The sequence below is a fragment of the Lolium perenne genome, chromosome 6, assembly GCF_019359855.2.
Source record: "Lolium perenne isolate Kyuss_39 chromosome 6, Kyuss_2.0, whole genome shotgun sequence".
In the NCBI taxonomy this organism is placed as follows: Eukaryota; Viridiplantae; Streptophyta; class Magnoliopsida; order Poales; family Poaceae; genus Lolium; species Lolium perenne.
The window spans coordinates 94025407-94097495 of NC_067249.2; the positions used below are offsets into that span (position 1 = coordinate 94025407).

The following is a 72089-nucleotide window of genomic DNA, read 5'->3' on the forward strand; positions in this document are numbered from 1 at the left end:
TTGTTGGAATTTGGGAGAGAAGAACTTGGGCATCCTAGTGGTGTTCTTAGCCATTGCATTAGGTGCATCGGTTGTGTTCTCTCCGGGGTTTCGATCTCGTAGGGTGTGTGTGTTCTTCCTTAGTGGTGTTCTTGCCTTAGTGGCCATCTTGCCTCTTGTGGAGCATCGCATCCTTGGTGGAGTTGGTTTCCTTGGTGGAGTGTGTTAGCCTCGTGTGGCGCATAGCATTCTTGGTGGAGTTGGTTTCCTTGGTGGAGTATGTTAGCCTCGTGTGGCGCATAGCATCCTTGGTGGAGTTGGTTTCCTTGGTGGTGTGTTGTAAGCCTCTTGTGGCCGTGTACTTGAGAGCCTCCTCGTTGTGGAGTTGCCTCAAGCTTGATACTTGGGAGTTTTCCCAAGCTTGTACGGGTTCGGTGACCACCCTCAAGGGTCCCTTAGTGGATTGAGGCTTTTCTCCTTGGAGGAAAGGCTCGAGGAGAATACAGTGGCCCTAGTGGCTCATTGGAGTGCCTCGTGCCTCCACACCGCTCCAACGGAGACGTAGCACCCTTGGGTGTGAACTTTGGGATACATCGTCGTCTCCTCGTGCACCGGTTACTTCTCAACCCGAGCTCCTTTACCTATGCGCTTTACATTGTGATACCTATCATGCTTGATGCTATACCTATCTTGTTATCATCTTGTTGCTCATCATGCTAGCATAGTTTATTGGAGCACTTAGGCAAACCTCTAGTTGTTAGGCCATGAGCTAAACTAGTAAACTCTTGTAGTTTTATTCCGCCTAGTTCAGCTCTCAAATAGAAGTTTTTATACACCGCCTATTCACCCCCCTCTAGGCGACGTCCAAGAACATTCAATTGGTATCAGAGCTAGGGCTATCTTATCTTGTTGGGCTTCACCGCCTAGAGAGTATGACGTCGGCTAGAGGATTAGTGCACATTTATTCCTATACATTTGATGGCACTAATTATGATGCTTGGAAATTCTACATGCTTGATTATTTTAGGGACATGCACCCACATGTGGAGCGAATTCTTGATATGGGTTTTTCTCCTCCTAAGGATCCACAAAATCCAACTTTTGAGGAGAAGAAAAACTCTTATCTAGATGCTCAAGCTACTAAAGTCCTTTGCCGTGTTGTGAGTCATGTAGTGATTTCCTCCATTGCGCCTTTCCGGAGTGCTCATGAGGTTTGGACAAAGCTTCGAGATACATATGGTGGATCCAAGACCATTGAGGATGATCACGCTCCTTCCACTTCACCAACGTGTGGTAAGACACAAGGTAATGGTATGGTGAGTGGTGATGAACATTGCATTGTTGATGGTGAGCGCTCTCTTGATGATTCTTCATCTCTATCCCATTGCAATGTCTCATCTTTGGACTTTAACACTTGTAGCACGATAAATGTTTTACATGCTAGTGTTGATAGTCCTTGCATATCTTCATCCCATGATGATATGCTTCTCTTGTCTTGTTGCCATAATGAAGATACTTTGCTTTCCTCTAGTACTTGTGTGACTAACAATGTAGAGGAAACCGAAGATACTATGGGCCAAGACAAGATCTTGGATGGAGCTTCAAGGAGTTCATCTTCTTCATCATCGCATGGTTCCTACACTTGCCTTATGGCTAAGGCTTCTAAGGTATCTCCTTCCTTGGAACCCTATCTATCTAGTGATGATGAGGTTGATGATATGGAAGTACTTAATGTTGCTTCCTTAAACAAGTTGGGAGAGTCGGTTTATCATACTCTTCCTAAGAAGAAACTTGTTCGCTCTAACTTAATGAAAATCTTCAATTTTGCCATTAAGAGCACAAAACTTATTGAGAAAAAGGAAGAGCATGAGCGCGAGTATGCACACGAGATTATAAAACTTGGTAAAGCTCTTAAAGAACAAGAAGCCACCAAAGAAACTCTTGAAGAGAACTTTGCTATGAGGATACTTATGGAAAGGGAATCTCATGATAGAGCTTTAGAGGTGGCACATGATTTTCAAATTAAAAATGAGAAGCTAGTTAGTGCTAATGATAAACTCCTTGAGGATTTTGAGCTTCTCAAAAGTAGCTCTAGGGCTATTGAGAGTGGGCTCATCAAACTCACCGAGTCTCATGAGCAATTTAAAGCTCTCAACCTAATAGAGCTTGCTAAGTTGACTTCTCCTTGTGCTATGATTGATAATGCTTGTGCTACTAACTCTACCTCTTGTGAAGCTTCCATCTTGAAGGAGAATGTTGAGCTAAGGGCTCAACTTGCTTTGCTAACAAGCAATTATGAGAAATTGGAAGAGAACTATGGAAAGCTTTCTAGCTCCCATGATGATCTTCTAGTCTCTCATAATTTGCTAAAGTTAGCCCATGAGGCTATCATCACAAAGGTAAAATCTTGTGTGCCTCATGTGAGTACTAGCACTACCTCTCAAAATGCTATTTTACCATGTGCTAGTGCTTTTAGTTCACCCACTCATGCTATTGACTTATCTTGTGGTGAACTACCTTCTATGCCTTGTTCTACTATTCCATGTGCTAGTGCTAGTAAATCACCCACCCATGCTATTGCTATATCTTGTGGTGAATTACATACCTTACCTTGTTGCTCTAACAATAAAGCTTCCACTTCCTCTAGTACTTGTGTTGTTACTAACCATGTAGGGGAAATCGAAGAGCTCGAGGCCCAAGTCACTTCTTTTAAGAAGGACTTGGTAAAGGGTCACGAGGGGAAGCAATTCCCCAATGACAAGAGTGGACTTGGATTCAACTCCAACAACAAGAACAAGTCCACCTCGCACAAGCGGAAGAAGGGCCAAGGGCATGTGAAGGACCCCGCCAAGATTGTGTGCTTCAAGTGCAAGATTGAAGGGCATCATGTTAGATTGTGCCCCTTGAAGAATAAGCCACTTGGCGAGAAGAAACAAGGGAAGCGGCCTCAAGATGGAGCTCATGGTCTACCTCAAGGCCAAGCTCAAGATCTACCTCAACGTGAAGAAGGGCCGCTACCCGAGAAGGATGAAGCCAAGGCTCCCGTTGCGGAGAAATCAAGTGAGAAGAAGGGGAGGAGAAGAAGATGCTACATATGCCGTGAGAAGGGCCACATCTCCTCCTTTTGCACAAGTGGTAACTCATCCAACCCTATCTTGATCCATGGTGCTTACTCTCTACATAAGGATAAGGTTGGCGATGTGTTTGCCAAATATGTTGGCACTCAAAGTGGTTTCACACAAAGAACCATTTGGGTTGCCAAGCCTATTGTGACTAACTTCTTAGGACCCAACTTAGTTGGGGACCAACAAGCCAAAACTTGATCAATAGGTACAAGTGGAGGGCATGGAGGCTTGACTAGCTCATGAAGACTTGGGGGATCTTCATCATTCTCACTTCCTCAAGTCAAGTTGTATTCCTCTTATCCTTTACCCATGCACCTCCTTGTGGTAACGAGTTCTCAACTCCTTTACATTGAAAGTTACTCGCTCCCCTTTTGCATGTGTTGGTTTTGTACCTTGCATGTGATTGTGTATGTTGTGCTTCCTACTTGCTTACCTTGCTTCTTATGTGTTGGGTGGCACATCATGTACAATTGTTCTTTGTTGAGCCTATTGCATCTTGTTCATATCTTAGTTGTTGGCTCATGTGAGAAATTAATAGACTATCCCATTTTGGGGGAGTGATATGCTATGTGCATTTCACAATCCTAAAATGTGCGACATGATGAATTAAAATCCTAATGTCCATTAATCGTCTCATTTGGTTCTTATTTGCCTCTTGCTCGGAAAATGTCTTTATCACATTATGGGGGAGTATTGTGCCGTGTGCATTTTACAAGCCTAGAAAATGTGAACATTTGAGGTTGTGTCACATAGAGTCGATATAATAGATTATCTTGTTCCTATGTGATATGTGTGCTCAAACAAATCCCACTTTACCATTTGCTTTCTTGTTGTGAAGATAATCTTGGACATACTCACAAACTACATATGGATATTTCATATACACCTCTTGTCTTTGACAATTGGTAATAAATTGTGTAGTATTGTTCCGGATCATCCTCACACTTGGCTCATGTGCTCAAATTGCTTCATTTCTTGCCAAGAATTCGTTCTTATGGGTTAGACTCCCATTTGTCTTCCTTGCTTCTTTTGGATCTCCTTATTTCTCTTGAACCTTGTTGGTGTTTTGACGAACATGATTGAGAAAATCCCATATTTGTGCATTTTGTATTCAAATGCAAAATTCTAAATGGTGCACTAATTTTGGGGGAGCTCTCCTATGTTTGCTAGAACACTTCCTTGTTTCAAGATTTTGACCTTGGAAGACAAACCTTTCCTTTTCGGTACTTTTGTGCCATCATAAAAAGTGTTGAGGGTTTGGTTTATTCGAACCTTGCTTTCTTTGGGAGTGGGTTATCTCATTTCTTATATTTGGTTTAGATTCTTAACATGAGATAAGTCCTTGAGCATATTTGTTTTGGATATCTTGCTCTATCTCTCTTGTACCTATCTTGTGTGTGCATGTTTCTTTGTGAATAAATGTCTCCGTGATGTTGTCCATTTAGAGAAACTTATACACATAAGAGATGGTGCACATCTTTTGATATCCCTCTTTCTTGGAGTCTATTCCTTCATTCTTATTTCACTCTTTAATGACTTCACAAAGAACTTGGCTATGAGTGCTCATTTTATATCGATTGCATCTTCAAGCACTCATAGTTGACTTTGGCACATGCTTTGAGTGGTCTTGTGGGAGTAATGATGCCATGCTTGTGCACCTTATTCTTTAATACAAATTGTTTATCTTGTGCACAAACTTGGGCGAGCTTCCACATATTACTTAGAGCATAGTGTTGGTTCATTGATTGCTTGCTTGCTTCATAGTGTCGCACCTTCATATCCTCTTGCAATCTTTGATCCTCAATATAGTTTGATTTCCTCCGAATATTCATCATTGAATATGTGCATTTGATTTCACTCACAATTATGAGAAATGCACAACTTATGGAGGAACGCTCACTATATTGGCCTTCCAAACCTTTCGTCCATTTTGGCAATTAATGCCAATGGGGGAGAAGTTTGGAGGGTTTAAGGGAATTGCTTTTGTTCTTCTTAAGCATTTGCCTTTCATGCCTTGCATTCGTTGCTTCGCATGGTTGAATATTTAGAGGATACTCCGCTAGGCTTTAATTGCCGGTATATGCAATGAAATTCAAGTTCATTCACACATGCATATATTATGGGGGAGTTTGTTCTAAATATTCAACTTGGGTTGTTCGCTAAATTCCATATCTAAACCCTCTCAAAGAGATTGTCATCAATTACCAAAATGGGGGAGATTGTAAGAACATGTCCTTTACCCCATGTGTGGTTTTGGTAATTGATGACAATCCCTATGGACTAACGGTTGCATTGAGAATCAATCTTAGGTCAAGTCCATAGTCATGTTGGACTCAAGGTTGTAAGATGGAGAAGACGGAATACAATGATGAAGATGGTGTTGAAGAGAGACAAAGACGGTGTTGAAGATAAAGAGAGAAGACGGAGTATAAGATGAAGAGAGAAGACGGCGTTGAAGATGGATGACGACAGTGGTGTGCGTACAAGATGGAAGAAGACGGTGGCATGGACAATGATGAAGACGGTGGCATGGACAAGATGAAGAAGGTGAAGACGGAGCTTGCCGACTCGAGAAGAAAGCGCAAGGACTAGGTTTGTGCTCGATAGGATAGTGGGTCGTATCATCAGAGAGAGCTCAAACCTTGCATGCATTGCATCGCGTTCTCGGTTCTTCTTGGTTCTTATGCATGAAACGGTTTTCGGTTGCATCGCATATTGATGGCGTGTAACTCACACGTTCGTTGGGAACCCCAAGAGGAAGGTATGATGCGCACAGCAGCAAGTTTTCCCTCAGAAAGAAACCAAGGTTTATCGAACCAGGAGGAGCCAAGAAGCACGTTGAAGGTTGATGGCGGCGGGATGTAGTGCGGTGCAACACCAGGGATTCCGGCGCCAACGTGGAACCTGCACAACACAACCAAAGTACTTTTGCCCCAACGAAACAGTGAGGTTGTCAATCTCACCGGCTTGCTGTAACAAAGGATTAACCGTATTGTGTGGAAGATGATTGTTTGCAGAAAACAGTAGAACAAGTATTGCAGTAGATTGTATTTCAGTAAAGAGAATTGGACCGGGGTCCACAGTTCACTAGAGGTGTCTCTCCCATAAGACAAACAGCATGTTGGGTGAACAAATTACAGTTGGGCAATTGACAAATAAAGAGAGCATGACCATGCACATACATATCATGATGAGTATAGTGAGATTTAATTGGGCATTACGACAAAGTACATAGACCGCCATCCAACTGCATCTATGCCTAAAAAGTCCACCTTCAGGTTATCATCCGAACCCCCTCCAGTATTAAGTTGCAAAGCAACAGACAATTGCATTAAGTATGGTGCGTAATGTAATCAACAACTACATCCTTAGACATAGCATCAATGTTTTATCCCTAGTGGCAACAGCACAACACAACCTTAGAACTTTCTCACCTTTGTCCTGTGTCAATGCAGGCATGAACCCACTATCGAGCATAAGTACTCCCTCTTGGAGTTACAAGCATCTACTTGGCCAGAGCATCTACTAGTAACGGAAAGCATGCAAGATCATAAACAACACGTAGATATAACTTTGATAATCAACATAACAAGTATTCTCTATTCATCGGATCCCAACAAACGCAACATATAGAATTAATTATTGATGATCTTGATCATGTTAGGCAGCTCACAAGATCCGACAATGATAGCACAATGGGGAGAAGACAACCATCTAGCTACTGCTATGGACCCATAGTCCAGGGGTAGACTACTCACACATCACACCGGAGGCGACCATGGCGGCGTAGAGTCCTCCGGGAGATGATTCCCCTCTCCGGCAGGGTGCCGGAGGCGATCTCCTGGATCCCCCGAGATGGGATCGGCGTTGGCGGCGTCTCTGGAAGGTTTTCCGTATCGTGGCTCTCGGTACTGGGGGTTTCGTCACGGAGGCTTTAAGTAGGCGGAAGGGTAGGTCAAGAGGCGGCGCGAGGTGCCCAGACCATAGGGCCGCGCGGCCAGGGCAGGGGCCGCGCCGCCCTATGCTCTGGCTGCCTCGTGGCCCCTCTTCGTTTCGTCTTCGGACTTCGGGAAGCTTCGTGGAAAAATAGGCCCCTGGGCGTTGATTTCGTCCAATTCCGAGAAGATTTCCTTACTAGGATTTCTGAAACCAAAAACAGCAGAAAACAAAGAATCGGCACTTCGGCATCTTGTTAATAGGTTAGTTCCGAAAATGCACGAATATGACATAAAGTGTGCATAAAACATGTAGATAACATCAATAATGTGGCATGGAACATAAGAAATTATCGATACGTCGGAGACGTATCAGCATCCCCAAGCTTAGTTCTGCTCGTCCCGAGCAGGTAAAACGATAACACAGATAATTTCTTTAGTGACATGCCATCATAATCTTGATCATACTATTTGTAAAGCATATGTAGTGAATGCAGCGATCAAAACAATGTATATGACATGAGTAAACAAGTGAATCATAAAGCAAAGACTTTTCATGAATAGCACTTCAAGACAAGCATCAATAAGTCTTGCATAAAAGTTAACTCATAAAGCAATAATTCAAAGTAAAGGCATTGAAGCAACACAAAAGAAGATTAAGTTTCAGCGGTTGCTTTCAACTTGTAACATGTATATCTCATGGATATTGTCAACATAGAGTAATATAATAAGTGCAATAAGCAAGTATGTAGGAATCAATGCATAGTTCACACAAGTGTTTGCTTCTTGAGATGGAGAGAAATAGGTGAACTGACTCAACATTGAAAGTAAAAGAATGGTCCTCCATAGAGGAAAAGCATCGATTGCTATATTTGTGCTAGAGCTTTGATTTTGAAAACATGAAACAATTTTGTCAACGGTAGTAATAAAGCATATGCATCATGTAAATTATATCTTATAAGTTGCAAGCCTCATGCATAGTGTACTAATAGTGCCCGCACCTTGTCCTAATTAGCTTGGACTACCGGATCATCACAATGCACATGTTTTTACCAAGTGTCACAAAGGGGTACCTCTATGCCGCCTGTACAAAGGTCTAAGGAGAAAGCTCGCATTGGATTTCTCGCTATTGATTATTCTTCAACTTAGACATCCATACTGGGACAACATAGACAACAGATAATGGACTCCTCTTTTATGCATAAGCATGTAACAACAATTAATAATTTTCTCATTTGAGATTGAGGATATATGTCCAAAACTGAAACTTCCACCATGGATCATGGCTTTAGTTAGCGGCCCAATGTTCTTCTCTAACATTATGCATGCTTAACCATAAGGTGGTAGATCTCTCTTACTTCAGACAAGACGGACATGCATAGCAACTCACATGAAATTCAACAATGACTAGTTGATGGCGTCCCCAGTGAACATGGTTATCGCACAACAAGCAACTTAATAAGAGATAAAGTGCATAATTACATATTCAATACCACAATAGTTTTTAAGCTATTTGTCCCATGAGCTATATATTGCAAAGGTGAATGATGGAATTTTAAAGGTAGCACTCAAGCAATTTACTTTGGAATGGCGGAAAATACCATGTAGTAGGTAGGTATGGTGGACACAAATGGCATAGTGGTTGGCTCAAGTATTTTGGATGCATGAGAAGTATTCCCTCTCGATACAAGGTTTAGGCTAGCAAGGTTTATTTGAAACAAACACAAGGATGAACCGGTGCAGCAAAACTCACATAAAAGACATATTGAAAACATTATAAGACTCTACACCGTCTTCCTTGTTGTTCAAACTCAATACTAGAAATTATCTAGACCTTAGAGAAACCAAATATGCAAACCAAATTTTAGCATGCTCTATGTATTTCTTCATTAATGGGTGCAAAGCATATGATGCAAGAGCTTAAACATGAGCACAACAATTGCCAAGTATCACATTACCCAAGACATTTATAGCAATTACTACATGTATCATTTTCCAATTCCAACCATATAACAATTTAACGAAGGAGAAACTTCGCCATGAATACTATGAGTAGAAACTAAGGACATACTTGTCCATATGCTACAGCGGAGTGTGTCTCTCTCCCATAAAGTGAATGCTAGGATCCATTTTATTCAAACAAAACAAAAAACAAAAACAAACCGACGCTCCAAGCAAAGCACATAAGATGTGATGGAATAAAAATATAGTTTCAGGGGAGGAACCTGATAATGTTGTCGATGAAGAAGGGGATGCCTTGGGCATCCCCAAGCTTAGACGCTTGAGTCTTCTTGATATATGCAGGGGTGAACCACCGGGGCATCCCCAAGCTTAGAGCTTTCACTCCTTGATCATGTTGCATCATACTCCTCTCTTGATCCTTGAAAACTTCCTCCACACCAAACTCGAAACAACTCATTAGAGGGTTAGTGCACAATATAAATTAACATATTCAGAGGTGACACAATCATTCTTAACACTTCTGGACATTGCATAATGCTACTGGACATTAGTGGATCAAAGAAATTCATCCAACATAGCGAAAGAGGCAATGCGAAATAAAAGGCAGAATCTATCAAAACAGAACAGTTCGTATTGACGAATTTTAAAATGGCACCAGACTTGCTCAAATGAAACTGCTCAAATTGAATGAAAGTTGCGTACATATCTGAGGATCATGCACGTAAATTGGCTTAATTTTCTGAGCTACCTACAGGGAGGTGGACCCAGATTCGTGACAGCAAAGAAATCTGGAACTGCGCAGTAATCCAAATCTAGTACTTACTTTACTATCAAAGACTTTACTTGGTACAACAAAACACAAAACTAAGATAAGGAGAGGTTGCTACAGTAGTAAACAACTTCCAAGACACAAAATAGAAACAAAGTACTGTAGGTAAAAACATGGATTGTCTCCATAAGCGCTTTTCTTTAACGCCTTTCAGCTAGGCGCAGAAAGTGTGTATCAAGTATTATCAAGAGACGAAGTGTCAACATCATAATTTGTTCTCATAATGGAATCAAAATGTACCTTCATTCTCTTTCTAGGGAAGTGTTCCATACCTTTCTTGAGAGGAAATTGATATTTTATATTACCTTCCTTCATATCAATGATAGCACCAACAGTTCGAAGAAAAGGTCTTCCCAATATAATGGGACAAGATGCATTGCATTCAATATCCAAGACAACAAAATCAACGGGGACAAGGTTATTGTTAACGGTAATACGAACATTATCAACTTTACCCAAAGGTTTCTTTGTAGAATGATCAGCAAGATTAACATCCAAATAACAATTTTTCAGCGGTGGCAAGTCAAGCATATCATAAATTTTCTCAGGCATAACAGAAATACTTGCACCAAGATGACATAAAGCATTACAATCAAAATCTTTAACCTTCATCTTAATGATGGGCTCCCAACCATCCTCTAGCTTTTTAGGAATAGAGGCTTCGCGCTCTAGTTTCTCTTCTCTAGCTTTTATGAGAGCATTTGTAATATGATGTGTGAAAGCCAAATTTATAGCACTAGCATTAGGACTTTTAGCAAGTTTTTGCAAGAACTTTATAACTTCAGAGATGTGGCAATCATCAAAATTCAAACCATTATAATCTAAAGCAATGGGATCATCATCCCCAATGTTGGAAAAAATTTCAGCAGCTTTATCACAGGCAGTTTCAGCAGTTTTAGCAGTTTCAGGCAGTTTCTCGCGCTTTGCATTAGAAGTGGAAACATTGCTAACACCAATTCTTTTATTAGTATTAGTAGGAGGTGCAGCAACATGTGTAGCATTAGCATTACTAGTGGTGGTAATAGTCCAAACTTTAGCTACATTCTTCTCTTTAGCTAGTTTTTCATTTTCTTCTCTATCCCACCTAGCACGCAGTTCAGCCATTAATCTTATATTCTCATTAATTCTAACTTGAATGGCATTTGCTGTAGTAACAATTTTATTATGATGATTCTCATTAGGCAAAACTTTTGATTTCAAAAGATCAACATCAGCAGCAAGACTATCGACTTTAGAAGCAAGTATATCAATTTTCCCAAGCTTTTCTTCAACAGATTTGTTAAAAGCAGTTTGTGTACTAATAAATTCTATAAGCATGGCTTCAAGTCCAGGGGGTGAACTCCTACTATTATTGTAAGAATTTCCATAAGAATTACCATAGCCGTTGCCATTATTATAAGGATATGGCCTATAGTTGTTACTAGAATTGTTCCGGTAAGCATTGTTGTTGAAATTATTATTTTTAATGAAGTTCACATCAACATGTTCTTCTTGTGCAACCAATGAAGCTAATGGAACATTATTAGGATCAATATTAGTCCTATCATTCACAAGCATAGACATAATAGCATCAATCTTATCACTCAAGGAAGAGGTTTCTTCGACAGAATTTACCTTCTTACCTTGTGGAGCTCTTTCTGTGTGCCATTCAGAGTAGTTGATCATCATATTATCAAGAAGCTTTGTTGCTTCACCAAGAGTGATGGATATAAAGGTACCTCCAGCAGCTGAATCCAATAAATTCCGTGAAGAAAAATTTAGTCCTGCATAGAAGGTTTGGATGATCATCCAAGTAGTCAGTCCATGGGTTGGGCAATTTTTAACCAGAGATTTCATTCTTTCCCAAGCTTGAGCAACATGTTCAGTATCTAATTGTTTAAAATTCATTATGCTACTCCTCAAAGATATAATTTTAGCAGGGGGATAATATCTACCAATAAAAGCATCCTTGCATTTAGTCCATGAATCAATACTATTCTTAGGCAGAGATAGCAACCAATCTTTAGCTCTTCCTCTTAATGAGAAAGGGAACAATTTTAGTTTAATAATATCACCATCTACATCTTTATATTTTTGCATTTCACATAGTTCAACAAAATTATTAAGATGGGCAGCAGCATCATCGGAACTAACACTGCAAAATTGCTCTCGCATAACAAGATTCAGTAAAGCAGGTTTAATTTCAAAGAATTCTGCTGTAGTAGCAGGTGGAGCAATAGGTGTGCATAAGAAATCATTATTATTTGTGGTTGTGAAGTCACACAACTTAGTATTTTCAGCGTTGGCCATTTTAGCAACAGTAAATAAAGCAAACTAGATAAAGTAAATGCAAGTAAACTAAATTTTTTTTTGTGTTTTCGATATAGCAAACAAGATAGCAAGTAAAGTAAAACTAGCAACTAATTTTTTTGTATTTTGATTTAGTGCAGCAAACAAAGTAGTAAATAAAACTAAGCAAGACAAAAACAAAGTAAAGAGATTGAGAAGTGGAGACTCCCCTTGCAGCGTGTCTTGATCTCCCCGGCAACGGCGCCAGAAAATATGCTTGATGGCGTGTAACTCACACGTTCGTTGGGAACCCCAAGAGGAAGGTATGATGCGCACAGTAGCAAGTTTTCCCTCAGAAAGAAACCAAGGTTTATCGAACCAGGAGGAGCCAAGAAGCACGTTGAAGGTTGATGGCGGCGGGATGTAGTGCGGCGCAACACCAGGGATTCCGGCGCCAACGTGGAACCTGCACAACACAACCAAAGTACTTTGCCCCAACGAAACAGTGAGGTTGTCAATCTCACCGGCTTGCTGTAACAAAGGATTAACCGTATTGTGTGGAAGATGATTGTTTGCAGAAAACAGTAGAACAAGTATTGCAGTAGATTGTATTTCAAGAAAGAGAATTGGACCGGGGTCCACAGTTCACTAGAGGTGTCTCTCCCATAAGACAAACAAAGGCATGTTGGGTGAACAAATTACAGTTGGGACATTGACAAATAAAGAGAGCATGACCATGCACATAGATATCATGATGAGTATCGGGAGCTTTCATTGGGCCTTACGACAAGGTACAGAGACCGCCATCCAACCGCATCTATGCCTAAAAAGTCCACCTTCGTGTTATCATCCGAACCCCCTCCGAAGTATTAAGTTGCAAAGCAACAGACAATTGCATTAAGTATGGTCCTTAATGTAATCAACAACTACATCATTAGACATAGCATCAATGTTTTATCCCAAGTGGCTACAGCACAACACAACCTTAGAACTTTCTCACATCGTCCCGGTGTCAATGCGAGGCATGAACCCACTATCGAGCATAAGTACTCCCTCTTGGAGTTACAAGCATCTACTTGGCTGAGCATCTACTAGTAACGGAAAGCATGCAAGATCATAAACAACACGTAGATATAACTTTGATAATCAACATAACAAGTATTCTCTATTCATCGGATCCCAACAAACGCAACATATAGAATTACAGATAGATGATCTTGATCATGTTAGGCAGCTCACAAGATCCGACAATGATAGCACAATGGGGAGAAGACAACCATCTAGCTACTGCTATGGACCCATAGTCCAGGGGTAGACTACTCACACATCACACCGGAGGCGACCATGGCGGCGTAGAGTCCTCCGGGAGATGATTCCCCTCTCCGGCAGGTCTTTGGAGGCGATCTCTGGATCCCCGAGATGGGATCGGCGTTGGCGGCGTCTCCGGAAGGTTTTCCGTATCGTGGCTCTCGATGCACCGGGGGTTTCGTCACGGAGGCTTTAAGTAGGCGGAAGGGTAGGTCAAGAGGCGGCGCGAGGTGCCCAGACCATAGGGCCGCGCGGCCAGGGCAGGGGCCGCGCCGCCCTATGCTCTGGCTGCCTCGTGGCCCCTCTTCGTTTCGTCTTCGGACTTCTGGAAGCTTCGTGGAAAAATAGGCCCCTGGGCTTTGATTTCGTCCAATTCCGAGAATATTTCCTTACTAGGATTTCTGAAACCAAAAACAGCAGAAACAAAGAATCGGCACTTCGGCATCTTGTTAATAGGTTAGTTCCAGAAAATGCACGAATATGACATAAAGTGTGCATAAAACATGTAGATAACATCAATAATGTGGCATGGAACATAAGAAATTATCGATACGTCGGAGACGTATCACATATTGCACGCGACAGAGTGATGATTTTCTCGATATATTGTATTGAGAGGTTACACCTCTATGACCATGAGAAAATCATCACTCACTCTTTTCCATGATTTCATCATGTGAGAAGATAGCTCTTGTCGCCCTCTTTCCAACAAAACTGGTTTCAGTTCATTCCGTGTTCTGTAGCCCGAGTTATCGCTTTTTCCGTTTGGCAGAAAAAGAAAAAGAAAAAAAAGGGGCGGTGGTACCGCTTGGGCTTCCGGCCCAAGTACCGCCCGAGCAGTTTTTGGTTACTGGACACACAGCGGTACCAGGCCGGTACCAGGCCGGTAGTACCGTAACTCAGTTACGATACCAGGCCGGTACCGGGCCCGGTACTACCGCCGGCCCATTTTTCCTTTTTTCTTTTTCCTCTTTCTTCTCTGCTGCCACCGCTCTTGGGCCACGCCGCCGCAGCCCAGCTCCGCACCACGCCCGCACGCACGCGGGCCACCGCTGCCGCTCGCCACGCCCACGCTCCCGCCCTCGATCGCCACGCCGCCCGCTCGCTCGACGCGGGAGAGCGCACACGCGCGTTGACCCGCCTCGGGGTATGCGCCGCTCCCGCTCGCTGCTGCGCGCGCTTGCCGCTGCTCCCGCCTGCCCCTACCCTGTTGCTGCTGCTTGGCCCCACCACCACTGCACACATGCAATCACTGCCGCCGCTGCGCTGCTGCCTCTCTCTCTCAATTCTTCTCAGATTTTCACAGTTTTTGAACACAAGCGGTAGTACCGCTCCTCATAGCGGTACTACCGGTTCTGGCCCGATTTTCAGATCTGACTTTTTGGGGGTAAGCGGTAGTACCGCTCTGCACAGCGGTAGTACCGCTTAGTGCGAATCTGACCGTTTTTCCAGCCTCCAACAGCTATATTTCTGGGCCCCTATATATACCTCTCTTCCACCTCCGACCAAACCAACCCTTCCCCTCCATTCTCTCTCCTCCATTGTTGACCTTGGGTTCTTGCTTCCTCCTCTTGATCCCCCCACTATTTGTTGCATATTTTTGGGGGAAAGGAGAGATGAGATCTAGATCTAGAGCTTCACCAACTGAATCCTCCTCTAAGTGAGAGGATCTTCCTAGATCTAGATCTTGGAGTTTCTTGGTGTTTCTCCTCACTTTGTTCTTCCTCCCTTATTCCCCCAATAGCTTCTTCTAGCTTTGTTGGAATTTGGGAGAGAAGAACTTGGGCATCCTAGTGGTGTTCTTAGCCATTGCATTAGGTGCATCGGTTGTGCTCTCTCCGGGGTTTCGATCTCGTAGGGTGTGTGTGTTCTTCCTTAGTGGTGTTCTTGCCTTAGTGGCCATCTTGCCTCATGTGGCGCATCGCATCCTTGGTGGAGTTGGTTTCCTTGGCTGAGTGTGTTAGCCTCGTGTGGCGCATAGCATTCTTGGTGGAGTTGGTTTCCTTGGTGGAGTATGTTAGCCTCGTGTGGCGCATAGCATCCTTGGTGGAGTTGGTTTCCTTGGTGGTGTGTTGTAAGCCTCTTGTGGCCGTGTACTTGAGAGCCTCCTCGTTGTGGAGTTGCCTCAAGCTTGATACTTGGGAGTTTGCCCAAGCTTGTACGGGTTCGGTGACCACCCTCAAGGGTCCCTTAGTGGATCGAGGCTTTTCTCCTTGGAGGAAAGGCTCGAGGAGAATACGGTGGCCCTAGTGGCTCATTGGAGTGCCTCGTGCCTCCACACCGCTCCAACGGAGACGTAGCACCCTTGGGTGTGAACTTCGGGATACATCGTCGTCTCCTCGTGCACCGGTTACTTCTCAACCCGAGCTCCTTTACCTATGCGCTTTACATTGTGATATCTATCATGCTTGATGCTATACCTATCTTGTTATCACCTTGTTGCTCATCATGCTAGCATAGTTTATTGGAGCACTTAGGCAAACCTCTAGTTGTTAGGCCATGAGCTAAACTAGTAAACTCTTGTAGTTTTATTCCGCCTAGTTCAGCTCTCAAGTAGAAGTTTTTATACACCGCCTATTCACCCCCCCTCTAGGCGACGTCCTAGAACATTCACTATACTAGCGACGGAGAGCATGCAAGATCATAAACAACACATATATGATAGATCAATAATCAACTTGACATAGTATTCCATATTCATCGGATCCCAACAAACACAACATGTAGCATTACAAATAGATGATCTTGATCATGATAGGCAGCTCACAAGATCTAACATGATAGCACAATTAGGAGAAGACAACCATCTAGCTACTGCTATGGACCCATAGTCCAAGGATGAACTACTCACACATCAGTCTGGAGGCGATCATGGTGATGTAGAGTCCTCCGGGTGATGATTCCCCTCTCTGGCAGGGTGCCGGAGGCGATCTCCTGAATCCCCCGAGATGGGATTGGCGGCGGCGGCGTCTCTGGAACTTTTTCCGTATCGTGGCTCTCAGTAATAGGGTTTTTGCGACGGAGAGTATAAGTAGGCGGAAGGGCATAGTCGGAGGAGGCACGGGGGCCCCACACCATAGGCCGGCGCGGGCCCCATGCTGGCCGCGCCGTCCTATGGTTAGGGCGCCTCGTGGCCCCACTTCGTATCCTCTTCGGTCTTCTGGAAGCTCCGTGAAAAAATAAGACCCTGGGCGTTCGTTTCGTCCAATTCCGAGAATATTTCCTGTGTAGGATTTCTGAAACCAAAAACAGCACAAACAGGAACTGGCGTTTCGGCATCTCGTTAATAGGTTAGTGCCGGAAAATGCGTATAAATGATGTAAAGTGTATATAAAACATGTGAGTATTGTCATAAAACTAGCATGGAACATAAGAAATTATAGATACGTTTGAGACGTATCAATGTATAATAATTTGGAATAGAGAAGAATTATATTCCTTGGTTGGATCTCCTTGTCTTGTTTCCAGGAATGAAGTAAAATGAATACCATGAGGTTCAAGGTAGGATCATAGATGAGTTTAAGACATGGAAAAGATAAATGAAGAATAGTTTCTCCAATTATTGTTACTTGATTTCTAAATAGATGTATGTTCATATGTTATGGCAAGGAATTCCATGTTATGATCTTTAATAAGATCTAGTAGTTGTTCCTTGGTACATATGTTCTTGTGTTGGTTTTAATTCCATTTGATCTAACCCTTTAGATCAAATCATCTCTACCCAAAACAAGGTTTTAGTAAAGTCACATTGAGGTTTATAACGCTTGACTTGATGAGCTACTTTAATTCCACCAAGGTCAGGTGAAACTTCTGTTACTGTGACTGTTTTACTTTAAAGCGCGAAAATTCCCCGGATTTTCTATGCATGAATGCAATGCACACATCTGTTTTCTCTATTTTTGTAACCCCAATACATGGGATATTACAGCCAGCCTTGTACTTGGACGCACCACCATAGGGGGTCCCTGGCAGGTGCCCCTACCCCCTCTCTCCCAAACCCTAGCACACCCCCCTCCTCATACACCTCCTGCAGCGCTTAGGCGAAGCCCTGCCGGAGATCTCCACCACCACCGCCACCACGCCGTCGTGCTGTCAGGATTCCGAGGAGGATCTACTACTTCCGCTACCCGCTGGAATGGGGAGAAGGACGTCGTCATCAACACCGAACGTGTGACCGAGTACGGAGGTGCTGCCCGACTGTGGCACCGTCAAGATCTTCTACGCGCTTTTGAAAGCGGCAAGTGATCGACTACGGTTACAACGAGATCTAATCTCGTAGGCTTTGGAAATCTTCGAGGGTTAGTCTCACGATCTTCTCGTTTCTACCATCTTCTAGATTGCATCTTGGCTTGTTTATCGTTCTTGCGGTAGGAATATTTTTGTTTTCTATGATACGAATCCCTATAGCCATCGCCGCCCGCGCCTCCGCGAGCTCCGCCCTGGCATCGGCGAGCTCGGCCATGGCGTTGGCGATCTCCGCCCTGGTCGCCGCGAGGCGCCCTTCTGTGCGCTCTGCTGGGCCTCAACGTCGGCAGCGACTACCTCCTCCTCCTCCTCCGGGTGGAGGTGGCGGCACATCTGAACAACGTGCTCCCTGTGTAATATAAATACACTGCCTAGTCTCTTTCCATCAGTTCGGACTTTTGGTTCAATTAGCTAGTGCAGCAATCTTTGATGGTATCAGAGCCAAGAGGTCTCAAGTTCAAGACCCTGCTCACGCAGTTTTAAAAATAAAAAAAAGATTTTGCGGCCCGCACCGAACCCACGCTAAGGACTAAAATAGCCTAGACGTGAGGGGGAGTGTCGAATATAAATACACTGCTTATTCTCTTTTCATCAGTTCGGACTTTTGGTTCAAGTGGCTAGTGCATGAAGCTTGACACTCCCAACTAAGGTTCTGCCCGGCCATGAATGGATGGTAGGGTTTAGCTTGAGGTGTGCTCGTCGCCCCCACCGATGTCCACCATATATAGCCACGGCGGGGCGGGAAATCGTTGGCGTGTAGGTCGTTTCCCGCGCGCGAAACGCCGGTGAAACTTGCCAATGTATTGGACACGCGCGGGAGCGATCGTCGTCGCGCGGGAACAGTTAATCGCCGGTGGCAGTCCTCGACGGGGCGTAAAACGCCATTAGCGAGTTTGACGATGTCCACGCTAAAAAAATACGTCCGCACCGCTGAAGGTACCCAACGCAAACGGTCGCTCTGGACCACATGGCGCGCGCCGACGTAAACGGACATTGCGTGGGCCCGCTGGAGATGCCTTACTCATTGGAAAGAAAATCACACAACCGTTGAGGCGTTAGCTAATGTTGTCACTTGTCAGTGCATCTGCAGCTAACTTAATTAGCCAGTGACTCAGGTGGGCAGTACGAACGGTCGTGCGAAAAGCCGGCCAGAGTGCAACTTGCGCTTTAATTGCGTGTCACAGTGACGGGATCGGATAATTAGCTTGTGGTGTTAAAACTACCGATCGATGGAGCTGACATGCACTTTGCAATCGCTTAAGTTAAGAGGGGCATGTGAGGTGATTAGGTATGGGATGTCGTTTTAATTTGAAACAACACAATGCTATTACCAGAATGTTTTTTTTATAGAAAAACAACATAACTCGATCTACTAGGAGCTTTATTAATTATTATAAATAGTTCATAAGAAGTTAAATACAACCTCCGGTCGAAATTAACCGTCTCTCAATTGGGTGGATACACCGGGTTCTCCTCATCGAAAAAAATACTCGTACATTTTTGTTAGTAACTTTTATGTGCCTAACGTATCACATGTCGGAGCCACGGGCCGTGGCTTTGCATGCGGTATTTCGTGAGAGACACAATATTGAATAATGCCCCGAAGCTATTTATAGTATTTATTAGTAACAGTGGTACCAGTATTTTGTAGTGTTGCGTAATTAGCTGGCTTTGCATGTCAACTGATGCAAATGCCAAGATCTTTCCATTGTTAAAAAGGAAAAAATAGACAGTTCATGTGCGGGCACGGACTTTGAACCTTGTTTGTACCTGGCCTTGAAGCATTTTCGTTTCAATCACTCTTTGGAAAGCACCAGAAACTGCAAGAGCGTAATTCGCGAAAATAACAGAGGCGGGGCGGGTACCGAAGAGAAAATAATAATAAGAGAGGGATGGAGGAAAAGCATCTCGAGTCTTTGGAAAAGCACCAGAAACTGCAAGAGCGCCGAAGCACGTACCGAAGAAAAATAAGAGAGGGATATGGAGGAAAAGCTTGGGGACTAGTGGCGCCTCGTGATTTGGACCCGTCTAGAAGGTGGCGTGGCAGCCAGAGCCGCCTCGAGCTCCGCGCCCCCGCTACAGCCTCGTCGCATGTGATAGAGGAGAGGATCCAACGGCCGCAGCGCACGCGGCCCCTCGCCAAAAGCGATCGCCCTGCCCGACAGCTGCCCCAGCTACCCGCTGGAGTAATGTAATTATAATCAGTAACCAAGTGATTACAGTGCCATTCACGAGCACGGAGCACATGCACGGGGTGAGGCAGTAGGGGACTAGGGGGGCACGCACGCGCGCATGCCGCGTCGGCAGGCAGCCAGCGTCTTGCTCAGCTAGGCCATGCCAAAGCCGTGTTGACCTTGGGGGCAAGCTGGAAAAGTCCTCGCCCCTCACACTCACAGCCCACGGCCCACGGCCCACGGGAGAAAAAATATCCTTGGGTGCACGCCGCTAGCTTGACCAAACCTTATTTATTTCCGTTTCAGAAAATATAATTGACCAGACCTTCCTTCCTTCCTTCCTTCCTCTGCAACGGTCTTTTCGTGCGGTAATATGGCTAAACAAATACTCCCGTGTGCCAGTGTGAAATTCAGCACGCATTTGTCAACCCACACAGTGGATGTTGTTGGTTTTAAAGTCTTGATAAACAAAGTACAGTCAAATACAGCAGGGCCGGCAGGAGCCTGCACTCAAAATCGCCTCCCCTTTCGTTTCAAAGTCTTGACAAGCAAAGTACAACACACGTTTCCACTATTCTGACCAGGCAGCTTAATTGTATGATCGACAAATCATGGAAACATAAAAATAAACCATATATACACTCCTCTTAATAGTTATATTCAGTACATGTTCACACATTGTCCACCTTCAACCTTTTTTCGTTTTCATTTCACCCTATTGACCCATATGTACTAAGTAAGGAGCAAGTTCCAGTCACCATAGTTTACTCGCAAAGGGGAAAAGCTTGCCCTCGATATCAATTCCGCACATAACCATTTTAATTTCAAAGTTTAAATTCAACCACTTATAAAGTAAAAAAAATGTAAAACTCACCAAAACATAAAAAAAATACTCGTACTTCTAGAATTTTCAAATGCTCGCACACAGACAAATTCGTTACTACCCCCGCCCCACATGAGCCGTTGGTTGTGCATTAACCTCCTAAACCAGTTTCCAAACATATTCGTTACTACCCTCGTCCCACTTCATAGGACCTGTGTGTATCCCTAGGTCGTAAAACCATCATAATACATGTTATATATCATAAACCTTATATCATTAGGAAGTTCATATATTCTACTTTCTAGTGATATACCTTTTTTTGTTATACAATTAATATTATGTTCATAAAATTGGCAACCTAGGGATACGTGTAGGTCCTATAAACCGGGACAGACGGAGTATAATAGCGGACAAGTACATTTAAATGTCACTTGCACTATCTGACACACAAGGCGAGCAAGGGACACAAGAGGGAAGAGATGCTGAATTATTCTCTCCTCCTCACAAAAGGAGCATTTTGTTATTCCCATTCCAATAACAATTAGCTAGGTATCATCCGCAAACAATACCCTCCTATATAAAACCACACAAAGTGGGCATAGAGCTAACTAACACAAATGGAGTGGACTAGTTGTTAGTTACTACTTCTTTCTCAATATAGGAGTAGTGTTAGTACTAATCATGTGGTTTTAGTGCATTTTTAAGTAAAGTCCCCCATCCATTCCATATTAATTGTCGCTGGGCAACAACTAATATGGAGCAAAACGAGGAAATTTTACTATTGATTTTAAGACAAACTCTATTCTACACAAATAATTTGAAATACACTTCATACTATGTAAATCTATCTATATTTCTAAAATCATTATATTTTACATAGAATGCAAATACTCAAATAGTATAATTTCCAAGATATATGCCACAAAAATTATACCATTGGATTCAAATTCAAAAGAAGTTTTCAACAGTATAATTTTTGTGATATATATCTTATATTTTTTTACCAAATTAGTAGTCAAACTTTTTTCTCGAAATGCGTAATTGCCCTGTAAACCGGTATGGAGGGAGTATCTATTTGTAGACACATGATATAAATATGCATTTAAAAAACATTGTGCCCCCCAAAAATGCAAGAATTCATCCGCAGAAGTATCTACATGAAGTAAATGTAAATAAAAATTCAGCTAGGTTCCTCCCTAGCTGAACCCGTTTTGTAAGGAGTTTCTCGTAATTATTAAAGACTTAAATGGATCCAGTAGTATGATTTTCTAAAGGAGGATAGCCTAGGCTAATCAAGTTAAATGATTGATTCCATAGTAACAAGAGGAGTGAGCCTAGATCACGCTCACAGGTTTAAGTCCTCACGACGCAATTTGAGTTCATATTCTTTAAAAAAAGTGTAAACACAATTCAGAAAACCAACACGAGAGTTAAAATACACATTGACACGAACCAGAACCAAGTTGTTTATGCGTTGTATGGCATTTCATCAGCATATAATTTCCATCCCTTGATTCCTGGACCACTTGTTTGGCTGATGCAACTTTGGCACCGGAGTGCAAGCGTTGGGTTTATTCATGTGGGTGGTCCTAGCAATATGGGCTGTTGCTTTTCCTTGACTCTCCCCAAACCACTCATGGATTCCATGGGAACACAGCTCTGTCCACCCCCAAAAAGTCAGAGGGGATAGAAACAATAGCAAGAAAAATAATGATAGAAACCTTGACCCCTTCTCGCTCCGCCGCAGCATGCAGCCAAAGCACCACCAGCTAGCATTGCACCATCCACACAGACCACACAAACAAATTCTGGCATCAGAATGAAATGAAAGTGCAATCAAAAGGCAGTATCAAGCACTAGAGATACTCCATATCATATTTGTAGGTTGAGATCTCGATGCTGGAAACAAAAGGTGAAGATTGCCGTTAAGGGGTTATCATCTTTTCAAGATCAGGCGGGACAAGCTACATTCAGAAAGGAAGTTGTTGCGCAGAGAAAGGAAGAACCGAGAAGAGCCACCCATATACGGAGCATATCTTCTTTAGTTCTTCCCTTTTCTTTCATCTATCTGCTATGGTTGGTTGGTTGGTTCATCATCTGCCACTTTCTATATACAACTGTATAAATCAGACATCTAAGGAAAAGAGATGCAAAGTTTCATCCATACCTAAAAAAGGAGCAGCAAAAATAAGAAGAGAGGCTGAGGGAGAGAGAGAGATTGGTTTTGAGCCGGAGAGGAAGAATGATGAAGAAGCTCTGACTACCAATGCTAAAAACTACTCCCTCTAAATTGTAGTGGTGGATCAGATGCTCTCTTCATCTTTCTTCCCATCCCCTCCTCTACGAGAAGCCAAGATCAGCAGGTCAACTCCCGGCGGCGCCCGCCGCTCCTGTGGCCATCTCTGTCCAGGGCGAGCCCAAGAAAGGCTCGTCGACGTCGAAGAGCGAGGACAGCGGCGTGGCGGCGTTGTCGCTTTCGCCGCTGAGGAAGAGGAGGTCGTCCTCGCCGGCCATCTCCATGTCCTCGACTAGCAGCTCGTCCTCGTCCTCGGAGGAGGAGGACGCGCGCAGCGGCGTGGTGGGCGAGAGGCCCGCGGACGTCGAGGGGTGCGCCTCGCCCGCCGCCACGACCGACGGCGGCGGAGGCCGGGGCCGCGCGGAGGAGGAGGAGGACGTGGCGGGGAACTTGTGGCGGCTGGTGCCGGCGAGCGAGTTGCGGTGCGTGGGGGCGGCGTGGTTGTGGTCGCCCGTGAAGGTGAGGATGAAGGTGTTGGGGTCGGCGCGGCTGCGCTCCAGCTGCTTCCGCGCCGGGCAGCCCTTGGCGGTGCTGCACCGGTAGTACCCCCTGTTCGAGAAGAAAGAAACAGAGTGAGGTTTTGCTTGTGGAAGCTGCACGGCAGAGGAACAGAGACGGGAGGTTTGGCAGGCAGGAGGAAAATGGTACTACCTTGGGTAGGGGGAGCCCTTGATGGGTTTCTGGCCGTACTTGCGCCATGCCCAGACGTCGGAGGACACGGCGTCCGCCGCGACGTGGCACACCACCTTCTTCTGCTGGTTCTTCCTGCGCGCGCGCGATGGAATCTCAGGACGTGTTTACGGAAGGTGGAATGATTGCCATTTCCGGTGCAGGAATTAAGGCGAGGCATGTGTGTACTGTACCTTCTCTTGGATCTCGGCACGCCGCCGGAGCCCTGCCGCCCGCTAGGCTGCGGCCTCGGCGCTGGGGGAGAAGCAGCTGTCTGGAGCGGCACTTCCGCCGGTGCCATCATCGCCTGCTGCTGTTGCTGCTTTTGCGGCGTCGGAGGAGGAGGAGACACGGGCAGCTGCTGCGGTAGAAGAGGTGGAGGCAGCTGGGGCGGAGAAGGTGGGGCGCAGAAGGCCTTGAGCAGCTCGTCGGCGTCCTGTCCAAACCCAGCGCCGAGGTCGGGAAAGCACCAGCCGGCATCGACCGGCTGCTCTTTCACAGGCGGCGGCGGCAGGAACGTGGCGAAGGGGTCCTGCCGACGCGGCGTCGGCGGAGACATGGCGCGTCGGCAGCCGAAGCGCACGACGGCGTGCAGGTCCCAGTTGTTGGCACAGTGCTCCTCCTCCATTGGGACTGGTCGACCGGAGAGCGCAGCGCAGTGGTTGGGTTGTGGAAAGGTTTGCAGGAGGAGGCGAGGAGCAGGAGGAGGAGGAGATAAGGGGGAGGCGCTGACTTTGGGTAGTATATTGATTGTTTTGGAAGGGAGGGACGACTAGGGGCAAGAGTAAAAGGAGAGAGAGAGAAGCGAAGTGAGGAGAGAGAAACGGTGGGCATTGGATCCCTCCTAAAAAGGGGTGACTGCTACGGCTCTATGAGCCCAGCTCTTTTGTTTTTCTTCTTGTTGCTGGGATTTTTCTTCCTTCTTTTTGTTCTTGGGGCTTGTGGTTTTTTATAGCGCTGGCGTGGGGCAGTGTCCCCACTTGACTTTCTAGCATGTCAAATGGGAGAGAAAAGGGAGATGAAGATGGGGTTGGGAGCATGGAGGAGAGGTGGCACCGTGCTGCTTTGGTTATTTGGCACATAGGGACCTGTTCAGGATTGAAGAATCTTCCTAACCTAAATAGTACGGTATATGTTGAAATATAAGACACTCACGACAAATCCAATTTCATACAACTTCTGTAATAATACATGTATTTGACACCATAACATTGAATTGACATCACAAGTCTTGTTGTTCTATATTTTCTTCGTACAATTGTTGATTCCAATAAATAAAGATGTATAGACGCACATGTGATGTACGACATGTGTGTTTAGAAATTAATACTCTGTAACTAAATTCGAAGGCCTTTACATCAAAAATATCGTCTATGCTAGATCGTCACATGGTAAACACATGGCTAGTTACTTCGAATCTATTTCGTGATGCATTTAACATTAAGGTGCATATATTGGTCAACCTCATGATCTACCGGCTCAGTTTCTCGGAGGTGCTCAAACGGGTAGGGTGTGTATGTGTGCGTTCATAGGGGTGAGTGTACATGCATGTTTGTGAGCATGTCTGATGTACCATGTTCTAAAAAAAGGTGCATTGGCCAAACACTCTTTTTCTCGTTGATGTATGTCGAGAAACTGCCGATTTTAAGGACCTTTGCAATAAAAGGGTTTGAATTATCATATTGATCATAAAATGGCATAAGCATGTGTTCCTTAAATTTTGCTTCATTCTTGGGATGGATAGCAAGACATACTCTATTTCACATATGTGTGTATAACGTACTAATAACTAGAGGCTTTTACACAAATATATCATGTGACACCATAACTTTGTGGCATGATCACCTATATATATCCCTTTGTAGTAGTATCGTTTAACACTTTCACCATTTGCGTAAAATTCCGGTGGGGATCCTCTGTGCATTGTACCTTACTATAGACAATAGTACGCAAAATACTTGGATTTATTCTAACACTAGAACTATTTATTTGAGCATATTTGGCTTCTTTCATGCACACAGTTTATTTGTGTTGATGCTAACATGCAATTTTATTTAGGATACATCACACAATGCTACCGACTAGAAAGTATTTTTAAATGTGATTCCAATGATATAATTTATGTACAATATAATCCAGACATTGTTTTCTAATTAGTTCTATGAAAATCCACCTTGAAATGTGTGTGCGCCTTGTTCATAGGAACCAATGTACTATTAATAAGAAGTTTGTGTAACATATTTACGAGGTGTCGATGCCTAAGCCATTTTTTCCTAGAAAAAAGTGGAAAAGTACATATATAAACGAGAAATAAATTTGTCTTTCTTAGAAGTTGACGTGGGCGTACCCTATCGGGTACCCCGTACCCACTATTACCACAACTGGTGCGGTCTAACTGAAGGCTCATCGAGCCAAGAGGTAATAGCAGCCAAAGCCTAGGAACCTGGCATGCAACACAAGAATTAGCCCATACAAGGGTACTCTAACATGTAACCAACCCGGAGTCCTGAGACATGGCCTCCTTTACAAGGACTGGGAGGGATCGATGGGGAGGACGGCAGGATGATACACAACCTAGAGTACACCATAGTCATCACAACGACATTGTAACCCTAATCATCATGGATCAAGAAACAGACAAACATCACGTGGGGTTTTCCTCTAGGGCTGGCTGGGTAAATCGTGTCCCTTGTGTTGTGTTGTTTCTACACCGATGAATCAACTGCGCATTTTCTTTCCTAAAACCCAAGTCCATAACTCATGGGAATTTCCATGGTACTCCCACGTCAATCGGTGGTGTATCAAGCTTATTTTTTTACCTCTTAGACTAGTCATAGTGGGAAGTAACATAGAGTAGTAACATGCACATGTTACTACTCTATGTTACTACCTTCATAGTGGTTAGTAACATCCAGTGGCGGACGCAGGAAAGAATTGGAGGGGGGCACACCTCAAAAAAAAAAAATTGCGCCTCTCAGATTATGAAAAACGTTTGCAAAATGAAGTAATGAACAATATATAAGATAAATTTTCAATCTCACTCTCGATATCGGGTTGGACCGAAGGTGTGGAATTAAGGTACGCCAACAAAAACCTACCATCTTCAGTTTATTCATCATCTACGACCAACAGTGTTGAAGAAGATGCAATCTTCTTTGATTCTTGTTTCGCGAAAAGTAACGTAATTTGGCCATTCCTCATTTCTACGCAATTGAAACATTTAAACATATAAGTGACTTCATTTCTATAAGTGTCAAACTACTAATTTTAACATTAGCATAGAGAATAGCTAAATAGCTGGGGCAATTTTATGTCTTAGATACTTAACAACAACAAATGAAAATAGCAACAGAAAATAGCAGCAGTCAATGGTTAATGGCGAGCAGCGGGCGTACATGCTGCCGGCTGCTGGACTGCTGGAGCGCAACGCTGTGGCCCAGGCCGTGTGGCGGCTGGCGGGAATAGGCAGGGACTGGCCGGGGAGAGCGCCGTCCGGCGGGAAAAGTGGCGGCCGACGGGGGGAGCGCCGGCATAGCCACACTGAGGGAGTCCGGGCAGCGCTGGGCGGACAGCGGCCGCCGAAGAGGCAGAGAGCGTCGAGGAGTTGCCGGAGAGGGGCGAGAGGCAGAGAGCGTCGAGGAGTTGCCGGAGAGGGGCGAGCGGCAGCGGTGCCGGGGCGGCGGGGAATCGCGGTCATGAATCGAAATCGTGACCTGGTTCCGTGGTTCGAGAGTTCATGACCTCATCTCTCGCTTGAACGAACTGAGATTGGGCTTGTTGGGCTTTTTTCCCAGGGGTACTAAAAATATTCAGAAATTCTGGGTGGGCCACGGCCCCCTCGCCCCCCCCCCCCCCCCGCTAGGTACGCCCATGGTAACATCAAAGTAGTATCATATATGTCTTCATTAATTAGCTTATAGACTCATTGTATCTTGGGAAATGTGATGTTACAGTAACTAGCTATGTTACTCCATCCTCCTCTCTCCTCATTAACTCACTACCACATACACAAATTTGTTGAGTTGGACACTTAGTTACTAGTGAAATTACTCCCACTATGAGTAGTCTTAGGCTTTGCATTTACCGATGGCTAGCACAAATATTAGTAGTTAAAAAACATTTGTATATCTGAAGGGGTGGAAACAATGAGATGTTGTGTTATCTTGCACTAAAGGCTCCTTTAGACCGGCTTATATAGTCGCGCAATCCTAGGGTTACAGGGAGGGTCCAAGCTAGATCGGTAACAACGTCATAGATTACGTATTACGATCTAATGCGCGCGTCGTCTTGCGCAAGGCGATGGTAAGTTGCCTTCCTTCTTCATAGCTGAACATACAGCTTATTATTGGCATATGGACTGCCCAGTTAAACCATAGGTCTAACCACCAGTTGTGGGCCACCTGATCTTACCGGTAGGAGATTATGTCGCAACTCGCAAGTATATTTGGTATATCCACAACATAATTACCAGTATTAAGTAGTGTACGTTAAACCTGAAACTTACAGGCTCCAGGGGCCATATGTGTCCAGTAATTTCAAACCTCCTTGTTGTTTATAGTTTCTCCAATTTTATAACAACGTTCGTCAATCCGTGTACTTGGACCAAAAATAATGTGGAGTGCTGTATGAAAAGGTTGTGGCGTAGTGTAGTACAGCTCGTGCATGAATATTTACGGTTTGAATATAAGCAAGCGCAACACCGGCACACGGGCTTCACACGGCCAAGTTTTCCACAGGTCGTGATCCGTATGGTTCCGTACGAAGGGAGAACATGACTGCGAAGGAAGTCAAATCGCCACGTCTCCTTCGCCCGTGTCTTTCTCGAGCAACCGCAGTCGGCCGAGAACTGGGCGCGAATCGCAAAGAAAGCGGACGGCTGTAAAATACAGCGAGAAGCCGGAAGAGAGTGGGGGTTGACTTTTCGAGCAGGTACACGTGGTATCCGTACGGTGGGTCCGCCAGATCAGTGAGAGGCCGACGACCTTGGGTAGGTTGAGTGGCGATGACCTCGGGGCAGGGGCAAGGAGGAAGTCGGATCCCTTGACCGATTCTTCGCGCTGCGTACACATGGGGGACTGACAGCAGCCGCCGCGGGGGCCCACCCGTTTCACATGCGTGTCCTGCTGGAGAAGGGTGCCACCACCGAAATCCTGCTGACGCGTGGGTCCAGGGAGGTGACGTCAGCCTGACGTCGGGTGTACGGTAACCCCTGCAGTCAAACGTACTAGTACACCGAGTTTCTTCTGTTTGTGTGACTCGCTGTTGTGCATGATTTATTTCTTCCGAATTTTGGAGAGCTTCATAGATTAATCGATTTACGGTTACTCCTTAGAGCATCAGCCAGAGAGTCTAGGGGTAATTGATCTAGAAAAATCTCCTTTCAAAATTAGTTGGTTTAGCAAGTAATATGGGATGCCCTGTTTGCATCACGCCCAACAACAAAAAAAAAAACTATGCTAACTTAGGAAAATCCCGCTTAAACTCACTAGTTGTGATCGACTATGGTCATTGGCATTACATCAATTGACATCCATTTGAGAATAACTCTCAATAATCACCCATTCATAGCTTCTCTCCACAGCGTCCCGCACCATTAAGGGCATCTTCAACGGCGCGACGCATTAAGGGCATCTCCAGCGGCGCGACGTAATCGAAGAGCAGACCACATCCGAGACCACACAACGCACCGACACCACCTGCGTCGAGGGTGTGGCCGAAAGGTCGCTCACAACTGAGACGACGTCACGATGCATGTGTGCCACCGGATGGAGCCGAAGGGCATGGAGCACCGCGTAGGGCAACCCCAACCCCACTGGGTCCGATATACCTGAAGGGTAGGCCACCAAAGAGCACACACATAGACCACCCGCACCGAACATGCCACAAAGCTTCGACAAAGAACCCGAAACCGGACCTAGCAACCGGCAAGAACAAGCCACCACCACCACTGCCACGGCTCACCTCACATCAGAGAAGACCGCACCCATGGCCGCCATCTGCATCACCATGGGGCACATCAGTACAAACGGAAGCAACGTCCGCTGCCACTGATGGCAAGACAAAGAGGCTCAACACCCAGCCACGATGGCTCCCCGGGTGGGGAGCACGTCACCACCATGGTCGCCATCTACGAAGCCACGGCACCCGCCAGCCCCAGTGGTCAACCCGTTGCAGGATGATGGCTAAGTAAATAGGCGGACGACCCTCGCATCCAGAGGTCCCCGCCCATCCCCGGCCACTACCCACGTAGGGAGAGAGCCGCCTTCACTGCTGCCATCTGCAAGCCGAGATGATGCCAGCAGGCTGATGGACGAGACAAGGAGAGGACACAGACGATGTCGACACATGCCGGCCAGCACAAAGCTTCGAAGCAAACGCCCCCGAGCACCTTCACGTAGCCACCACCTCCGACCAGGGACCAGCTGCTGCCACACGCCACTCGCAGAGAGAGGCGCCACAGCTGGCCCATGCGGGCTCAAATCGAGCCTGCCAACCCATCGAGCATAGTAACAAGGACCCGCCGCCGCCTCATGGAGCCTCTACGACCACTGCTGCTGGTCGTGATGCCCTAGCCCGGTGATTTCGGCCTGCACCGATCTCACCACGCACGGGGGGGAGGCCCCCACCGTCGCCCACGACCAGCCTTTTGCCGGCGGTGCCATCCGGGCGGCGGCGAGGGGAGGGAGGGGTTGGGAGAGGGACGAGAGGGGTGGCGTCGCGGGGGTCCTCTCCTGTCGCCCGTGGGAGCGACGAGGAGAGGAGCGAGGCTGTGTGTTGTACCTTAAATCAGTTTTAGATTATAGTTTAATAGTATATAGCTATTTTTCCTGGTCTTTTTTTTCCTAACGTCCGCCGTGACCGGAAATGCGTCTGGGGCCTGTTCCAGCGGGGCGACGCAAAGTGATCGGGCCGTCCGCCGCGACGCAAACCTGGCCCAAATATGCGCCAGGTTTGCGTCTCCGCGGACGCTCGGCAGTCGCAGAAAATGTCCGCGTTGGGTACATCCGGGCCTGGTCGGCAGTGACTAGGTAAGCAAAAGATTTTTTCATTACTATTGATTGGTCAAAAGGACCATCTTTACAGAGATGGTTAGTTGAGTTAACCTAAAACTACAACAGCCGTACCTACTCGCCGTCGCGTGGCCTACACCGGCCTCGGTTACTCGCAGTCGCGCGCCCTACTACTGGCCGCCGGATGGGCCGGCGGCGTCGTCGAAGCGGGAGCGCTTCTTGCACTCCGCGCGTCGCGCACGCCGGCGAACGGACTGCTCGTCCTGCCGCCTGCGGCGTTCGAGGGCCTCGGCCAGGGAGCTGTCCCACAGGGCCGTCACCGTCGCAACGGCCACCTTGGTAGCCGCCGCCTTCGCCGTCGCCGGGCCTCATCCTCCTCTGCCGCCGCCGCCCGGGCCTCCTCCTTCGCCGCCACCGGACCGCCGCCGCCGCGTCCTCCTCCGCCCGGACCGCCGCCGGATCGCCGCCACGTCGGCGACGAAGCGGGCCTCGCCCTAGCCGCCGCCATAGCTTCGTCCCTCGGCGGCGATGGCGACCTCCAGCTCCCGGTTCTCCCGCTGGACCCGCGCGGGAGAAGGGCCCCTACGCTGGAGCGAGTCCAGGTCGGAGCACATTAACCCCCGGCCATGGCCATCGCATAGCCGTGGGCTTCCTCCTCCGCGCCCAAGCTCGACGGCGCCGGGCGTCCCGCCTGTGGACTCGAAGGACGCGAGCGTAATCCGCTTGGTCACCGGCGCACTCGAAGCGCATGGGCACGGGGACGTTGTCGTCCGCGATGTCGTGGATGACGGCGTCGGCCGGAGGGGCCGCGATGGCCGCCCGCGCCTCCGCGAGCTCGGCCCCCGGCGTCGGCGAGCTCGGCCATGGCGTTGGCGATCTCCGCCGCCCGGTCGCCGCGAGGCGCCCTTCCGCGCGCTCGCCGCCTCCGCTCCGCGACCTCCGCCTCCGCCGCCGCCACCTCCAGTCCAGCCGCTGCGCTCAACACCGGCGGCGGCTACCTCGTCTTCCTCCTCCCTCCTCCGGTGGAGCCGGCGGCACATGTGAACAACGTGCTCCCAATTCATGTGGTCGGCCATGGATGGATGGTAGCTTGAGGTGTGCCTGCCGCCCCGCCGGTGTCCACCATATATAGCCACGGCGGGGCGGGAAACGGCGTTGGCGCGCAGGGCGTTTCCCACGCGCGCGAAACGCCGGCGAAACTTGCCAATGTATTGGGCGCGCGCGGGAACGATCGTCGCCGCGCGGGAACAGTTAATCGCCGGCGGCAGTCCTCGACGGGACGTAAAACGCCATTTGCGACCTTGACGCTGTCCCGGGATAAAATATCACTACAACATATGTGACATTCTATGACGCTCATTCCATGACGTTTCAGTCAAAAAACGTCACAGTTTCTGAAATTTTGACTATTCCCTGACGTTTTTTCACTGTATCGTCACGGAATGAGCGTCATAGAATGTCACATTTGTTGTAGTGTATGCGTCCGCACCGCTGGAGCTACCCCCGACGCAAACGGTCACCCTGGCCCACAACGCGTCCGCGGGCTGGCGCAAACGGACATTTCGGACGTCCGAAATGCGTCGGCCCGTAAGGGCATCTCCAGCGGCGCGACGCATTTCGGACGCCCACAAGTGGTCGCGAGCGTCCGTTTGCGTCGCCCCGCGGACATATTTTTTCCGCTCGTCCGTTTGCGTCTGGGTGTGCTCCCACCGGGGCGGCCCATTTTTTGAATTGCAACATAGTACAAATATTGAAAGTAGTACATAAAAATGCATAAAAACTATACAAAGTAGATCTATAGGCCTAGACTACTTGCTTCCTGACGGGCCGGCACCGTCGTTGCGTCGCTCCGTCGCCTGCTTCTCCACCGCCTCCCGCGCGGCCGCTATGGCTCGGTGCGCCGCCGCGTCCTCTTGCGGGTGCACCGCCCAGCCTCGCGTTGGCGGCCTCGTCCTTGAGCGTCTCGAAAGACTCGACGAGGGCCCGCTGCTCCGCCGCCCTCTCCTCCGGCGTCGGCGCATCAGGGTCATCGGATGACCAAGATATCTCCGAGTCGGAGTCCTCGGCTGCAGCGGCAGCCGCGAGCCTGCGCTGTTCTAGCTCGGCGTCCAACGCTGCGTGGCCCGCCAACTCCTCCTCTGCTTCCTGCGCCGCGAGTGCCAGGGCCGCGGCGTCCCTGACCGGGTCGAGGAGGTTGCCCGTGCTGTCGTCAGAGTCGAACTCCTCGGAGGAGCTCGACGCCGGAGGAGGTGGAGTGGGAGGTGAAGGTGGAGGTGGAGGCGCGGCAGCCTGGCCGCGTCTGGCGCTGCTCATGATGGATCTGCTTGAGAGAAAGCGGCGCTACGGCAGTGGCGGCTAGGGTTTGTGGGAGGAGGTGCTCATGGTGAACCCCTGTATATATAGCGCGGACGCATCGCCATTACTACGTGCGCAGAGGTAGGCGACGGCCGCGAGCCACGCGAGGCATCGCCATTAACGCGGCCGCAGACTGCCGAAGCGACGCCTCGGTGCCAGTACTGGCGGAGAAGACGCATCGACGCTGCGCACGCTCGCGGAAGCCGAGGCACTTCATTAACGCGGCCCTGCAAAGGCTGCAGCGCGCCCCCCGGAAGTAATGCTACGGAAGACGAAGCTGTTGTGCCGCTGCCAGGCGGGCCCGTGCGAGGACCGAGCGGACATTTTCCGCGACCACCGAGTGTCCGCGGAGACGCAAAACTGGCGCATATTTGGGCCAGGTTTACGTCTTCGCGGACGGCCCGGTCACTTTGCGTCGCCCCGCTGGAGGTGGTGCCTGACGCATTTCCGGTCACGGCGGACACAAACGGTCGCTCAGCGTCCGTTTGCGTCGCGCCGCTGGAGATGCCCTAAGGATGAAAGGTAGGCCTACGTCCTACTTATGAACAAGGAAGTACATGCATCTTTTTGTTGTGGTTGTTGCGGCTAGGTTCAAGGATCGTTGTTCTTGTGTACGTTCTTGAAAGACAAGCCACAAGACATGGAGAAGGAGCCATCGATGATTGATCCAACCCTTCAAATCCAACACGATTGATGGGATACCCCGCCTATGGGTGCAAGCTGCGCCACCTCGCCCCACTGGCACAGTGGCACTACACGTCTACACCGCCGTTGTCGGCCGGAGAAAGAAAAGGTGGAAATATCAGAGTTCAAATCCAACCGATGGTTAAGTTCGTTTTTCAGCGGAGTTCGTACGTGCTTGAAGGGTGGGCCAAATTTATACCGGGGCAGCCGGCGCTCACGCAAGCGAGTGTATACCGACTACCGTGTACGTTGTGATTCCCAACCCCAGCGTCCTGTTTACTTTGAACGAGATTGCAGGATCTTCCGTTGCTATTTGTGTTATTTTAGTATGGAACAGAAAAAAAAACATGTTGCTTAGGGCAGGTCAACCCATTTCAAACATCAATTATGTTTGTTTTGGTTCGTTTGGGTTGGCTTGTTGCGGGTGGGACGGGGGGCGCTAATCCGATGGGCCAGCTCATTTTCATATCCCCTCCATGAAGACGCCGAAGCGGTGGTGATCACCACAGGGAGGCAATCGAGGTGAAGGAGATCGACGCGTACGTGACTAAACAAGACACGAGCTTGTTTGGGATGTAAGCGAGGGGGATATGAGCGGTGGTGGAGGCCGCAGAGCGCGATGCGATGGCGCTCTTGCAGGATGAGGCGGCGGAATTGGCTGAGCCACATGCGTCATTGGCGAAGACTCAGGCGACGATGAGGAGTAGACACGTTATTGTAGGGCGTAGGATGGCGAATAGATATGGTCACCGTAGTTTAGGTTAACTCAATGTAATGAGACTCATATAAACTACCTTTGTTTAAGTATTTTATCACTGACTTGCGGGTCTATGGTGGACATGCGCGAACAATCGAGCGGTTTGCGGCGCATCCACACTCCCACATTTTAAGACTAAATTTTAGCTAGAAAAGTGTTGGTCCACACTCACTGATCTGTTTGGTTCGGGCCAGCTGGATGGGTTCTGCTTATGTCCACGCGGACTGAAATGAATAGCCATAACTTATTTGGATCAATCCATCAAGATTTCCTTACTCCCTACGGCTAGGACGAGAGAGTGTTAAAACTGAGGTGGCTAGTACTATCTCTGTTTCGAAATAAGTGTTGCAAAGTTGTGACACTTGTATTTTAGAACAGAGGGTACGAATTTTCAGTTGAAACGAGGGAGTGTTGCTACTACGGAACAGATCATCTCAGGGCGAGTTGAAAACAAAATGCCGGGGAACTGAAATTTGCTCGGTCTTCTACAAAACAGAGCGTCTCGTAGACCAGTTGGCATGAGCTCGACAACGGGGACGCTGGATGCTGCAGCGTGCGCAGTGCAGTGTGCTCCGCATCGAAGCGCACGAGATCCAACGTTGTCGTCATACGGGATTAGTTTTGCACAGTAGTGGTGTACGTTATGTCCTGGATTACTGTAGTACTCTACTGAGTACTGACTACCGAGGGTAGCCGCTCCCGCTCGGCATGATAGGCGGCGGATGCGTGCCTGGGTGAGCCTGACATGATCGGCGTAACGGACGGCTCGTATCGTATCCATCTGGCCCCAGCTTGCACGTGTGTACTTTTTCACATGTGTTTTGTCGCTCAGTTATGGCGGAAAAACGAAGTTTCGTGGCATATTGCTGTATACACATGCATATCACTTACATTGGCCACAAATTAAATTAGGTTTAGATTTTCGATTAAAACTTGGTGTTCGGAATACTGGAAAATTTCAGTTAAATCCCTACTGGAGGTGTTTCAACTTGCACACAGAAAATGTTCACCCCCTACGACTCATAGGGATTTACCGAACTAATGTTGAATGTAGATGGGCTGCAGCCCAGTAAGGCAGCCCATATAGTCTACAATTCCTGAAATCTCAAGGCCCATCACGTTGGCAACAGATGTGACAAAGTTTAGTCCCACATTGCTAGTTGGGAGAGAGTTGGAGTGGTATATAAGGGCTGCTGTTCTAGTCATTCCAAGTGAGTGAGAATAGAAGAGCCCTCGCGCACTCCTCCTCCTCCGCCCGCCCCGCCTCGGCTCGTCACGCACGTCGCGTTTCGTGACTCGAGTTCGAGTTAGTTCGAGACACACTCAAGGAAGCCTAATTTTTTGCTTGGTGCACCAACTGTGTTGGGTACGTGTCGGCCTGCATGTGCATGCTCGCCGCGTGTCCCTGGCTTCCTACGCGTGTCAACGCGGTCTGGTCGGGTCGGCTTCCCAGGCTATACAAGGAGACAGATCAGATCTAGAGAAACATACAGCCTCGTAACTCTCTAGTCCATCTCTCGCGAAGTTCCTTTTGTCGCGCTACTCTCTAGTCTTCCCCATCCCGGCTCGCGTGCACAAATCGTCCGGGAGAGCAGCCTCCGAAACTCCGTCCGTTGAGATCCTCGCACCGGAGACGGCGATAAGGTTTTTGGGGAGCGTCTCGCGCGATCGTCGCTCGCTGTTCGTCTTCTTCCTCGACGATCCGGCTGCTTCATCGACAGATCCGACTACACCATGGGCGACATCAACAATACCCATGGTGGTGGTGCTGCTGCTGGTGCGACCTTCCCGGTCGCGATGTACGTGCTTTTCCTCTCCTACCTTGCACTACTACTTGTTCCATGTTCAGATCTGATGCATGTGCTTAGTCTGATGAGTATGGTTAAGTATGCTTGTGCATCTGTAATGTTGCTTTCGGTAATTAAACTCTCACGGAAATTGCCTAATAATCTAACAATCCAAAAACCTTATATGCTTAGGCAATTTTCACCGTCTGGTTTTGCTGCTGCGCTTAAACCGAGCCCGTTTACGGGTTCTCATTTCAAGAGATGGCAGAGTAAGACCCTCTTGTGGCTCACTTCTATGGGCGTGCATCGAGTTGCGGAAGGTACTCCCAGAGGTCCGCTTACTCCTGAAGAGGATAAAGCGTTCGGGGATGCCACCGTAATCTTTGTGGGTGCCGTCCTAAGTGTGCTTGGAGACAAGTTGGTTGATGCTTATCTGCACATACGAAATGGGAAGGAACTGTGGGATGCACTAGACGCTAAGTTTGGTGCTGCCGATGCCGGAGGTGAATCGTATGCTATGGAGCAGCTTCAATGACTACGTAATGGTTGAGAACCGATCTGTAGTAGAACAGCTCATGAGATACAGATCATGGCAAAGGAACTTGAGCTCCTCAAGTGTGTGCTACGGACAAGTTTGTCGCGGGATGCATTGTCGCTAAGCTCCCCCTTCATGGAGGAACTTTGCCACTTCCCGAAACATCGAGGCATGAGTTTTCTGTTGAGAATATCATGGGCTCTCTGGATGTTGAGGAGAAGGCGAGGGCAAAAGACAAACACACCGGAGGAACCGAGGGACGTTCTGCCGCCAATATGGTGCGTAAAAATGCCCACAAGTCCAAGGGAAAGAACAAGGGAGTCTCCCAGACTACCAACTTCAAGAAGAAGGGGAAAACGGAGAAGAAAGATCCTTGCCGGGTGTGTGGCAGACCGGCCATTGGGCCAATCGTTGTCCACAACGCAAAGGAAAGAAATGTCAGTCGGACAGAACTCAAATTCTGTCAAAGCATGGTCATTGGCAACACAGAGGAAGGAACTACAGGGTATGGTAATATGTTACCTACTGTTCTTTCTGTTTCAGCCCACGGAATGGTGGGTTGATACAGTGCTAATGTTCATGTGTGTGCCGACATCTCCATGTTTACCTCTTATCGTGCACGAGGTTCCTCAAGAATGATGGGGAATGGGTTACATGCTATCGCTCGTGGTGTTGGCACGGTAGATCTGAAGTTTACCGGGAAAGATCGTGCAACCGAAGAACGTGTCGCATGTCCCTTCTATCAAGAAGAATCTCGTTAGTGGCTCCCGCCTTATGAAAGATGGGTTTAAGTTGGTGTTTGAGTCCAATAAAGTTGTACTTGTCTAAGTATGGAACTTTTGTTGGAAAGGGATATGAGTGTGAGGGAATGTTGCGTTTCTCTAGAAGACTTCGTGATAATGTTGTGAACCATGTAAGCACTAGTGTTAATGAAACTAATGTTTGGCATTCACGACTTTGTCATGTTAATTTCGGTTGTATGACGCGGCTTGCTGATATGAGTTTAATTCCGAAATTCACCTTTGTCAAAGGCTCTAAGTGCCATGCTTGTGTGCAAGCAAAGCAGCCTCGCAAGCCTCACAAGCTCGCGAAGGAAAGAAACTTGGCACCACTAGAGCTCATACATTCAGATCTATGTGAGATGAATGGTGAGTTGACAAAAGGTGGAAAGAAATTTTTCATGACTTTGATTGATGATTCCACTAGGTACTGTTATGTGTATCTCCTCAAAACTAAAGATGAGGCTCTTGATTTCTTTAAAATCTATAAGGCTGAAGTTGAGAATCAACTTGAAAGAAAGATAAAAAGGGTTCGGTCCGATCGTGGTGGAGAGTACTTTTCTAATGAGTTCAATCTATTCTGTGCGGAACATGGTATAATCCATGAGAGGACGCCTCCCAATTCCCCACAATCCAATGGGATTGCGGAAAGGAAAAACCGTACTCTAACAGATTTGGTTAATGCCATGTTAGATGTTTCGGGTTTATCCAAGGAATGGTGGGGGGAGGCTATATTGACTTCGTGTCATGTCCTAAATCGTGTTCCAACCAAGAATAAAGAGATTACCCCATATGAGGAATGGGAAAAGAAAAGACCAACACTCTCCTACCTACGAACTTGGGGTTGTTTGGCTAAAGTGAATTTGCCAATCACCAAAAAGCGAAAGCTTGGACCAAAAACCGTGGATTGTGTCTTTCTTGGCTATGCTGCCCATAGCATTGCTTATAGATTTCTTGTGGTGAAATCTGGAGTGGATGACATGAATGTTGGCACCATCTTTGAATCAAGAGATGCTACATTCTTTGAGGATATATTTCCTATGAGAGATATGCATGGCATGTCTAGTTGGGAATCTGATCCAATACATGAAACTCCTATGGAGTCTGATGAGGAATCTGATGATGAGAGTTCAGATTCTGATGAAGATAACAATGAAGCTCCCACAAGGAGTAAGAGACAAAGGACTGCAAAGTCTTTTGGTAATGATTTTATTGTGTATCTTGTGGATGACACTCCCACTACCATTTCAGAAGCTCTCGCATCTCCTGATGCAGACTACTGGAAGGAAGCGGTTCAAAGCGAGATGGATTCCATCTTGGCTAATGGAACGTGGGAGTTATCTGAGCGTCCTTATGGGTGCAAACCTGTAGGATGTAAATGGGTATTTAAGAAGAAGCTTCGAGCTGATGGTACTATTGAGAAGTACAAGGCTCGGCTTGTCGCCAAAGGCTATACCCAAAAGGAAGGCGAAGATTTCTTCGATACCTACTCACCTGTTGCGAGATTGACCACAATTCGAGTACTATTGTCATTGGCTGCCTCACACGGTCTTCTCGTTCATCAAATGGACGTTAAGACGGCTTTCCTAAATGGAGAGTTGGACGAGGAAATTTACATGGAACAAATTTTGATGGTTTTGTACTACAAGGTCAAGAAAGAAAGGTGTGTAAATTAAAGAAATCTTTGTATGGTCTTAAACAAGCACCCAAACAATGGCATGAGAAGTTTGAAAGAACTTTGACATCTGTGGGCTTTGTTGTTAATGAAGCCGACAAATGTGTGTACTACCGCCATGGTGGGGGTGAGGGAGTTGTCCTATGCTTGTATGTGGATGACATACTAATTTTTGGGACAAGTCTCAAAGTGATTGAGGAGGTAAAAACCTTTCTATCTCAGTGTTTCGAGATGAAAGATCTTGGAGAAGCTGATGTTATATTGAACATCAAGTTATTGAGAAATGGGAATAATGGGATTACACTTGTGCAATCTCATTATGTTGAGAAGGTGTTGAGCAGATTTGGCTATGCTGATTGCAAATCTTCTCTCACACCTTATGATCCTAGTGTCTTGCTTCGAAAGAATGAAAAGGCAACTAAAGATCAATTGAGATATTCTCAAATCATTGGTTCACTCATGTATTTAGCTTGCGCTACGAGGCTCGATATCTCGTTTGTCGTGTGCAAACTTAGCCGGTTTGTGGCCAACCCGGAGATGATCATTGGCATGCTCTTGAGAGAGTGATGCGTTATCTAAAGGGAACCATGAGTTATGGAATTCATTATACCGGTATCCAAGAGGACTTGAAGGGTATAGTGATTCAAATTGGATTTCGATGCTAAAATGAAAGCCACAAGTGGATATGTTTTCACTCTTGGTGGTGGCGCTCGTTTCCGGAAGTCTTGCAAGCTGCACCATCTTAACGAGGTCAACTATGGAAGCGTAACTTACAAAAGATTAGATACAGCCACCGTCCGGCTGGTAATGGCTTCGTGAGCTCTTGATGGACTTGCCTATGGTTGAAAAACCAATACCGGCTATCCTCATGAACTGTGATAATCAAACTGTGATTGTCAAAGTGAAAAGTTCTAAGGATAATATGAAAAGTTCCAAACATATCAAGAGGAGATTGAAGTCTGTCAGAAAACTGAAGAACTCCGGAGTGATAGCATTGGATTATGTCCAAAGTGCTAAAAATCGCAGATCCTTTCACAAAAGGACTATCAAGAAACATGATAGACCTTGCATCGATGGAGATGGGTTTGAGACCCACTTGAGTTGCCGAGGGGGTAACCCAACCTATGTGATCGGAAATTCCGTGAAGTAGGACCTGGGAAAACAAACCGGAGTAATCGAGTTGAGAGAAAATATAATACTCCCACCCGCCGTGCAGATGCAATTCTCTCATAGCTACCGTAAGGCAGGTTGACGATGTCTTAATGTGTTCGAGCGGCTCTTAATGAGCGAAGACGCCGTCCCACAGTGGCGATCTTTGAAGAACACACCTATATGAGTGACACTACTGGTCATAGTGTGGGAGATTTGGGTGAATCTCTAGTAAGCTCATGAAAGGCCGAGGAGTATGACTTATAAGCTCCACCCGAGGGGAAGGCTAAGGTAGCCTAGTACCGTGCCGGCATTGAGCGAAACTTGTTGCACAAAGACTGACAATTCAAGGCATAGTCCATTGTTCAGTTGTAGTCAAGCGTAGCACCTTGCCTAAGTGGAAGTTCAACTTAACAGTCTCCACCGAAGTGCAGGTATATCAAACAGTGAACGGAACTAATGTGTCATCCGATGTGCATATGAGATCTGGTGGGGGATTGTTGAATGTAGATGGGCTGCAGCCCAGTAAGGCAGCCCATATAGTCTACAATTCCTGAAATCTCAAGGCCCATCACGTTGGCAGCTTGGGACAGCCTTGGGGGACAAAGTTTAGTCCCACATTGCTAGTTGGGAGAGAGTTGGAGTGGTATATAAGGGCTGCTGTTCTAGTCATTCCAAGTGAGTGAGAATAGAAAGAGCCCTCGCGCACTCCTCCTCCTCCGCCCGCCCCGCCTCGGCTCGGCTCGTCACGCACGTCGCGTTTCGTGACTCGAGTTCGAGTTCGAGACACACTCAAGGAAGCCTAATTTTTTGCTTGGTGCACCAACTGTGTTGGGTACGTGTCGGCCTGCATGTGCATGCTCGCCGCGTGTCCCTGGCTTCCTACGCGTGTCTACGCGGTCCTGGTCGGGTCGGCTTCCTGTGCTATACAAGGAGACAGATCGATCTAGAGAAACATACAGCTTCTCGAACTCTCTAGTCCATCTCTCTCGCGAAGTTCCTTTTGTCGCTTACTCTCTAGTCTTCCCCATCCCGGCGTCTGCGTGCACACGTCCGGGAGAGCAGCCTCCGAAACTCCGTCCGTTGAGATCCCGCACCGGAGACGGGCGATAAGGTTTTTGGGGAGCGTCTCGCGATCGTCGCCGTCGTTCGTCTTCTTCCTCGACGATCCGGCTGCTTCATCGATAGATCCGACTACACCATGGGCGACATCAACAATACCCATGGTGGTGGTGCTGCTGCTGGTGCGACCTTCCCGGTCGCGATGTACGTGCTTTTCCTCTCCTACCTTGCACTACTACTTGTTCCATGTTCAGATCTGATGCATGTGCTTAGTCTGATGAGTATGGTTAAGTATGCTTGTGCATCTGTAATGTTGCTTTCGGTAATTAAACTCTCACGGAAATTGCCTAATAATCTAACAACTAATTCACGAAATTGACAAGGCAGTGCATTTTGCCGCGTGTATTAGCTGATTTTTTTTAACGGGCGTATTAGCTGATACGTGGAGAGCAACAGTACCTCGGAACTATACATACGCATTTCTCAGGTCGGGATAGAAAAAGCCTGGGGGAGGGCAAATACTATATGCCGACCAGGTCGGCGGTTTACCAGCGACGCATACCCCCCTGCGCTGTATGGGCCTAGCCCAGTTCGCGATTTTTCTTCAAGTTTCTTTCTTTTCTTCATTTCGTTTTCGTTTTTCCTTGTTTTCTTCCTTTTTTTTTCTGTTTTCTCGTTTTTTTTTGTCTAGTTACAAATTTGAAAAATGTTATTTTTTCGAAAAAACTGTTCAGATTTTAAAATATTCAGATTTTGAAAATTGTTCAAATTCAAAAAATGTTCACATATAAAAATTGTTCAAATTCAAAACATGTTCACATATAAAAATTATTCAAATTCAAAATATGTTCACATACGAAAATTGTTCAAATTCAAAATATGTTCACGATTGAAAAATGTTCAAATTCAAAAATAATGTTCATTCGAAAATTGTTCAAATTCAAAAAAATGTTCACGCTCGGAAAATGTTCAGATTTAAAAACATTCAAATTTGAAGATTTTTTTTAAAAAATGTTCATATTCTAAAAAAAATATTTTAAAAAATACTACCTTCGTTTCAAGGAATAAGGCGCACGCGTATTCTAAGACGAACTTTGACCATAAAATTGAGCAACAAAATCTTGATTATATTATATGTAATTAGTATCGTTGGATTCGTATTGAAAAGTACTTTTTAATGATATTAATTTCATACAAATAATCTTTATCTATTTGAAGTAATTATTGGTCAAACAAAAAGCTCGTAAAACGAGGACGCCTTATTCCTTGAAACGGAGGTAGTAGATTTTGAAGAACTAAGTTTACTTTTTTGAAATTTTGAAAAAGTTTAAATTTAAATATATTCATATTCGAAAACAAAACAAATTTGAAAATTGTTCAAATTCTTAAAATTTATGTTTTTTGAAAAACGTTTTAGATATGTGCGCCAACATAGAAGAGGATCATAAGAGAAAAGCACACGATAGGAACACACAGTCCATCGTATCTATGCAATCCGATATAAGCTCAAACTCAGGTAACCACCGTGGGCAAAGATGGGCCAAGCCCACGTGCGGACAGGGGCTGTGCGGTAGAAGTTCCGCACCGACCAGGTCGGTGAAAAGGACCTCCCCTGGGGGAGTGCTGTACACACCGACACACCGACCAGGTCGGTTGGTTGGGTTGGTTGGGCCACGGCCCATTAGTACTAGGTATGTTTTTTTTGTTGTTTTTTTGTTAATATTTTCTTTTTTAATATCTAACTTTTAAAAAATATATTTCGAAAAACGAATTTTCAAATTCTATTCAGATTCGAAATTTTGGAAATTTTAAAAAATTAAAGATTTTGATTTTTTTTTCAAAATTTGAATATTTTTCCAAATTTGAACGCTTTATATATTTGAACGGATTTCAAATTTGAACACTTTTATAATTTGAATTTTTTTGTATTTGAACATTTCTAAAATTTGAACGGATTTCAAATTTGAACAATTCTTTGTATTTAAACGGTTTTAAAATTTTAACGTTTTTTAAATTTGAATATTTTTAAAATTTTGAACAGTTTTCAATTTTGAATTTTTTCTGAATTTGAAATATTTTCAAATTTGAATAGAAATAAATATAAAAAAAGAAACAAAAAGGAACTGAAAATAAAAAAAGAAATGGAAAGAAAAGAAAAAAGAAAAGAAAAGAAAGAAAGAGAAAGAGAAAACAGGAAAAAGAGACGAACTGGGCCGACCAGGCCGGCCCATACCGTGCGCGGGGGGTCCGCGCGCGCGGTAGCGGCCGACCTGGTCGGTGTATAGGATTTGCCAAAAGCCTGACACTACATACCTAGGCTCCACCTGACCATCAGGCCTAAATATGTAGCCCAAGCCTGATCGTAGCATATAAAGCCCGTTTGGCCTTCAGGCCTTGGGCCAGGCCTCCTCATTAAACCACCAATGTAAAGCCTGGACCGCGCAACGTTGGTGAAGCCCACCCATGCCTGGAATTTTCAGGCCTAGCCGAGCTGTCCATGCCCGAGTGTGTCAAACAGTACTGGTTCCTAGTATATATGTGCATGTGTGCGCTATTCATTGCCCTATGTGGCTCCCCTGACTCGTGGCGACATTCGCTCATCGAGTGTAACATGGCAAGGTGTGTGTGGGCGTTATTGCCGGAGGAGATAGTTGAGTTGGTAATCCAAACTCAAGAACAAGATGCGAAGAGCTGGCTCGTTTCTGTTTTTCACTCGGCATCTCACGCAGACATCACAAGGGTGGTGGTCACATTATGGTCGATATGGCATGCGCGACGGAAAGCGCTGCACGAGGATATCTTCCAGAGCCCTCTGACTACTTTTAGCTTCATTCAAAGATTCATTGACGATTTAATGATTGTTGCTCCAATGAAGCAGAAGGTGGCTGCGGTGCGGCCTGCACCTAGGTGGATTCCTCCCCCAACAGGTATGAGAAAAATTAAAGTGGACGCGGCATTATCCAAGAATTCAAGCATGGCATCCGTGGCTGCTGTAGCACGGGATGAAGGAGGAGTTTTTCTGGGCGCCTCGACCCTAGTAGTTGAGGGAGTGTGCGACCCGGAGACAATGGAGGCGGCGGCTTGTAGGGAAGGCTTGGCGCTGGCACAGGATCTTTACCTGAGACGAGTCCGTCTAGCGAGTGACTGCGCCAATGTTGTACGTGCGATCAGAGAAGGAGAGGTCCATGGTGTTTATGGACAGATTGTACGGGAAATAAAGGAGGCGGGAGCAGCTCTAACTGCTCTCGAGGTGAAGCATGAGAATCGGCAGTCTAATGTTGATGCTCACAACCTAGCTAGATCTTCCATTCATGATAGCTTAGGTCGCCATGTTTGGCTTATTAATCCACCTGAAGGTGTTTGTAAAACAATAACTTTGAGTTGAATAAAGGTGGAGCTCTTTTTCTCAAAAAAAAAAATGTGTGCGCTATTCATCTTGCAGATGCTAGGGTTCAGCAAATCTACAGATTACACACATACTCCAAAAAAGCTTGATCCTTTGATTCAAGTGATTTTCATGGAATTTTTGGAGGATTCAAATCCCTATGAATGTTCCCTAGGATTGTTGTGTGATTTGATGAAGGAATTTCATAAGATTTTTTTCTAAAATGGATCATTTGCACTAGATTTAAGAGGAACTCTAACGTCCACCAGACATTTTTTTAATAAGATTTTCTAGTTTTCATGTATTTTTGAATCAAACAAACTTTAGCGCATATGAAGTCACATACGATCGAAGTGTGCACGACATTGCAATCACGTGTTTTCTTTATTGCTGACTTTTTTTATAATCTTATGAGCCCTAAGTCCGATGTCTAGTTAACCATGTATGCTTTCAAACTAAAGACACAACTTCTTTTACGTGACATAGTTCTGTTGTACCTATCCATTGCCGTTTTAATTTTCTGTGTGGATATGAGGCGTGTTATTTCAGCCCAAATCTGCCATACCAAAATTCTTGCTAGTCGAAATATTAGTAAAATTTTTGCATGCCTATGAATTGGTTAAAGTTGCCAACAAAAATTAGCTAAAATGGACAAGAGAGAGTTACCGTGCGAAAAAATGGCAACCATACGAAGAAGATTTTCTTTTGGTCATGTCCAAAAAATTGGCACCAATGCATTTCAAGTTCGCCGATCGATCCTGTTGCCAAAAGGTTAGAGCTGCTTTGATGCTACGCCTTCTCGACGGTGGCACAAACGAAGACGGGTCGCCGCCCCTTGTAACCTGAACCAGCTACATATTCTACTTTGCGATGCGGCTTTCCTGTTGATCGTCTTGCTCCATATAATTGTTGTCCCTGTCTTGCAGATGCAAGCAATCTTGTCCCGCTCATGAGCAGGAAGCCAGGAAATGCTAGTGATGAGGCCAACACACAGGCAGTATTACGTTGCTATCTGAATTAAGAATTATGCAGAAATCTCGCCGAAAAACCTGCAGTCTGCCTATTGTTCCAGATTTCAAAATTTGTCGTTGCATTTCTGCCTCTGAAAGAATCTTAAGAAACAGCGTATCGCGCAAGGCATTTGTTTCGTTATTTTTGTTTGCGTCCTTGCAATCTTTTCATAATTTTCTGACTGAATGCACCGAGGGGATATACGACCAGAAGAAAAAAAATGACAGCAGTCGAGTCCAGCACTCCAGCGCCTCGCAGAGTAGCAGGTCCTCCACCGAGTGAGCACTGACAGTGTGGATCGTTATCTCAAGGTGGATTGTTCTCTTGGTCCAGCGGCAGCTATCTATGAGGAGTGCTCCTTCTTATGCCGTAGTTTTACTGAAACTCAGCTTTCTCACCCTTCTAGGGAGGCTAATATGGCTGCACATGAACTAGTTAGACATTCAGCTGAGTCGATTGATTGGCTTGAAGACCCTCCTGATTTTATTCTTAGTGTGCTAGCAGAGGATGTTTCGATTATGTAATCTTTGATGCCAGCAAAAAAAATTCGCACTCTTTTCATTACCAGGGTACCTAAAGAGGCTGGAAGGTTTTTAATGAGGCGGCTTGCTGACTATTATTATATATATCTACATCTACAGTACTTAAAAAGGAGGAATGTGTGCCCTATTCTACCAACACACCACTACGACCAGCAGTTTCGTCGTCCAACATTTCGTCTAACCAGCGCCGACAGGTGGGCCCGCCTAACACACAATCTCCTCATCTGGCCCCAACTTCAATCTCTGGATCGGGATCTGGAGATACACCCGAGGCCGCCGCACGAACACCACAGCCAGAGGGCAGGCCGCCGATGTTGTCCTGCTCGTCCCCGCTCCCGCTGCTCGCCCCCTACCACCGCTGCTCGCCGCTTGCCCCCTACCACCGCTGCTCGCCGCTCGCCCGTTGCCCCCTACGACAACGACGATGAGGTTGGAGACAAGGCGGCTGCATCCTCCGGTGCAATCCGGCACGTGCCGCCCCCACCGCCGAACATGCTATCCTGCACACCCAACACCGACGGTCGGCCTCCGCCGTGTGTCCCTGTTGTCGCCGCCGCCACCACCGAGGTCGCCGACCCATCGCTTCGGGCACTCCTGCATCCCCACCCACCTCGTGCCCCACAGGTGTGTCCCTTACTCCATCTCTTGATCCTCTCTAATCTAAATCACTGCATTTTGTAGCCTTTTTTACCCTGCGGTTGCGTTCCTGTTTCTGGATTAGTTCGTTTAGTTCGGTGATGCAGATGATTAGGCTAAGATCTGACCACTGCGTCGGCAAGCGAGACCCACATCGCCTGATTTGCCAATGGTGGTGTGAGAGCTGTTGCTACCGGTGATGATTAGGAGAGGGGAATCGGTAGCCAAGCTCACATGTAGTGGGATTTCTATTAGCGGATGAATATGGGCCACAAGGTGGATTTGAAAAGTCAGTGTGTTACTCTACAAGCAGTGGGGAAAATTGCCCCCTGGTATTAGGCCTATATCTCTAATTGGCTTCGATTGAAGATTGGCTGAAATGTGTTTCTTTTCGTGAGGCAATATTTTATGTATAGACATGACATCCAAGAAAACTTGTCACCGGCAAGCAATAAAAAGTTGACTAAAAGCAACAATTAGGGGTCATCAAAAGTTCAGTATGTTATTTTTAATAAAAACCTGCCAGCTCAGGACCGATGAACTTTGCTCGGAGTGAAAATACAATGTGTCTTTTGTTGTATTTTGCTGTTTCTAACTCAATGCCTAATTATGTTTTTTAAAATGTTGATGGGTGCAGATTCATCATTACCAGCTCGATTCTTGATCTAACCTAGAAAATGATATTTCTTTTAGATGGAAATGTATTTCTTTTTATAAAATGAGCTTCGGCCAACATAATTGCGTCAGTATGTTGTTACTTTCCATTTTATTGCTTCTACCTAAACTGGAGTATCCCTCAAAACTTAGTTCTGTCTTTTCTTTTCGCCGCCATGAGAAACAAGTAAACCTTCAGATTTAGATATCTTCACATTTCTGTGACTCCAATGAAATACCCAATTCGACTTAACAGAGTATATTCATCATGTTTATTTTAGTTCAGATTTCTTAACATGTTAATCTTGATCTCCCAGAGAATGCAATCTGAACTGAATGTACAATGTTTGTACTTACCATGATGCCATATCTTATCAGGCACATGGTCTACACTTTATGTCATGAGATCAGGTATCTATAACAATAACGTTGCCATTTATCAAATACAGGTAGATCAAGTGAGTTTGTACTATTATATACTTGCAGCCGATAATATTCTCTCTGTTTATTTTAATCTTTACTTTCATAAAACTTGACATACATCAATCAAGTTATTGGATAGAAGATATAACCATGAAGGGCGTATGGTTTTCCCTTTTATGACTTTTTTTTTGTTATTCAGATAGTTAACATGACTTTATATTTGTACTTATAAGTAACTGAAATAGAGTTGGTATTTACATTTGCAGATGTGTTGTGCTTACGAGAACTTTCGACAATTCGTGGCTTGTAGTGCCACTGTCACATTGTCTTGATCACTCCGTCAGTCGCTGCGGTCAGTAGGACGCCGTTGCTGACTGTGGGCCCCCCCCACATCTGGCAAGTTCAGATATAGATAAATAACCGCCTTCTTTTGTCAACTGTGGTTGGTTTTACAAGTTCAGATTTAACTAAAATATTTTCTCTCGCGAGAGCAAGGAAACTAAACTAAAAATAACTTTGTTATCTAAACCTGTAGAATGATGTTCCGTCTTTCAAGTGTATTCACTTATCCAGAAATAGGTTTCATGTTTCATGTTTTAGACACAAACTACTCCAGTTTATCTGTACGTACACCATTTAGCTTACATATGAAATGTTCCACCATAGCTTGGGTGCACATTAATTTTACCAGATTTGACTTATGTATTTCATTTTTTTGAGCATGAAACTGTGGGGGAAGATCCCCACACCAATTTATTACCCCCAATCAGCGTTATTTACCAATATACAGTTCCTAAAAAATATTTAAAAAGGTTGTCAATCCATCTTGAAAGGGATGGTACATGCTGCGTCTTGCATATGCAAAGAGGTGTCATGAACGAAGGTCCCTTTCCATGCTCTGAATATTGCAAGTATTTTTTCAAAGATAGCCAAGTTTCTGTGCTCCCATATATGCCAACAAGAAATGATTATGACTTCAAGAAAGAAAGGCTCACTAAAGTTTCTCTTGGCATTATCAACCAGCTGCTCCATTGTTGTTCCCTGGCCCCAGCCAATTTGTAAATAATTTCATATCCGGGAACTATAATTGCACTGGAGAAAAAGGTGCTGCAGTCCTCAAGTCGCCTGGTTGGGCACATCTCGCAATGGAAGACATCAGTAACATTGCATTTTCGTCTTCGAAGCATATCTCTGGTGTTCAGCCGATCACTGCACAGAGCGAGGCAAAAACTTTGATTTGAAATGTACACTTGCTCTTCCAGATATTGGAAAAAGTCCCACTAGCCACCCGATTTCTTAAAGTGTGATGATAAAATAAGTTGGACATGTAAGCCCCATCCTTACATTGTGTTTTCCAGCGATCCTTGCCTGATTCGTGCAATGTCAACTGGCCTAGAATGGCTTGAACCTGCAAAAATTCTGAGTATGCCTGAGCCGAGAGAGGTAAGTAGAACAGTTCTGTGATATACCTATTTCTTTCTGGGATAACTTTGACTTACATATGATATGCTTGGTGATGATTCATTTTTACATTGCAAAAAGAATTAAGTTTAACCATCCAACTGCTGTTATTTTTCAGTTCTGCATGTTTCAGTACTACATGTTACCAGAAAATATATATAGGTATTGTGTCACTTAATAGTCTGAAATTAACCTTGTGTAACTTAATAGTAACCTGGCCATATTTTCTCATATATGTGAAACTACAGCCTTAATAGTATTTTGGTACATATTATTGTTATGGTTATGGAAAGCCATCGTTTTCGAAGGAAAAAGTTAAATAGTGCAAAACATTAATTTCTAGGAAGTGAAAAAGGAAAATATTTTGCTGCCCATAGTTGGAGACAAAGCAGCATGACGTGGAGAACTGGTATGATCATTTTGCTCCATAATCCACTACATAAGTCTGATATGTCTGTTGGAAGAGCCAATCATCCTCTGGTTTTCCTGAGTTCAAAACAGAAGGTAAAATGTGGATATTATGTATTGTGAGTTAAGGCAGAATTCCTTTCCCCCTTCTTGTGAAATTCATAACTCATGTTCTATACCTACGCTCTCCGGTTTCCATCACCATGTAAGATTGGTTGCCTGAAAGGCATGTGATACATTATTTGCATATTTAAACTTGCCGCATAGACACTTGGAATTCCTATCACCCGTTTGATCGATATCTCCTAAAAAACATTAATTTGGCAATTCATGCTTCTATATATGCTATTTTTTTGTATGTATGCATATTGGTTTTTATGAATTGGTACAATAAATGGAATCAGAGGTAGGCTTCACAATGAGCGTCTTTTTCCAGTCAAGTAAGTAAACAATGCACACAAGATCCATTAATTAATCTAAGGCTTGGTAAGAGCTTTGTGATTTCCTTATGAGCCTACATGATCTCTACTTTGATACTAGGACATAGGTATTTCGTACGAGTTGTGTAGAACTCTAACAATGTTATACATATCCCTTCATTAATTGCACAATCAGCAAATTGGCGTAGTTTTGGTTTCACCATCGTTGTTTGGCAATGTGAAACATTCATGGAATGACCTAGCATTAAGCTTTTGAGTGTTTTTAAATTATTTTGAGGAGTTCTCTTATGTTGGTTTGGCTATATTTGTTCCAGTGGTTTGCTGAATCGTAACATCTGTTGAACTACTCTTCTACCTGCGTTGTTGCATGCCATTACAAAAGAGTCTCTTCCCGCTGCACATGTAATACTCAACTGAGGCACATCTTGGAGTATTACACAATGAAGTAATACAATATTAATTTGTCCATGATGATTAACTTGACATAAAGAAGGACAATGCATTCTCTCATCCACCACCGGTGAAAGATGGACTGCATATAAAACCACTTCGACGGAAGGGGCGGGATCACATGCTCAGGGAGGAAGGCATCATGCTTCAGGATATAAATGCGGGTCAACACCCTCAAGAATGGTGAACTGAATGTTGTGCTTTTATGAATTTTCCATCAGTGTCATCTCCATCATGGAATGTGTGCATTATGTCTACAATGAGTGTAAGTTTCTCTCTTTCCAGTATTTATCTTACTGCCTTCCTGACTAAATTATGCAGACCTCTTATTTATTAGGTAGAGATATTTTCCTTTGGTATATTTTTAGTGTCTCTAATTTAGGACATGAAACATCAGTCTCATCAAATACATTCTTAACCTAAATGTTAAACCATTCATATGGACATAATCCTTGAATTGCTCTATGTTTTTTTGCCTCTGTATTAATTTCAGGTACATGCTTGAGATTGGTGTTGCAGACGGTATAAGACTTTGCACCTTTTGCACTGCAGTATCAGGCTAGCTGTGTATTGTCTGATGCTTTGATTGAATTACTTGGTAGAAAAACTTGCACGAAACAATGCATTTATTTATAGAATATGTTGGGAGATTGTCAAGAACCGACGGCATTGATTAGGAACTTAGAACTGTTAGCTCATATGTGTAATTGGTTGTAGCTGTTTATGCCAACTCCTTATTATCTTAATAGATGGTATATGGTTGCCGGAAAATATTGAGGGCTTGAATTGGCTGCCCCGGAAGCAGCTTATTGTGAACATGCATTATATGGTGATTAACTTCCATGCCAAATGCTATATGCCATGCCAACTTGGCACATGCTTTAGATAGAACGTATACCAATAGTTAAGTTGGACGTCCTAAAAATCACATCAATCAATATCGATGTTACCGGCTGCTATAAATAAGATTATCCATGTAGACATAACTGGTTGTGTTCTCTGCTAGAAATAGGATTATTCGTACTCTTTAGTAAGACATTATCGGTTGGGGGTTGTTATAGCTCTCAACGTTAGATTATAGCTTTTAAGAGCCACTTCAAGTGAAGCTGTATCTTAATGCTTTTGGAATAATGCATCACTATATTTTTATACATGTGAATGTGCACTCATGTTGAGGTGACATGTAGTGCGATAAAAGATGATGAAATGTATTTGTAGCAAATATCTTTTAAGGCCTATTGTTCTGAATCGCATTGGGTAGAAACTTATGCGAGAGAAGATGATTTGGTGTATCCTCCAAAGAGAATTGTTTTCCCTTGTCTGCTCTTACGTACTCTGTTGGGTGCAGGAGTTCCTCCCATCTTTTCTGGGTGCTCTTTTAGATTGGGTGGTGTATATATCGGGCCACAATGTTGCTTTTAGTTTCTTTTCCCCAGTTCAGAGCCCAAATAATTATTCGTAACTCTAGATTTCCAATGCTCATGAGAACGTGTCAAGTTCAATTTTTTTATTTTCAAAAATAATTTATATACAATATTCACGTACTTATACTTATTTGCATTTTTATTTAACTATATATTACTTAAAAAGGAGGAATTTTCTCCGGTCGCTGCTTCGATTCCAACTTTTTTATATTGCTTTGCCCTCCCACCTAATCCATTAATACTGCCATGCCATGGTACCGGTTCAGTTTATACCCCCTCTCACTAAGGTCGTAGGCCACACGGGAACCGCCTGTTCCTCCCCGCGAAGTGCGCGAGAAGAGGCGCTAGAGGGCCTTCAACCTCAGGGAAGGGTGAAGAGCGGGACCAGGTGGCGTCCTAGCATGACGGCGTCGATGGGCACTGGAATGAGGAGAGGCGCGACGAGGGGATCGAGAAGGATCGAGAAGGGACGAGATGGAGGTGGGATCTGCCGCCCGTTCCTGCTTGCCACGCGTGCGAGAAGAGACGCCAGAGGGCCGTCGACCTCGGGAACGATGAACATAGGGAGCATGCGGGACAACGTCGACGGATGGCTGGGAGCTTGACTTGTGATGCACGCAGAGGGCATGGTGTAGGTGGCTGATGATTGTGAGCGCCCACGACGATGGCAGCGGTCGCAGGTTGCTCTCTTCATGACGATGCAAGAAAGGAAGAGCATGAGAGGGGAATTAGCTCAAGGTCGGTCTGACAGCCTCTAACTAACCTACAACTCCAAAACCGACATGTCGAAACAGCTAACAACTGGAAGTTTGGATCCCTTCACTCATATTTGCTTCTTGCCCTCTAGAAATTTGTTGCACACGTTTATGCGATCATGCCCAAGCTAGCTTTGTTGTTGGACTTCATGTTGGTATGGAACCATTCTCTTTAAATCTAAATCTCAATTGTGAACTACAGTTGGAGTATTATTTATGTGTAATACCTGCAATGTCTAGGTTGTTCCCCTTCAACAAGTGTCTCTTTGGCAATATAACTATAGAAGTTAGGAGGAAAGAGCACATGTTTTCATCAAGTGCAAGGAGGTTAACCTGGTGTGTGGTGGAAGCATGGACTGGAGCATGTTTGACATAAACGATCGCCTGGACAAACGCTGATATGGCACTATATATCGTGTGGAAAATATCGGAGCAATTGAGGATTCAATCGATGATCGCTATTGGAGTAACCAGAATAGTATCCGTGTAGGAGATATTCCTTTCTCGGTTGAAGATGTTGCTCACTAGGCTTGATGCTATTCTATATATGTACATTAGGAAATAAAATTTGAGACCCGTAGCAACGCACGGGCATTTGTACTAGTATTAATAAAAAGGAGAAACATGTTCCCTATTCTGCCACTATGACCAATCTTTTCATCGTCCTCGTGGTAGTCCCGTTCTACATGACTGCTCGCTAGCGCCCAAATGGGCCAAAGCCCAGCAAATCGATTTCCTTTAGGACTGGTCGAATCCTTGCCTCTCTCACGAACAAGCGTCGCTGCTTTCCTAGGGTTCGGCTCCGCCGCCTCTTCCTTCCACAACGCGTCTGTACGCCGCCGTTCGCCCGCTCGCTGGACAAGACCTCGGCTGTCGCCTCTCTACCAACTCCGCCTCCGCTCGAGCTCGGCCAGGACATGAGAACGCATTCACGCGTCTCCAGCTAAGCGACGAGGCCGGATCCAGAGTCGTGGGCGACCGTGACGCTGCGCCTATCGCTGCCGATTCCCCCTACGATGGGTTTGTCGTCCATATCGCACGACCGGCGCCTCCACATCGACCCACGGCGGCACGGCCATCGACGACCACCTGTAGCCGGAACCCGGCTCTGCAGCTCCATCCGGATCGGTTCTGTACTATTTTATTTTCCATTGTTTCTCTACTATTTTATTCTTGTTTATTGCAATAGTAGGATGGGTAGGATTCTATTGACTTTCAAAGTTGTGCTTACAGACTTTGATTCTGAAAGCTGTGAATCGCGGGGTATGGAACTATGGATGATCTAGGACGAATGAAGTAGTAAACAGATGGATGTAGTTTGTATCTTACACACTCTTTGATTCAAAAGCTCTGATTGCTGGGTATATATATTCAAAAATTTATTTTTTGGTGCCTAATAGTATTTCTATTAGGCTGCTGGGATTACCCCTTAACCAGTGACAGTGATGAGATTGTAAAAAAAATTCACTTGTTTGGTGAAAGCTCTTTATAAAAGGTAGACTTCGAGTATAGAGTGCCTAGAAGCCCTCCACCTTCCTGTAGGTCAAACCTTTTTGTAAAAGGTTAATGGTATGTTGATTACTAAAATGAAAACTTCAGATCTTGATAGGATTATATGAATGCGATTATCTGTGAACTCAAAAGTGGTCTTGTTCATGTACCAAAATTTGTGGTATCCATTATTTTCTTCTTAGTAGAAAGCATAGTATCTAACTGCATCAAAATTTAGTAAAACTATAAGTACATGAAATGTGCATGGATTTTGGTACTCATAAAAGCTCTAGAATAACAACTTGATCTGAGGAATTAGAAATACGGAGTACCTAATTTCTCATGTGTAATAATCAAGTCCCTTGAATACCTTATTTTGTTTCCCACAATGTTTGCAACTTTATTCTTTGGGGAAACTCACCTTGCTGGTCTGGAAACTGTTCTTGTGCAGTTCGCGATGGTGCTCTGTCCGGTTTGAGGTGAGACTCACGGGCTGGAGTGTTGACGGAAATCTCTATGGGAAGCACACTTGGATTATTTGATCAGTTCGCCAGTAGCGGGGAAGCAAAATGGCTCCGCCAGACAGGTCCAAATAATGACACCTCAAAAGATACGGTTAGTTGGCTCCAAAAAAATCGTCTTAGTTAGGTTTGCATTGCATGTGAAGTGAATTGGCAAGATAATTGTTTAAATCTTCATATCAGGATTGAAACAAAGTTAGAGACTATGCTAAACGTATCTGCAGATGAAAGTTTAGGAATCTTTTTGTCAAATCAAAAGTAGAGACCAAGGGTGATTTCTCAGTTCAGCTAAATAATGGCACCTCAAAAATGTAGGATCAGATAATGCATTCTGCTACTTTGACTTGGTTTAGTACGCGCTTCCATCATCCTTCTTATCGCATATACAATGGTGTTTCAGGATCTCATACACAGAGAATATATCAACTGTTGTCGAGATTATGTCAAAGAGATCGAATTAAGGTCAGATGATATCCCTATCTGTTGGAACTGATGTGTTTGATTCAAGTTAGGTGTTGTGCTAAGTAGTAGTTTGTTCCTTGAATTGCAACCATTACTTGGCCTACTTGTAGTAAAACGCCGATGAGTGAATACATATAACTACTTGACACAAAAAACAGTGTTTTTTAGTTAGGTAAGGATGACATTCAGTAGTAAAAGTATGTTGTCTGATGATTCAAGTCTATAAACATGTTCCAGTAACCACACAGAACCAACGCTTCAGTTTGTTTATCACTTCGGTTCCACTAACCACACAGAACAAAATTGAGTGTGAAACAATTTGCAATTGATCTACCCATCTACCCAATAAGGCAATTAGTGTAGATGGTCTGGTGATGTTTGCAATTGCAGGTGAGGAAACATTATGCGCAACAAATATCTGAATTTGGTTTTATACCTAACAAACCTTTTACTTTTGTTCGGTATGTTGGCCTGCTTAGGACACTAAATGGTGTCCAGTGTTCAAGACTAAATACTTCATGTATTGTTATGTTGAAAACATGGAGTAGCAATTCTCTGGTTTGTACTGTCTATATCATGTTCTTCTAATTTGTCTAGCCTATCAGGGTGGGAATACTTACATATTAGTATTGTGGTTAAACTCGACATTCAATTCACCGATATCCTGAAAGAGTCTGCCAATCATTTGCCCAAGAGAATGCATGCTGATGTCCCTCGATCTTTAGTTGTATGGTATTTCCTACTGTGTGATAGGCACAAATTATTTCAATTGTGAAGCTTCTTTTCTTACTTGGCTCTGCAGGTATGATGCAGAAACTATGAATGGTTACCTCGGAGGAGGAAGAGGAGAGCGGTGGTTGCTCCCAACGTTGTGGTCGGTATAGGTGGATGGATGCTGGATGCGGTGATCCAGGCACACCGCATGCGTGACACAGTCAACGCACATTGGCATCGTCAGCAGCGGCGCTCTTCCTCACCTCATGCCTCCCTCCTAGCATTCTGCCTTACTCTGCCATCTCCACAGGTATTATGACCATTACGCTCTGCACAGGAATATCAATTAGTTGCATAAATCTCAATCTTTCAGTTTTTAGCTGCAACTAAGTCGAGGGGAAGAAAATGTCTTTGAAGAAGATTTGTCAGCAATTAAGTGTGTATACAATGGGACAATTGTGTCCGGTTTGTACGCATTTACCAGATTTATGGGTGATGCTTTTAGCCGGGATATTTACATGTGTTGCCTATGTTTGCCTCCTCTTCTCAACTGCATTCTCTCCCTGGCATCGCTACTGGGCTTGAATTCCACTTCTGCAATCCTCTGTCGACCATCACTTGTTCTGTCCACGACCGCCCAGATCTCACTGGACAAATCTGTCTTCATCACCCCCACCAGCGCTCACAACACTGGATAGTTGGTACCGACAAACTCAGATGTCTGGTGAGGCAACATAAGTAAATATGTGCTACTGATCTTATTACCATGATATGTTCTCAGATTCATGAACATTTATGTGGTGGCATTCCTCCAGCTATAGTACTTCGCCTGAAATGCTAAGCACCTCTGGCTTATTATATAGTACTTATCTTTAACCAGATTCTATGAACTATTTGCATTTGTAACCACTCTAAACTCCTGATTATTTTTCCTTTGTTTTCTAGCAAGAGTTCATTATCAGCTGTTGGTACATGTTTTACTGGGCCTTGCTTCGCAAATAGTATAAATCAACTAGATGTTCTATCAGCACTAATGATGTTATATAAAAATTGATGGCAAAACTTGGCTCCCAGCCTATGGAAAGCAGTCAATGTGCAGATATTCTGTAGAGGAATCTACCTCTCCCCTATAACCAAACAGTCAATGAGCAGCGTATTTTGTAATTACCTGACATAGCTCTCCTCCATAAGAAATTACATCTGGTGATCTCCTATCGTGTTATTTTCTCAAGGCATAATCTGCAGCTGTCGTGCCAAGTACAGTATATTGATCTACACCTCCAATTAGATGGACAGTACTAAGCGCATCCATCTCATATGCATGGCCCCTATTGAAGATATACATTCATTTACCAGTCGTTGTTTAAGAGATGTTCATATAAGTAGAAATAATATGTAGAACAATTATATGCAACTATGCAAGGTTCCATTGTATAAATGCATAGCATCAGGTTTTCTTATTTTAAGAATTCAATAGCTGCCATCCAATGAATGGCCAGTTTCCTGCAGCCGCCATGTGAAGTTTCCTACTCAATACTAACATAATTTCAGAGAGCATATATGGGGATATGGGATTCCTCACCACGGACGGAGTATGCTGCACAGGTGTACCCGACAGAGCTCCTTGTCGGAGAGCCTGTGCGGTGGCAGCGCCCAAATCCTTCCGCTGCGGGTGTCGAGCTCGAGGAGGCCGAGGGCGGAAGCACCCGGTGCCTGCGTCAAGCTCCAGGAGGCCCTGAGCGGCGCCGGCGTGCTGGGACGGTGCGAACTGGGAGGTCCCAGGCTGGAAATGTTCAAAAATATGGGGGAAGGGGTGATCTGAACTCTGGGCATGCAAGTTGCAGTGAAGACCGTCCAGGCACGCCATCTCGCAAGGGGAGACCATCGATGACCAGCCATGGAGAGCTCGGCCCATGACTGTCTGGGAACTCGAGCGGCTGGGGAGAAAATAGCTAAAAGATTAGAGGGTATTCCTCTACCAGGGCCGGATTTGGGGGAGGGAAGGCTGGATTTGAGTGTGGACTTGACCGATTTGGAGAAAATAGTCCTTTGCAATGGAAGAACAACAGAGAAGGCATCGGATGGAGGGGAAAGGTGAGCTAAGGGAGAGAAAGAGAGTGATGTGGGACAAGGGAAATGATAGGGGCAGGACCGCTCAGGTGTTCTCTCCGTTGGACAGGATTCGTACCTATAGGCCTATTGGGGTTTGAAAAAAGGTTATGGTTACTGTGTTTTATTTTGATAGTAGTATTTGTTTAAACAATAATATATACACATAAATTATAATTTTTTATTGAATATATATCCAATTTTCATCACCAAATATTTGTAATCATGCAGCTTATCCTATGATTTCTGGATGTTAAATTTCATGGAGTATTTCATGGGAGATTCTTTATCCGACACTCCTAAACAGATATATTTTTCTTTGTATCACGATAATTATTTCACATTGTATCATTATTTCAAAACTAACTTTGGCTACTACTATCACTTGATAGGTTTAAAATAGATGTTTTTATTAGATGCCAGTTGATTGTTTTTTTCGCATGCTTTCTATTAACCGGGAGTTTTGTCATTCCTTTGATGATCGCAGGGTTAGAGGTAAACACGATCCGGAAAAGGACCTTGCACACATTTTCAGCAATGTTCGTCCTTGACCACCTTCGCAACCGAAGCAACGTCGGAGTTAGGGGTGATTCGCTCCGGGGTCGAAATAGTGAAGTCTCAATTGCTACAATTGAGTTGAATTCTATTATACAAAGTTTGTTTGTTTGCCAGCATACTTTCAATTTTTAGGCTTTACAAAAATGTCAAAATAATTATGTGGACTATATAAGGAATTTTTTGCAGTGTACTTATTTTATTTTCACTTTTGAAATTAATTTGTAAATCATGTTTGAATAAAATGTACCCAATGATGTTTTTTATCATAATAATGCTTTAGTAATTTAAATGTTGCAAATTTATATTAATAATACAAACTATTTCAGTGTCGTTGAATGCTTTGGGACGAAGAGTTTAGGCGTCGAATGCTTTGTCATGAAGAGTTTAGGCTTGAATGCTTTGGGAGGAAGAACTAAGAGTTTAGGCGTTGAATGATTTGGGATGAAGAGTTTAGGTTTGAATGCTTTGGAACGAAGAGTTAAGGCGTGCACAGTTGTGTAAACTCTATGACATTTTTCTAAGGGTGTTTGTTGATGGTTGATGTTTGTATTTTACCGAGTTTATTTTTTTATTTGTTTTGTTACCCGTGGCAACGCACGGGCATTTTACTTTTTTTTTCGAGATTAACGCACGGGCATTTTACTAGTTATTATTAATGAGGTGTTTTAATTGTCAAAAAAAAAGGTGGCCGATGAGCCCATTTCAACTGCATATCCCCACTCTATTGTCCGCTCGTGCTCCGCTGGGCCTCTAATGTTTTTGCTCACCATTTCACTAATCAGACGATGCCAGTTCCAAATAAAACCAGTTGCAGAGATGCCCGTGAGCCCATTTATCGGCATAGTCACCAGGACCGGATGTGCCCTTGTCTGTTGTCGATGTGTGGCAGGGAAAGTGCTTTTTGGCTCTGGAGCTAAAGTTCTCTCGCCATTTAAAAAATATTTTTGAAAATAATTCTGGACATTGTCCGTGATAGATGTCATAATCGTGCAAAATATTAATCCATTTATTTTATTTTAATTTGTGCTGAACAAAAAAGACAAAATCTGATATATTTTTGAGATTTGAAAATGTATACTAAGATCTACACTTTTTCATTTTCTGTGTACCTCAAAGTATAAAGTATTTGAAATTGATTTTTCCATGTTTGTGGGATACATCATCAACAACATACACTTTTTCAAGATTTTTTTTTAAACTGATTTTTTTTTAATTCGAGAGCAATGGTGCCCATGTGCACCAAATCTCTATTCTGTGTGGGTATCTATATTTTGTTGATCAATACATTAGGGTGATGAGAGCCACGGTCCAGCGATGGCCTGTTGAAAGAACATTTCATGATCTCTGAGGTTTGTGTGTTTGTTAACAACACCGGTGGCAATTTAATTATGTGCTAAGTGGATTAAAGATAGAGAAAAGATACCACGCGTAAATCTCGACCCACTCAAAAAGGAAGAAAAGAAGAAGAACAAGCAGAAGCCTATCCCCGGCCGGCACTGCCGGCGGTACTGGGCCGGCACTGCCGGTGTGTGCACCCCGGCACTGCCGGTGGTTCCAGGCCGGCACTGCCGGTGAGTGCACCCCGGCACTGCTGGCGATTCTGACCCGGCACTGCCGGTCTGCCTGTCGACCTGAAGATTCTAAAATTGGCCGGCACTTCCGGCGATTCTCCTCCAACGGGCAGAATAGTTGGTGGGGTATAAATACCCCCCTTCTCCTACCTTGGAAAGGTGCTCAAACCCTAAGATCTTCATCCACCATTGCTGAGCCACCAAGAACACCAAAATAGCAAGATCTCCTCCCTCAACCACCCAAATCCTTCGTGCTTTGGAGAATCGAAGGAGAAGACCCCGATCTACATCCTCACCGAAGCGTTTTTCATTTCCCCCTCATATGCTTGAGGGCCCTCTTGCTAGTGTTCCTCTTTGGATCCCTAGTTGTTTGTTGTTGATGTATTGTTGTTGATTGTTGTGTTGTTACAGATTTGGGAGCCTCCAATTTGGTTGTGGATGTGTGCCCCAAGAACCTTGTAAAGGCCCGGTTTCCGCCTCGAGGAAATCCCTTAGTGGAAGTGGGCTAGGCCTTCGTGGCGTTGCTCACAGGAGATCTGAGTGAAGCCTTCGTGGCTGTTGGTTTGGCTTTCGTAGCAACCACACTCCTCCAAACGTAGAGTACCTTCTTGCAAAGGAAGGGAACTACGGGAATCATCTCCGTGTCATCGCGTGCTCCACTCTCGGTTACCTCTATCCTATTCTATCTCCTATATATTGCGTAGCTATATCTTGCTTAGTTGGTAACCTTGTCATATAGGTCAATTCACTTAGTTGCATATCTAGAGAATTTACCTTTGTGTCAAGCCTAAATTAAAAAGGAACTAAAAATTGGTTAGCACCTATTCACCCCCCCCCCCTCTAGGTGCGGCATACGATCCTTTCACATGTATGATGTGAAGAAGAAAAAAAATCTATACCGAGTTGCAATGAGCTCCTACCACTTTTCTTACATAAATTTTTGATTAGCTACCACTTTACGTTGTTGTAGTAAAATCCTACCACTTGAAAGGATCGTATGCCGCACCTAGAGGGGGGGTGAATAGGTGCTAACCAATTTTTAGTTCTTTTTCAATTTAGGCTTGACACAAAGGTAAATTCTCTAGATATGCAACTAAGTGAATTTACCTATATGACAAGGTTACCAATCTAAGCAAGATATAGCTACGCAATATATATGAGATAGAATAGGATAGAGGTAACCGAGAGTGGAGCACGTGATGACACGGAGATGATTCCCGTAGTTCCCTTCCTTTGCAAGAAGGTACGTCTACGTTTGGAGGAGTGTGGTTGCTACGAAATCCAAACCAACCGCCACGAAGGCTTCACTTAGATCTCCTGTGAGCAACGCCACGAAGGCCTAGCCCACTTCCACTAAGGGATTTTCTCGAGGCGGAAACCGGGCCTTTACAAGGTTCTTGGGGCACACATCCACAACCGAATTGGAGGCTCCCAAATCTATAACAACACAACAATCAACAACAATACATCAACACAAAACAACTAGGGATCCAAAGAGGAACACTAGCAAGAGGGCCCTCAAACAAATGAGGGGGAAATGTAAATTGCTTCGGTGAGGATGTAGATCGGTGTCTTCTCCTTCGAATCTCCAAAGATCAAGAGCTTTGGTTGGGGGAGGAAGGAGATCTTGCAAATCTTGTGTTCTTGAGGTGGCTCTAATGGTGGTGAAGCTTGGCAGATTTTTGGTGCAATGATTGAGCAACGTGTCCCATTGGAGAAGAGAGCTATTTATATGATTGGAGCTCTCAGATCTGACCGTTGTGGACGTTTTTTAGTAACACCGGAAGTTCCGGCCAGGAGGGCCGGAAGTTCCGGCTGGGACCGGAAGTTCCGGCCAAGTGGACCGGAAGTTACGGCAGGGTGAATCCGAAGCAGACAAGCTGGCATACTGAGGTAGGGGCGGAACTAGGGCAGAACTTCCGGTGACCGGAAGTTCCGGCCAAGTTCCGGAATTCCGAGAAAACCATACTGGACATCCAGAGCCACAAACTTCACAATTCCGGAACTTGCCCGGAAGTTAGGCGGAAGTTCCGCTGGCCGGAACTTCCGGCCAGCAGCACCGGAACTTCCGGCCAACCTTCGAAAATTCCAACTGATAGGAGCGCTGATGGTCTGCGGAGAGGAGTAACAGGGCGGAAGTTCCGCCGGCAGGGGCCGGAACTTCCGCCTGAAATGAAAAACCTGCATAGCCTTCAGGACAGACATACCATACCACCAAACAAGTATATATCTTGAGATCTTGTACCTGTCTACATCAACACACATAAAAATATAACTAGTGTTGACGTCAAACACACAAAACCCAAAAGGGCGGGAAATGTTCTTTCAATCTCCCCCTTTTTGGTGTTTGATGACAACACAAGTATTTGCAAGGAATGAATAATGTAAACAACAAGAATGTGAGAGATATAGAGGAGCTCCCCCTATATATGAGCATTGATACATAAGAAGCTCCCCCTATATCTTGCATCCGTCTTCCATGGGTTAGCAATACAACATAGTGATAAGCATATAGATAAATAGATCATGCACACATAGATAACCATAGAAGACTCACATCCGGAGTTTACCATACACATAGATAAGGTTCCAAACACATAGATAAAGTTCACAAACCACATAAACTAAGAACATAGTTCGACACCACAAAGATAAATGGAATCACAAGCGATAAAAATCAAAGACAACACGAGCTTGTGACTTCCCCATGCAAATACCCAACGGAGAGCAACCTAATAAGGTCTCACTCTCCCCCTTTGGCACCAAGGCACCAAAAAGGGACAGGAGAAACTACACGCCCCAAGGATCGGCGTTAGCCCAGCCGGGAGGAAGATCCGATGGAGCGCCGGGGTAGGGTGGAGTGTGAGGAGGAGACTCGACTCGAGACCATCTGGAGGGAGAGGAACACCATGGTGAGAAACCCACTCAGCCTCCGGAGTGATATTCTCCTCGGATCCGGGAGGAGACACTTCCACATCTAGAGCCCTCATAATGCTCTTCTGACGAACCCGAGACTTCTTGGCCTCTGCATGCTGCTGATACTGACGGTGATTGACGGAAGAGGTGAGACAAAAGATCTGTCGCATGCGGCGAGCAAGCTTAGAAGCCCAGCTAGGTGGCTTCTCAACCATGGGGGGAACATCTTCTATGGGCAAGTTGTGGCGCTTGACCCTAAGAACCTTCACTTCATGAGATGTGATGTTGAGAGGAATAGAGTGAAGAAGGGTAGTCTGACAAGTATCAACCCAAGTGTCTTCAATGAGCTTCATAATGTAAGGAGCAAATGAGGGAAGCTTTTTCTCCATCACACATGACCACATCTCATTGTAGATGTAGTCCATCACATCAAGCCTCTCACCGGTGCCCTTCTTAGCAAAGGAGTTTGCCATAAGATCCACTTCATATAAATGCAACTCATCAAGGTTGCCACCCTTGGGTCCAATGGTTTCCCGGTAGACACAAAGCATGATGTCCCAAGTAGGGAGAAGATCCGCACTCTTGCCCGGAATACCCCAACCTTTGATATAGAGGTGCTCCAAGACTTCCTTGGTTTGAGCAAATGAACTATCATGACACCTCCAACCATTTGCATCCACGCCCGGAAAGCGAGGGTATCCAAGAGCACTTCCAAACTTTGCCAAGTTAGACTCAAGGAGGGTTTCATGAGACATCCACCGGAAAGTTCTAGCTTCATCTTGATCAAAGTGAACGGTGGCATAGAATTGTTGAATCAACCCGATGTCGTAGTCCTTGTTGAGCTCCATAATGGGATAGAGCCCAAACTCACCACACATAGCATAGGCTTCTTCAAAGTATCTTGTGGCGGCCATCTTGGCGGTGTCAATGGCATGTTGAGGGGCTACCCCCTTCTTGAATGGCACATAGACCTCATAAAAGATCTCCTCTTCAGTCTTGTTGTGGAAACGCTTATCCCCAACCCTATTGTTCTGAGGGGTGAGGTAAGGGTTCACATCCCGGAGCTCCTTGTACTCAAGATATTGCATGTTCTTCACCGACACATGAATATTCTTGCCACGAACAGCGGGTGACTTATGCCTTTGAGCCGATTGTTGACGAGCCGTGAGCTTGGATGGTCGAGTGTGCTCAACTTCTTCTTCTATCTCATCCACATGACCCTTCCTCTCTTCTTGGAGCCACCTGGGATGCAACCAACAGGATAGGGATGATAAATGAGTGCACACAAGCAAGGAGGTCAAAATCCAGAGCCTGCACGGAATATTGAGTACACAGTAGAAAACAGGCCAGGCCGGAAGTTCCGGTGAGAACCGGCGGAAGTTCCGCCCCGGGGCGGAAGTTCCGGCGCAACAGGCCGGAACATCCAACTGTTCGAGGACAGCGAAGTTTCTCACCAGATTCGCGGCAATGGCATTGTGAACTGCACTACCACAACATACTATGCAAGATCTAGTAGGGAAAAGGCATCTAGAGATATTCTACCATAGCTTAACCTAGAGTATGCCCTATAGTTCATCTAGTGAGGTCTACCCACACATAGAGAGGGAAAGGGCACAAACCGGGAGGAGCCATGGTGGAGGAGAGGGAGGGGATGCCAATCCACGGAGCCGATCAGGCGGAGGTCGCTGGAGGAAGCAGATCAGGCCGGAGAGGTTGCAGCCGCCACAGGGAGAAGGAGAGCACGAACAGATCTTGGTTTGGGGGAAAAGTGGGGGGCAGGAACTGTCTCCCCGTTCCCGACCGGTTAAGTGGAAGAATCGTAAGGGCGGAAGTTCTGCTCGTTGGAGCCAGAACTTCCGGTCCCACAAAAATCACACCAACAGATCAGGAACAGCGGGCAGATTTAGGCAGGAAGGATCCAGCCGGAAGTACCGGCTGTAACGACCGGAACTTCCGGTGAAGCAGAAAATATTGCTAGAAAAGGAATTTGACAGGGAATTGGTGCACTTGGAGAGGGAAGAGGATATGGCTTAGATGAGATAGGCTTAGGACAGATGATCCAAACTGTAAGATGGTACATGATCACTCATTTTTGCAAATAATGCAAATTAAGGCCAAAAGTGAGCGATTTCCCATAAAAACAAGGAGATGTCAATAAAATCCAATGAAGATCCAAATTACTCCAACTCTTCACAAAGAAGAGTGTGGTGGCCTAGGCCACCATATATGAGTGTTATGGCATGGCACCGCGAAGATATATCTTGGGTCCAAACCACTACTCATCATTGAAGCTCACATATCAACATATGATATAACGAGAATGATATCTTAATGTTGGCATTATGGGGGAGGGATAGCTCAATAATTTAAACCGCACTCCCCCTATTTCCATGCCCACATCTAAACCAAATAAAGTTTTGAGACAAAGGTGTGTTTGCAAGATGGTCAAGCTATACTCCTTGAATCAATGATATTTAGCTCATTCCTCAAATAAGAGAACCTTGCTTCATCAAGAGGCTTCGTGAATATATCGGCAAGTTGATCTTTGGTAGGAACATAGATAAGCTCAATATCACCACGGGCAACATGATCCCTAATGAAATGATTCCGGATCTCAATATGCTTCGTTCTTGAATGTTGCACCGGATTATAGGCAATCTTGATGGCACTTTCATTGTCACATAATAGAGGCACTTTGTCACAAATGACACCGTATTCCTTTAAAGTTTGCCTCAACCATAACAATTGAGTGCATCCACTTGCGGCGGCAACATATTCGGCTTCGGCAGTGGAGAGAGATATACAATTTTGCTTCTTAGAAGACCAACACACCAAGGACCTACCAAGGAATTGACAAGCCCCGGAAGTTGATTTCTTATCATCCTTGTCTCCCGCCCAATCCGCATCGGTGTATCCATTGAGAACAAAACTTGAGCCTTTGGGGTACCAAATACCATATCTTGGGGTATCAACCAAATACCGAAAGATTCTTTTGAGAGCCATCATGTGGCTCTCCTTAGGAGAAGCTTGATACCTTGCACACACACCAACACTCAACACTATGTCTGGTCTAGATGCACAAAGGTAAAGCAAGGATCCAATCATGGAGCGATATACCTTTTGATCCACCTCTTTACCATTGGGATCAAGTGCAAGATGACATTTAGTAACCATAGGAGTGGCTACACCCTTCAACTCGGTCATCTTGAACCTCTTGAGCATGTCTTGGAGATATTTTGCTTGGTTGATGAAGGTTCCTTCCCTCAATTGCTTGATCTCAAAACCAAGGAAGAACTTCATCTCTCCCATCATAGACATCTCAAACCTATCGGTCATAAGCTTTGAGAATTCATCATTGAAAGCTTTGTTAGTAGAGCCAAAGATAATATCATCAACATATAATTGGAAAACGAAAATCTCCCCATTGACCCTCTTAGTAAAAAGAGTGGGATCGATTAGCCCAACATCAAATCTACGGTCTATCAACAATTCCTTAAGGTGCTCGTACCAAGCTCTAGGAGCTTGTTTGAGACCATAAAGTGCTTTATCAAGGTTATAGACATGGTTAGGAAAGTTGAGATCCTCAAACCCCGAGGGTTGCTTAACATAAACCTATTCATGCAAAGGACCATTAAGAAATGCATTTTTCACATCCATTTGTTGTAACTTAAAGTTATGATGTGATGCATAAGCAAGAAGGATACGGATGGACTCAAAGCGAGCCACGGGAGCATAGGTTTCTCCAAAGTCAATTCCCTCAACTTGAGAGAACCCTTGAGCCACCAATCTTGCCTTGTTCCTCACAACATTTCCAAACTCATCTTGCTTGTTCTTGAAAATCCATGTAGTGCCTATAACATTGCGGCACCCCTTTGGCTTCTCTACTAAGGTCTATACTTTGTTGCGCTTGAAGTTGTTGAGTTCTTTGTGCATAGCTTCCAACCAATCCGAATCTTCAAGGGCTTCAAATACTTTCTTGGGTTCCACTAAGGAGATATAAGCATGATGATTGCTAAAGTTAGCCAATTGCCTTCTTGTGGAAACTTTTGCCCTTACATCACCAAGGACCTTGTCATGTGTGTGTTCACGAATTTCAAGGTTCCTTTCTCTTCTTGCTAGACGATGGGCCTCGATCTCCTCCTTGGTTCTTCTTGGCCTTGGAGGTATCACTTGATCAACTTGATCATTTGGGTCCTCGTCTTGACCTTCAACTTGAGCAACTTCAATTTCTTGAGAGTGCTCAACATCATGTGCTTGATCTTGGACATCATTTGGTGAGGAGCAAATATCAAATGGATACTCGTCGGAGCCATCATGAATTCTTGGTTGATCTTGTCCTTGATCTTGCACACAAGAGGGAGGGTCTTGTTCTTGTTCTTGGGTTGGTGCATCATTTGCTTCACTTGATGGGGTTTGTTGATGTTGAGAAGATGAGGGCTCCACCGTGGTAGAGCATAGTCCTTCCCGAGATGCCACACCGTGTCCCTCAATGGGGCGGAAAAATCCCACACCCATTCTTACTATGGCATCTTGAGGTATTTAATCACCTGCACATACATCAACTTGCCCCACTTGGGAGACATCATTTTCTTCAAACTTCACACTACAAGATTCGATGATAATCCCGGAGGATACATCAAAGACTCGATAAGTGTGAGATTCAGCACCGTAACCAACAAATATACCCTCCAAAGCTTTAGGAGCAAATTTAGATAAGCGAACTCCTTTGATTTTGTAGAAACACTTACACCCGAACAACTTGAAGTATGAGATATTAGGCTTGTTCCCGGTGAGAATTTCATATGGAGTCTTGCTCAAGCCCTTGCGGAGATAGAGACGGTTAGAGGAGTGGCAAGCGGTGGAGATGGCTTCGACCCAAAAGTTATAGCGGGATTTATACTCCGCCATCATAGATCTTGCCATATCCATAAGAGTCCGGTTCTTCCTCTCCGCAACACCATTTTGTTGAGGGGTGTTGATACGTCTCCAACGTATCTATAATTTCTGATGTTCCATGCTAGTTTTATGACAATACCTACATGTTTTGTTCACACTTTATATCGTTTTGATACATTTTCCGGAACTAACCTATTAACGAGATGCCGAAGAGCCAGTTGCTGTTTTTTGGTTTCAGAAATCTTACAAAGGAAATATTCTCGGAATCGGACGAAATAAAATCCATACTTCCTATTTTCCACGGAAGGTTCCAGAGCACCGAAGAGGGACCAGAGGGGAGCCAGGGGGCCCCACCCCACATGGCGGCGCGGCCAAGGGGGGCGCCCTCCTAGTGTGTGGGTCCCCCAGGACCCTTCCGAGGCTGCCCTTTCGCCTATAAAGTCTCTCCGTCGCGAAAACCCTAAAAAGATAAGCCACGATATGGAAAACCTTCCAGAGCCGCCGCCATCGCGAAGTCAAGTTCGGGGGACAGAAGTCTCTGTTCCGGCACGCCGCCGGGACGGGGAAGTGCCCCCGGAAGCCATCTCCACCGCCATCTTCATCGCCGTTGCTTTCTCCCATGATGAGGAGGGAGTAGTTCTCCCCTGAGGCTGAGGGCTCTACCGGTAGCTATGTGGTTCATCTCTCTCTCCCATGTGATCTTTATGTGATCATGAGCTTTGTATCACTATTAATCTATGTGCTACTCTAGTGATGTTATTAAAGTAGTCTATTCCTCCTCCATGATGTAATGTTGACAGTGTGTGCATCATGTAGTACTTGGCATAGGTTATGATTGTAATCTCTTGTAGATTATGGAGTTAACTATTACTATGATAGTATTGATGCGATCTATTCCCCCTTTCATAGCTGATGGTGACAGTGTGCATGCTATGTTAGTACTCGGTCTAAATTGCAACGGTCTATTATGCACTCTAGAGGTTATTTAAATATGAACTCCGAATGTTGTGGAGCTTGTTTACTCCGGCTTGAGGTGTGCTTTTATAGCCCTACACAATGAATGGTGTTTGTTATCCAACAAGAGAGTGTAGAGTAGTTTTATTATGTGATCATTGTTGAGAGTGTCCACTAGTGAAAGTAGGATCCCTAGGCCTTGTTTCTAAGCATTGAAACACCGTTTCCAACAAGTTCTGTTACATGTTTGCTTGCTGCTATCTTTATTTCAGATTGCAATTACTACTTACAATCATCCATATTAGTTGTATTTCACTATCTCTTCTCCGAACTAGTGCACCTATACATCTGACAAGTGTATTAGGTGTGTTGGGGACACAAGAGACTTCTTGTATTGTAATTGCAGGGTTGCTTGAGAGGGATATCTTTGACCTCTACCTCCCTGAGTTCGATAAACCTTGGGTGATTCACTTAAGGGAAACTTGCTGCTGTTCTACAAACCTCTGCTCTTGGAGGCCCAACACTGTCTACAGGAATAGAAGCGTGCGTAGACATCAGGTGTACACAGATGTCGAATCCCCTCATCACTAAGAAAATCATTGAGTGTATAGTTCTTGAACTCGGAGCCGTTGTCACTTCTTATTGCCATAATGAGGAGGTTGTGTTGGCGTTGCACCTCGGTAGCAAAGTCAATGAATATTTGTTGAGTCTCATCTTTCGTCTTGAGAAAGTAGACCCAAGTGTATCTTGAGTAGTCATCAACAATCACCAAGCAATGTTTCTTCGCACCAAGACTTGCATGAGAGACGGGACCAAAGAGATCCACATGAAGGAGCTCCAAGATCCTCTTGGAAGAGATGATAGTCTTGATTGGATGCGGAGAGTCATGCATTTTGCCTTCAACACAAGCCCTACAAACACGATCTTTGGCAAAAGACACATTTTCCATTAGTCCCACAATATGGTTCCCCTTGTGAAGACTTTGCAAAGTTCTCATGTTGACATGGGCTAGGCGGCGATGCCACAACCAACCCACATCTGCCTTTCCAAATAGGCACATCGCACTTGTCGTGGTGGTCCCCGAAAAGTCCACCACATACAAGTTGTGTTCGCGATACCCAACGAAAGCGACTTTTAGAGTCTTGCTCCACAAGAGGACCACAATATCATTATCAATAAAGACGGCGAAACCCATCTTGCCAAGGGCGGAAACGGAAAGTAAATTGTAACCAAGGGTTTTGACAAGCATGACATCCACAAGAGTAATGTTGTGTGCAACCACAACCTTGCCAAAACCCAATACCTCGGATGTAGAATTATCGCCAAAGGAGACGGTGATATTATTTATATTGGGCCTCAACTCCTTGACGAGGTTCTTGCCGCCGGTCATATGACTTGTACATCCACTATCAAGTACCCATTTTGAACCTCCGGCGGCATAGTCCTACATGAGATCAATTCTTGGATTTAGGTACCCATTTCTCAATGGGTCCTCTTTTGTTAGCAACAAGGGTCTTTGGGACCCAAATAGACCAAGCAACATAACCATCATATGGGCCAACATATTTAGCATAAACATCACCATAATAATCTTTAAATAGAACATAGTGAGGGTTAGCAATTCCCGCATCATCATCATTAATGGTTTTGCCCTTAGGGGCTTCACCATTAGTGGTAGCTTTCTTCTTCTCTTGTGCGGGCTTGGCCTTTTGCTTGTTTGCCTTCTTTGCCTTGGCATTATAACCAAGACCCTCCTTCCCATTGTTTGATCTTTGCTTACTCAAAAGATCATCCAAGGAAAGTTTACTTTGGGGAGAGGAGGCCTTAGCAAGTTCATCCTTCAACCTAGCATTTTCCTCAATAATATTTGCATGATCACATGAAGGAGTAGAGGTACTAGGTATGTCATATGAAGCAAGCCTAATTTGAAGTTGCTCATAAGACTTGGAGAGGAGAGAGTATTCAATCTTCAAGGCTTTGTGAGCCTTGTCTAGTTCATCTAGATCCTTCACAAGTTTCTCATGATCAACACCAAATTTGGCCTTTTCCTTTATAAGCACTTTAGTCTTAGCTCTAGCAAGATCTCTAGCTTTAGTGAGCTTGTTAATTTTATCTTGAGGCTCTTCAACATTTTCTAGCCTCTCTTCAAGAGACGCTATGGTTTCTTGACATTCCTCAAGAGCATTTTTAAGAGCATGTATTTCAAGAGAGTCTTCTCTCTCTATTTGGCATTTTTTCTCAAGAGTATCATTTAGTTGAGCTATACGAACCATGAGATTTGAAACATGCTTTTTAGTGTTACCTTGTAAGTTAAGAATGAAATCATCAAACTCTAGCATTTCTTGTTTCACTTTTAGACTAGCAAGATCAACCCCTAGATCATTTGAAATGTTAGGCGTAGAGGGGTTAGGAGATGATACCTCGGAAGATTTAGCCATGAGGCAACTTTCTTTCTCCACGTGAATGAACTCATTGGGAGATTCACTTGGTGATGAAGAGTTAGTGGAGAGGGAGGCAAGGGCAACCAATCCATTTGAGGTTGCATCTTCTTCATCATCAACATCATCATCTCCGGAGGTATACTCTTCTTGAGTTGATAGCACAATTGATGTGTCCAAGGTGGACCTTGCCATGAAGAAATGTGCATTCTTGATTTGAGGATTCTCATTGGGTGAATCAAAGAGAGAAGAAGAGGGAATGTTGGTAGTGACAATGGCGGCCACTTCCTTTGAGCTTTCTTCTTCATCATCATCACTAGAACTTTCAACTTCAACGGAACAGTATTCTTCTTTAGTCACTAGCACAATCCGAGCCTCTTGCCCTTCTTGCTCTTGTTGTAGAATTTCTTGTTGGGGGGCTTTGAATACTTGCCCTTTGAGTCTTTGCTCTTGTCCTTGGGAAT

The 72089-nt window shown here is 45.1% G+C and overlaps 1 protein-coding gene and 2 long non-coding RNA genes across 6 annotated transcripts; 1 reads left to right on the forward strand and 2 right to left on the reverse strand.

The window, feature by feature from the left end:
• Positions 1-22573: 22573 nt before the first annotated feature.
• LOC127344942 (uncharacterized) lies at positions 22574-24541 on the reverse strand. Its single transcript, XM_051371323.2, has 3 exons — positions 23808-24541; positions 23596-23709; positions 22574-23493 (listed from the first exon to the last, which is right to left on the reverse strand). The coding sequence occupies exons 1-3, from the start codon at positions 24239-24241 to the stop codon at positions 23013-23015; spliced, it is 1029 nt and encodes a 342-aa protein (XP_051227283.1). The 5' UTR covers positions 24242-24541; the 3' UTR covers positions 22574-23012.
• Positions 24542-48928: 24387 nt separating this feature from the next.
• LOC127344944 (uncharacterized) lies at positions 48929-57893 on the reverse strand. Of its 3 annotated transcripts, none has more exons than XR_007878318.2 (5): positions 57766-57893; positions 56300-57511; positions 54908-56211; positions 49402-49465; positions 48929-49266 (listed from the first exon to the last, which is right to left on the reverse strand). It is a non-coding gene; the product is annotated as an uncharacterized lncRNA (long non-coding RNA). The 3 variants fall into 3 exon arrangements; XR_007878320.1 differs by lacking the exon at positions 57766-57893 and having other exon boundaries at positions 56300-56873; positions 57352-57735; XR_007878319.1 differs by lacking the exon at positions 57766-57893 and having other exon boundaries at positions 56300-56873; positions 56949-57735.
• Positions 54963-59115, forward strand: LOC127344943 (uncharacterized). 2 transcript variants are annotated; one of them, XR_007878314.2, is made up of 5 exons: positions 54963-55101; positions 55408-55469; positions 56272-56493; positions 57735-58399; positions 58780-59111. It is a non-coding gene; the product is annotated as an uncharacterized lncRNA (long non-coding RNA). The 2 variants fall into 2 exon arrangements; XR_007878315.2 differs by lacking the exon at positions 57735-58399 and having other exon boundaries at positions 58780-59115.
• Positions 59116-72089: the final 12974 nt, after the last annotated feature.

Excerpts from the sequence above, each read along its gene's own strand:
- LOC127344942 (XM_051371323.2), bottom strand. The coding sequence starts at position 24,241 with ATGGAGGAGGAGCACTGTGCCAACAACTGGGACCTGCACGCCGTCGTG. Across the intron at positions 23,710-23,807 it reads GTGCCGAGATCCAAGAGAAG|GAAGAACCAGCAGAAGAAGG; the intron begins GTACAGTACACA and ends GCGCGCGCGCAG. Across the intron at positions 23,494-23,595 it reads AAGGGCTCCCCCTACCCAAG|GGGGTACTACCGGTGCAGCA; the intron begins GTAGTACCATTT and ends CTTCTCGAACAG.